The 72089-nt window shown below is 40.3% G+C and overlaps 3 protein-coding genes across 4 annotated transcripts in view; 1 reads left to right on the forward strand and 2 right to left on the reverse strand.

Annotated features, from left to right (window-relative positions):
* The window catches only part of LOC101487772 (alcohol dehydrogenase 1), a 4669-nt gene extending 3414 nt beyond the window's left edge, over window positions 1–1255 (reverse strand). The window contains exons 1-2 of the mRNA XM_004559324.4: window positions 1098–1255; window positions 73–174 (exon numbers count right to left, since the gene is read on the reverse strand). Coding sequence (XP_004559381.1) covers window positions 73–174; window positions 1098–1115 — 120 coding nt within the window. The 5' untranslated portion in view covers window positions 1116–1255. The remainder of the gene's footprint in view (window positions 1–72; window positions 175–1097) is intronic.
* A 4544-nt stretch (window positions 1256–5799) lies between these two features.
* Window positions 5800–29979, reverse strand: LOC101470439 (serine palmitoyltransferase 2). The gene is made up of 12 exons (XM_076877412.1): window positions 29561–29979; window positions 25835–26029; window positions 24685–24839; window positions 22569–22717; window positions 19297–19421; window positions 18679–18772; window positions 18301–18406; window positions 17362–17581; window positions 16601–16727; window positions 14957–15092; window positions 13966–14095; window positions 5800–9258 (listed from the first exon to the last, which is right to left on the reverse strand). The coding sequence occupies exons 1-12, from the start codon at window positions 29717–29719 to the stop codon at window positions 9139–9141; spliced, it is 1716 nt and encodes a 571-aa protein (XP_076733527.1). The 5' UTR covers window positions 29720–29979; the 3' UTR covers window positions 5800–9138.
* LOC101470153 (semaphorin-4E-like) lies at window positions 26739–39327 on the forward strand. Of its 2 annotated transcripts, XM_076877410.1 has the most exons (15): window positions 26739–26839; window positions 32629–32728; window positions 34072–34217; window positions 34388–34450; window positions 34562–34657; window positions 35598–35697; window positions 35795–35905; window positions 36043–36191; window positions 36304–36479; window positions 37435–37585; window positions 37678–37900; window positions 37998–38116; window positions 38275–38441; window positions 38520–38569; window positions 38698–39327. In XM_076877410.1, the coding sequence occupies exons 2-15, from the start codon at window positions 32635–32637 to the stop codon at window positions 39138–39140; spliced, it is 2088 nt and encodes a 695-aa protein (XP_076733525.1). In that variant the 5' UTR covers window positions 26739–26839; window positions 32629–32634; the 3' UTR covers window positions 39141–39327. The 2 variants fall into 2 exon arrangements, with proteins under 2 accessions (XP_076733525.1, XP_076733526.1); XM_076877411.1 differs by lacking the exon at window positions 34072–34217 and having other exon boundaries at window positions 26820–26839.
* The last annotated feature ends 32762 nt before the right edge of the window (window positions 39328–72089 follow it).

Raw genomic sequence — 72089 nt, forward strand, 5'->3', positions numbered from 1 at the left:
TTATGATTCCTTTCATTCACCAACACAAGTGCACTAAGAGATATCTGTGAATGTGTGTGTGTCGATTCTCACCTTGATCCGGACCTCATTGGCCTGAGGTGGGGCTACCTCAATCTCCTCAATCACCATAGGCTTGTTTGGCTCCCAGGCCACTGCTGCCTTGCACTTGATGACCTAAAGTGGCAGCGTGAAATGTCACATTTTTGGGGTGCTGCTGAACTATACCAAGATGGGTTTCTGGAGAGTTATGACAAGCACCTACTCATGTAGCATTTGTAATTTGAAGTGCATTAATGCCTGCCTGGCACAACTCGAGAAATTTCAAACATCTTTAAATTATACTATTCAACTGGTGCAAGCAAGAGTTTGTGCAAAAGAGCCACTGTTTAACAGCAGATTGGTTTTAATAGTTCAGATAAGGCTTTTCCTGCAGAAGGGCAAACATCATATGACAAGGAACAGTCTAAAGTCCATGTCTCATTTAGCAAATGTAGTAAATGTAGACTCTGGAAATTGAATAACACAAAATAAACCATTCACTAAATCACATGTTGTTACATTACATAAATAAAGGGGCTTTTTTGGTCATTATTTTTGAATTCCCTGCACTAAATTCTTGGGCATGCGCCATACTTTTCTTTTGGCCTTCCACAGCAGCATCCTTGCCAAAATTTGCAGTTGCACAAAACTGTCTCGATGGCTTGAAAGTGCATTCCAAGTCAAAATAGGAAACGCAATATTTCACAGATGTATTTCATCACAGTTTTATTGCAATCAAAGTAGTAACTCTAGGCTGGGCTTAGTGGAATAAACATGCATGTGTAAAAGGATATAGGTTAACAACTGCTCAACTGCCCTGAAACCCTTATCTGTAACACTTTCGGCTATTACAGTGTTCATGACACACCCACCCACACTTAGACACAGAGGTACAGCAAAATACATTTCAACCAAGTACAATATTTTAATGTGAGGTTTGCAACAAAATTTTTTGAAACAACAAAACAAAAACAAACAAACAAACAAACAAACAAACAAACCCACATTAAAACATTAAAGCTGTAAATGAGGCCTCCCATGTGGAATTATGTACCTACCTTACCAGCGGTGGACATTTCTGCAACTATGACAGAGTCACAAAAAAGTTGAAAGCAACAGGAGCTGCAGGACTGGAGTCAGAGAAACTTGCTTGGACTTGCTGCTAAAATACTACAGCTGGAGAGGGAGTTATGCAACCACCAGATGGGCAGGGACTTTTCAATGATTGCAAACTGAAAACGTTTTTTCTTCTTCCCTTGCTTAAACTCATATGGAGAATAGATATGGAGGCTGCTATGTTTGCACAAACAACCCACAGTCAACACAGATGATAATAAATCATGGAAAAACTCACTTTTGTACTGCGTTTATCAAAAACTATGACAACTTACAGAGCTACCTGACGCTGTATTTCTGTTATTTTGTTTGAGTGGCCATCGTGAGTCATTTATGCTGAATGGCATAAAAATTTACATTCATTTCTTTATAATTACACAGTTTATGACACTCAACAACAATCATCACAATGACAAATCCACTGAATTGTTCTATAATTTTGAAAACTTTATATAGTATGTCAAGGAGGTGAAAGATTTCGGTGGCACTCAGGCTTCACATTCACAGTTTGGAAATTTGACAGATGATTTCTTAGTCAACTGTACAATCACAGGTGCGTAACAGTAAGTTGGCACATTAGAAATGTTATCTTTTGGATTTGTGTACAATGTAACTGGACTTTAGTAACAGTTCTAGATATTGCATCAGCCCTTTAGTCTTATATAGATAAAGGTCAATATACAAGTCTTTGAGAGAACTCCCATCATAAACTTTATAATTATCAACTACCCTTCTGAAGACCTTGAAATAAAACTTGCTACAAACTCTCAAGCTCATTCCAGTCCAGGCTGTCAGTTATCTGTACCCCCAGAAAATCCCTGGTGACTACCTCAACAGCACTGTTGTCATTGATGAGAGTTTTGTCCTGAATTCGATGATCATCTCCTTGGTCTTCTTGACGTTTCGGAACAGATTGTTAGCACTGCACAGATCCACGGCTTCACCTTGTCTCTATAGGACAGGTCGCTGTTGTCCCTAATGAGACCCACCACTGTTGTGTCATGTGCATACTTGATGATGTGACTAGAAGCAGATGCAGCACTGGAGTCATGTGTCACAGCGTGAACAGCAGTGGGCTCAGGACACAGACCTGAGTGGAGCCGGTGGAGCCGATGGAGATGGAGATGCTGTTTCCCATTCGCTGACTGAGGTCTGTTGGTGAGGAAGTCCAGCAGCCAGTTAACCATGGGAGTGCTGACTGTTTTCTACTCCAGATGTACCAAGCTCAGGTGGAGAACAGAGGAAATGGCGTCCTCTGGAGAGCGGTTTGGCTGGTAAGCAAACTGGAATCGGTCAAATATGGGAGGCATTAAAGATATGTAGTCCTTTACCAACTTCTCGAAGTTCTTCATCATTATGGGAGTTCGTGCAGCAGGGTTGTAGTCATTAAAACACGTGATGGGCACAGGGATGATGGTGGCAGACTTGAAACATGATGGAACCACAGTCTGCTCCAAGGAGTTGTTAAAGATATCTCTAAGGACGTTTGCTAGCTGGTCACCGCACTCCCCGAGTACTGTTGGGGTTTTTATTATGAGAGACAAGACAAATATGCTCCAATTATAAGTTTTCACAGATAATTAATAAAACATTTAAAATTTTAAATTAGTTTTACATGGCGTTGTAGGCCTCTCTCAGGCTCAAAGGCTGCCGCACCCAGGCAGTATACACTTTTTACTGCTGGTCACAGAAACTGAATGTTGACATGGTTGGTCGAAAGAGCTGAGAGTGGCCTTAGGTCTGATACCAGCTCACGGCCAATCACCAGCTCTGCAGCTTTCTGGACCTCTCCTTATTTGGGGACGCCCTTTTGCAGGCAACACTCCCGTTACGATGAAACCACGTTTTGTTCTCCGGTCAGCCCCGTAGAGTTAAAGAAGGGGTGTAAAGTGCATACCATAACAGCAGATTTATGATCAAGGCCACATTCCTGTGAGGGGGTTGTGAGGAAGTGTTGTCTCTGTTAGTATCAGAGTAAAAGTCTACTTCCAAAACTCCTACATTACACTGTGTGCAACAAAGGACAAAACACAAATATGTGATACTAATTATGAGATATTAGCCTTAAAGATCAAAATAAATTCCAACAGTACCCATCCTGGAATGTTTTCCGTACATTCACTTTTCCCAGTGTTTTCCCAGACATCATCCGCATTGAGATTCAGCGCTTTCTCATCCGCGTGAAGACTGGCTTTTATTGCAGAGGTGTTGTCTGTTGCAAATCTACAGAAAGATTCGTTGAGGTCGTTGAGGAGGTGTGGGTTGTTGTCATACAGTGTAGGAGTAGCCTTATAAGCTATTATTGCTTGAATCTCCTGCCACATGCACCTGGTGTTATAGGGTCACAGAAGAAACTGAACCTTCCAGCATAAATGCACAGTTCAGGCTGGCTCTAGCTGTCTTGAACACAGCCTCATCACTAGACTTAAAAGCAGCATTCCATACTTTTAGCTTTTTGCGTGCCTCCGGTGTCATCCAAAAAAACCCAAACAAACCCTAAATTGGACATTATATCTAGAAAAGTTCAGGACTGTTGCTCCCTGTTAAAATGTCCCCCAACTATTTAAGAGTATTCCAACGGTTGTGAAACAATCACCTCACAAACAGCTGGCAACTTAAAAAGATACAGTTATGATCAAGTTTAACTGCAAGCAAAATGCATTTCACACCAACAGCATACTGTGGGGTTGGCACAAAGTTTTCCAAATAGTTTCTTTTTGCACCTGAACAGGACCTTTTGCAAATATGGGCTCTAACTGTTCACCCGGGGGAATGAAGAAACAAATCTGGTCATTAGGAATCAAACAACAAACACATTACTCTGAGCTAACGTCATTTCGTTATTTCTAATGTGTGACTTGTGATGACCTCCCCACTATCAAGAAAGTCCTGACCTGCTTTTATTGGTGATTGGCCGGCATGAGAGCATAGTCAGCTAATGCAGCTCACATGGGTCTTCCAGGCTATAAAAGCTGGTCTAGATGTACTATCCAGTCTCTACTCTACCCTACCTGGAAGCACCCAAATTGCCACTTGGTTATATTATGATAGGTTTTTATGTGAACTATGGGAAATTGCCCTTTGTCACCCACTTTGAGTGAGGTTGTGACAAATGGGAGATGTTCAGTCCATTGGTAAGGTTAAAGTTTGGGTCAGTGCTAACTTGTTTGCTAACATAGCTTAAAGCTGTTCTGCTTTTTGAGTACAGCCCGATACAATATCTTAATAAGTTCCGCATAAGATAAGATTTGGATTGGTTACATTAAGGTTGAGCTGTTCTGTGGTTTATGCTGGAGGAGAACAACAATAGTCACCATTTTGCCTGGCCATTAAACACCTGTATTTTGGGATGAGTTTAGCTTCATGAGCCATGCATCCCCTTTAATAGGCTTAAGTGGCTGACCTCAACAGAGGAGCATGCTTTCTCTTTAGTCTGGCAGAAAATGTGGTTGAAGTCATTTTCTTGTGGTTTGTGGCCTTATGAAACACATGGCTTGAGTTTTCACAATTGGTTGTGGCATAACTGTGCCACAAGTGTAACTGGTATGACTTGAATAATGTTATGTTTTAAATTTAGTAGTTTGGTCTGGCAGCTTTGGTGTAGACAACATTGACTGAGCTTTGAATTGGCGTGAATTTGGTTGGTTCCCTCTTTGGTGGCAGCTTGGATGTTTTGGTTGTTTTGCTACTATGGCTGATTCTCATGCTTTAATTTGATTTTTGATTTCTGACTACTAAAGATTTTGCGAAGCAGTGTGGTGTGTTTGTTGCTGCAGGCCATGTGATGAGGTCGGGTGTACATTTAAGTAACAACACTTTGATTTGGCGCAGATAATACTTGCACGCGCTGCTTTCTTAGTTGCAGCCTACTGTTATTGATTTGCTGCCAAAGGAAGATCAGCACTTGATGCAGCTTACCTCTTACTTCTAGGCAGTAAAGGCTGCCCCAGATTAACTGCTCCATCTCTGTTTCACTTCACTGGCCACCAACTCATCAGTGATGTTTGTCTCCTGATGGGGTAGTTTAATAAACTCTCTTTTAAGTAAACTTGTCTCCCTTCCTTAAGACTAGCATCTTGACAGCCAACCTTACACTGAGACGATTTCTGATAAGGCTTCAGTCAATAACAGATTGATCAACTGAAAGATCAGATGCATCAGCTCCTGTATGCAGTCTTTGCTTTCAGACTTCCAGATACACTCCATTGACTGGAGGTAATTTTTAACCCTGCCACTACCAACTTCTTCAAATTTGCACTGCAAATCATGCTGAAATACACCAGGATTTGGACTAAAACACATTGGTAATCACTTTGTTACGGCAAAGAATACTATTGTTATGCAGTCAAACAGTTGTCTTTGGCATTGTTTTTGCTGATCTGACAAAAAGAAAAACTGGAATGGATCAAGTGGCTTAAACAAAATGCTCTTCTGAAAATGGTCAAGCACTAGGACTGAAAATGAGTGAAAAAGCCACCAGTGTCCAAAAGAACTTAAAAAGTTTTTCAGGAAACCTGCAGAACTATTGACAAAAACATTTAAAAAAAAATAAAATAAAAAAATAGAAAGTCTGCCCTCCAAATTAACACACAATCATGACACACTACATTGGGGTATTAAAAAAAAAAAATGAAGAAAATTCCAAATATTTTAAACTCTTTTATTCATCTACTCGTGTAACTGACAAGGGTGAAACATTACGTTTAAAATTTTTTACCGATATGTTGAAATAGTGCATTTTCTATGATGAAATGCAGAGAAATTAGTTAACATGGATATCACACAGTGCTAATTATACAGTCGAGTACTGCTGAAGACTAAGTAGTTGAAGAGAACAATTAAGATGTTCAAAGATGAACAACTGAAGTTATGAGAGTAGAACCAGAATTCTTAGAAAGAAAATCTGCTTCAAAGGAACTACTTTATATCAGAGAACAACGATCTCTGATGTGTGGTAACTTACACTCACACAGCCGTCCCAACAGCTAATTTTTAATGAAACAATATATAAACTTTGTAGCGAGCCATCATCCATAACAGCATTTCACGCCGTTTTACCAAAACAAAGAATAAAAACAACGAGGTTATTTTGCTTTTATGGTTGAAACCAGATGCAGTCTTTGCAGAGGACTACTGAGAAGTACCAATGAACTGAAGGGAACCTGATCTAATTAATGTTCAGAAACTCCTTAGTAAAATGTCAGGACATAAAATCTTTACATAACGTAAACATATGTTTAAATATTTGCTGTGAGTATAACGGTACAGCTTCTCTCGGTTCATAATTAAAAATACATAGATACATTCTGTATTTGTATGAACAACATTGCAACCAAACTTTCAGCTCACGAACGACCATCTGTGATCGATTCTCTGCAGAAAGGAAGCCAAAAGGATAACATAAGACGTGTTACACAAGTATCCCACATTACACATCAGAAGATCCGCAAAGATGGACCAAAAAATAAAAAAATAAAACAACTCAGCAACCCCAGAAAGACATGAAGACAGAATGTAGTAGGTTACAAAAAAAAAAACAGCAACAATGTGTCACTTTGAGCACCACCAGCTCTGGTGCAGAGCAGCTTCTGGGAGGAATTCTTCCTGTGTGTGCATTAGTATGAAGGACGAGCGCTTGCACAGCACTCGTCAGTGTGCACACATGCAAGCGGTAGCATATACACGTGGGACATGAGTTCCCTTCACTAAGGAGTGCTGCTGTCCCAAAGCTCAGTAGTACAATGTAAATGCCCACATTTCCAAATACAGCTGCTGTTTATGTGGAAGAACGTAAAGGCAAAACACACTCGCCTATCCTAAGAAGACTGTTAACATCATTATTGACTCATTAGTCTCAGCACAAAGAAAGCATTTTGTTTTTCAAGGCAAAACAATTATCAGGCACAAAGCAGCAAAGAGCTGGATCCTGTCCACACTAGTTTACCTGCGCTAATAGATATTCTTCAGTTTGAACCTCGTCACATGACTTAAGAGGAACCCCCCCCGTAACAAACAGGAAGACAAACACAGTCCCAGTAATTCTGGTCCTGGTGGGGGGAAAAGACGCTGACTGTATAATGTGTATTATGTTTTAGGGTTAAATTCCCCATTTTTTTTCCTCCAGTAGCAGCACTCAAGTGTGTTTAAATCTCAACATGGCTTTTTAAAATGTTTTTTTCTGAAATGGAAAGTGGTAGTTCTGTCAATGAAAGAAATCATGTTTATAGTTTTGCAACATAAAACTGATTATTATAAAAGTGTTATTCACTTAAAGCGGCGCGTTTAAGCTTTTCCTTTTTTTTTGTATATATAAAATCGCTACAGCAGTGGATATTTATAATAATTCTACCCAAAGTTTCAAATAAAAATGTCAGCGAATGCAAACGTCATCTCTGTGAGCCAAAACCTCAGCGTTAGACTGCTCTGAATGTTCAGTTATCAAAAGGATTTTCTACTCCTGGGGCTCGTCTCATTTAGAGAAGATGTCTTTGTTATAATCATCACGAGTGTCGCTCTGAGTGAAGAAACCACGCCCACTTGTTATCAGCAAACACTTAGGAAGGTGTGACCAATCAGAAGAAAGTCAGTTCCAATGAAAGGGTGCTAAAAATGGGTCATTTTCTAACAAATTGAGATGAACTGAGAGGCGGCTCCAAGGCTCAGTATCACATAAATAAAGATTATTTTGAACTGTGAATAATGCAAAGCTACTCTATAAGAGTTTAACAGTAACAATACAGAGAGCAGGTCCTCCTTAAGTAAAATGAAAAAAAAAACAAAACATGTAATATCATTGCAATCATTTCATTACTGAAAAAAAAAGATAAAATCAAATGTTTGAAAGAGTAATTAGTTTTTGATTTCTATTTCAACTTGTGATTTTTACTGAAGCCTTGAACAGGATATTAAACATTTATTCTTTTGAGCCATGCGGCCCATTCAGGAACATTTCCTCACACATACAAACATCACAGATAATCTGTTCTGTTCACTTTGGCACTGTTCTACTGACCCAGAGCTGATCTCAGTGGAGGCAAATAAAATTCTCAAACGCAAAATTATGGCAATACCTTCATCTTACTGTTGAAGACAGATATTTCACTTTACTGGAGATACATAAAAGACAGTATTTGGGATTTGGGGAAATGCGCTCATCTGCTTTGTTGCTTAAATTCAGATCTATGCTATGCAGCAGGAAAAATATGAAGTGAAAGTTAGCAAACGGTGAGCTTAGCTTTAAGACTTGAGGCTGACTTTGTCCATCTAAACTTCTAAATAATAGCAATAAATGTCAAAATGTTCTTTTTTTTTTTTTTTAAATGGAAAGCTGTCAGGTAATTAGCTCTAAACTGACAGATTCCCTGTTACATTACTCGAAAAAAACGGAAGGAACTGGCTGTAAGTCATGTCATGTTTGCACGCCAACAGGCTCCTGGTGGTGAAGAATTAGGTCTTGTGGAAATGCATCTAGTGATTTCTACTTATGACAATAACGGCTCCTTTCAAAGGAGTGGAAGAAAGGACCGTTCATTGATAGATGGTAACGATGTTCTCCTTATTAGTCTCCTTACATTTTCGATTTAAGTCAGATTCATGTCATAAGTGAAGAAAAAACAAAAAGATGACGTGCACACTGGATCTGTAATTACAAGCTTAACAAAGGCCAAAACCACAAATACTAAAGACACAACCAAACAAACAAAAAAATCTTAAAAAAAAAAAAAGTGATAAAAGACACAGGAAGCAGAGGTGCCATTTTCACTGTTCACAATCTCTGCATGTGTAGTAAGGCAAAATAAAATCTGAGGGTATTTTTAAGCGTTTTGCTTTCGTCTGGGGAGGTTACGAGTTGGCAACATGATGGCAGGGGGCACGTACGCACAAGTTTCTCCTTAAGGAAGACTTGTGATCCATCTTGACCGACCCGCTCTGTATTTTCCGGGGTTGTTCTGGTTCACGCCACTTAAGCAGCAGAGTGATTCATCAGTCGTCAATGTCCTCATACACATCATCATCAAAAGGCCGCGCAGAAGACAGCTGCAGTCTGTGACGGGAGTACTTGAGCTGAAGGAGGTCTCCGACCTCACTGATGACGTTCAGCGCCTGTGGAGACATTTATACAATGAAGAAGAAAAAAAAAAATGCTGTCAGTCTGAAGGCCAACATGAAGAGCGAGGACGTTTACAGATGCAGAGACACCAGCCTCGTAAAACCAAATTGTAAACTGGGGCCGAAGCAGGAAAGATCTCTGGTTTGAACTTTTACATTTTTCACTTCTATTACCTGGGTGTTAGAGCAAAGTGATGAGTTCATACAGACACGTCTTCCAAACAGCAGCAAATCGTCATTCTATCTAAAGCCCTACAACTAAGGGGGACATATTCACTCTGAGCGCATGAGCTCTGGTTAATGCAACTGAAGTGCTACAGTTCAAGCTGTTATAAGGTCGACAATAATTACACAATGTAGGGATGAGTATATATATTGCTGAAATTTTAATGTGGTTTTGCTTTGTTGCATCATGCATGTTTGTTTCATCAGTTTTAACTTTAAGCTTCATCAGTAGATTTCTGCTCACTTGAGGTCAGAGCAACAAGCTGCAGAACAAACAACCTTTTAAAAAGTTTTAAGATTCAATACTGTCAGCTCAAAAGCACATTAATGGATTAATTGGCATAAATCTGGACTCCCGTTTTTATGAATCTACAGTTTCCTTTTTAAAATTAATATTTCTCTCTCAAGATTGCAAATGCTACATTTTGTTCACCAGCTATTTGTTAAATCCCTCAGTCCTGCAGCACACAGCTGCTTTTCTGAAATAGGAAACGAGATTTATTGTCGCACATCTCACACTGGTGACATTAACCAGGAATAATAAAGTAACAGGCTGGAAAAGAAATACAAGAGAAAAAAAAAAAAAAAAAAAAAGAGTGGAGAATTTCCAAAAATTCAGAGTAAAGTTAGATTTCTCCCAGTGCGTCAAAACCTTACACAACGCGTTTTTGTTCTGAAATTAGAGCTGTGGAGTAACATGCATGCGTGGAGTACATTGTTCCCATTACACCAGATGTTTATTCACCAATTCCTGGACTTATGCAACTTTGGATAAGTGACTATTTATGGGGCTTGAGGAGTTTTTCAGTGTTTCAATGTGTGTAGGTTGCCAGTAAAGCAATATATACCTTCTGTTTATGGTAAAGCTTTGTGAGGATGACAGATGGGCTTTGTATCACATCTTAAAGTATAAAAGGAACTGAAATGCTTTATTGCAGTCAAATCATGAGTATCTTTCTGTGTCGTTTCGGCCAAATATTAAGTTGGTTCATCTCCTTAATCAAGTAAGGCTTTTCAGGTAGACTAGAAAAAAAAATAAAATGAAATAAAAAAAAATATATTTCATGGAAGAATCAATCACTATTCTACCTCTGATGCTTTTAACATTTTGAGCCATCAGATGTCGAAGTAGCTCCTCCAAATCAACACTAGGTGGACAATTTTGTAACCGTCTCCACATTTTCAGATACATTAGTTATAACCTGACATTTAAGGTTGACAGATTATTGCGGTCAGTAGAATGAAATAACGATGGCAATAAAAGGATTTAGGTCGGGATGTAAGTGTGGGTGTGAGAGAGTGAAAAGATAATACTCTGAAAGCTCGCCAGCGGATAAAAGAAACACAAACCAAGATGACACTTCAAAGTGCATGAGAATAATACAGAGAGGAAGACTAACGGAGACAGATTTTACACCATGACAGATAAAAGCACTACGGTACAGTACTCCCACTCCTTGTCTTCAGCTTATTTTGTTCAATTTTTTGAAGTGCACCGAGAATAATAGGAAGATACCATAACCCTGGATATACAAAACTTCCTGGAGACACAGTTTGTATCTGCGCCAACTGAGCTACACACATTAGACAGGAAGCACAGGAGAAAGCTCAACCTCTGTGTGAGAGGATTTACATTAGTGTCAAAATAAGAAAAGAACCGTGGAGGATCTAAGACGGTGGCACGTAGTGAAGAGCAAACAGGTCTGCAGTGAGCTCATTTCAGCAACGCAGAAGAGCCCTCGCTGTGAAGAGTGGGCGGATTTAGATGTGTTGTAATCAAAGCTGAACTGTCTGCACTTACACAGGCCAACACAAAGAGCAATGTTGAGGTCTACACTCAAAACACAGGGAACAAACAGTACGTTAACCTGCAGAGTGATACAGCTGACACTTTATTTTTATATGGAGCCTCTTCTGGGAGACTTTTCCTGACACTCTCTAAATCCAAGTGAGGCATTCTTGTCCTTTGATGGATTTCTGGCAATGGGATGTCAGACATTAAGCTGCAAGGGACTCGGCATGCTCTAAGTTACTCAAGGCATAGGTAGACATTTGAGGTCAAAAGAGATCATATCAGCGTCCCTCAAATTGCAGACAGTGTTTGCCCCTGTTAGACTGCTCCACTTTATTTAATGCCAACTAGATTTCTCCACTTAGTTTCAAACAGCTCAAAGGTCATTACACTGCTGTGAAACAGGAATGAACAAACTTTAGAGAGTATAACTAAACAAATCAGGCCTGGCTAGTAGCAGCCAGCACCACTCAAATAAGCCTGCCACTGGTAGACTATTAGTAATTGCACCCCTCTCCTCCTTGTGAACTCCTGCCGGCAAATCTAGCTAACAAGCTACATGCTGGAAAAACTTTGACAAAAACCTGATCTGTGTGCAGGCCCAGTAATTAGCCATAACCCCTGTGAAAGTACACTTAGCAAAACACCAGTGAGCTTAGTTCATAGAGGCTCGGGTCTAACAATTCTGAATAATTAGAGGAATTCGGGGAATGTTTTTCACTGAAATGTAATGGCTTCAGCCTGACCGTTCGCCTATGTGGACAGCGAGAAGTGGATACGCAAGACTAGTCAGCATCAATACATCTGCAGCTGTAGGTGCTGCAGTCTTTCTTTAAAGAAAAAAAAAACCTGACAGCTTTTGCATACTAAGTACAAGCTGCAGAATATTACATCCAATTAACTGCCATCATCAGACATCAGAACAGAGCAGAACAGTATTTTTAGTGGTCATTATTTAGCAGGATTTAATGTCACACAGTGGTGTGTAACAGCTTCTTCTTGGTCTTAAAGACCAAAAAAAAAAAAAAAGAAAGAAATTGTCCCATTTTGAGAAATCATTGTTGACCTTTACCTATGAGTATTACCATAAAAGAATATCATATCTAGAATGTGTTAAATGAGACATGCTGAATACTAAACACGTGTTAAGGCGTCCCCGTGCCCAAGAAGTCTTCTGTGTCCTGTCTCAATGACTACCGCCCTATCGCACTTACACCCACCATCATGAAGTGCTTCGAACGGCTCGTCATGAGACACATCAAGACCCTGCTGCCCCCCTCACTGGACCCAATGCAATTTGCATACCGCCATAACCGCTCAACGGACGACGCCATCTCCACTGCACTCCATCTTGCCCTGACACACTTGGACAAGAAGGACTCACACGTCCGAATGCTGTACATAGATTTCAGCTCAGCATTTAACACGATCATCCCCCAACAACTGATCGGAAAGCTGAGCCTGTTAGGCCTGAACACCTCCCTCTGCAACTGGATCCTGGACTTTCTGACCGGAAGGCCTCAGTCAGTACGGATCGGGAACTGCACCTCCAGCACCACCACACTGAGCACTGGGGCCCCACAAGGCTGTGTGCTCAGTCCTCTGCTGTTCACACTGCTGACTCATGACTGTGTAGCAACACACAGTTCAAATCACATCATTAAATTCGCTGATGACACGACCGTGGTGGGTCTCATTAGCAAGAACGACGAGTCTTGCTAACGAGAGGAAGTGCAGAGACTAACGGACTGGTGTAAGGACAACAACCTGTCTCTGAATGTTGACAAGACAAAAGAGATGGTTGTTGACTTTAGGAGGACACGAGGCGACCACTCACCGCTGAGCATCAACGGCTCCTCTGTGGAGATCGTTGACAGCACCAAATTCCTGGGTGTACACCTGGAGAAGGACCTCGGCTGGTCCCTCAACACCAGCTCCCTGCACAAGAAAGCCCAACAGCGTCTCTTCTTTCTGAGAAGACTGAGAAAGGCCCGGCTTCCACCACCGATCCTGACCACCTTCTATAGAGGAACTATTGAGAGCATCCTGAGCGGCTGCATCACTGTCTGGTTTGGGAGCTGTGCCATATCAGACCGCAAGACCCTACAGCGGATAGTGGGAACAGCAGAGAAGATCATCGGGGTCTCTCTACCCTCTATTGAGGACATCTACACCACACGCTGCATTCGCAAAGCCACCAGCATTGTGGCTGATCGGACACACCCCTCTCACACACTCTTTACACTCCTGCCATCTGGAAAAAGGTACCGAAGCATTCGGGCACGCACATCCAGACTGTGCAACAGCTTTTTTCCACAAGCCATCCGTCTCCTCAGCAAAAAGGGACTGACTGATAAACACGCACACACACACATACACTAACATTATCACTCAGCTTAACTCAAATACCTCAAAACATTGAGACTGGACTGACTAACCAACACAAAGCGCAAACACACTGACCTACACCACCAAACCATCGCACACACCAACCTGTAAATGCTCTTTTGCACAATATTATTACTAGATATATTATATATTATTATTTTTTTTTGCACTAACTTGTCTTGTAGCACCTTGGTTCCTGGAGGAACGTTGTTTCGCCTCACTGTGTATTTTTAAACTGTATATGGTTGAAGTGACAATAAAGTTGAACTTGAAGATATTTTTAAGTGTGTGTTTACCTGGTCGAGCATGTTTTTCGAATGGCCGGCAGAGATGCAGAAGCGTGCTCGCGATTCGATGATGGGTGTAGCAGGGAAGCCCACGACAACCACGCCAATGTTCCTCTTCAGCATCTCCCTGCCAAACGCTCTGGTGGGAGAGACAAAGCTGGCTAGATCAGGTGACCCTGAATCCTCCCTTAGTTATGCTGCTGGGGCATTCCCAGCATTGAGTGTTTCTTCTTCAGTCACCTTTCTCACTCTCTGTGTTAATAGACCTCTCTGCATCGAATCGTACTTGTTATTAATCTCTATCTCTCTTCCACAGCATGTCTTTTATCCTGTCTTCCTTCTCTCACCCCAACCGGTCGCAGCAGATGGCCCCGCCCCTCCCTGAGCCTGGTTCTGCCGGAGGTTTCTTTCTGTTAAAAGGGAGTTTTTCCTTCTCACCATCGCCAAAGTGCTTGCTCATAGGGGGTCATATGATTGCTGGGTTTTTCCTCTGTACGTATTATTGTAGGGTCTACCATATAACATAAAGCGCCTTGAGGCAACTGTTGTGATTTGGTGCAGTATAAATAAAACTGAATTGAATTAAAAAAACTGAATAGCAAAAATAACCGCAGAGGTTTAATAAAGAGTATGACAGACAAAAAAAGAAGAAAAAAGGAATGGTCCCAAACCTGCTTTGGTCCCAGTGTTTTGCTTGATATTTACAGCAGGATTAATTAAAGCTGCAGAGGTACAGTCCTTGTACTGATACTAAAGCATGTGTGCACCTAGACTCAGTTTAACACCTTGAGCTCTTGTGATGTGACGTTGGGACACTGTCTACTGTCCACTGCTATAACAGAGTTTTTAAACTTGTTACCTTAATAATATTTCAGGGGAAAAACAAAAAACCCAATACTCATCAACAAATGATATAATTGATCACACTGTATTGCTCTAAGGCTCCAATTAAGAGTTCCAGCAATCAGAGAAGTAGTAAACAGCAAAGATGGAGGCTCACCCTATCTTGGCGGGCATGTAGAGCATCAAGGGTACGACGGGAGAGTCGTTGTTGCCGTAGATGATGAAGCCCATTTCTCGAAGCCTCTTGCGGAAATAGACCGTGTTCTCTGCCAGCTGCTGCACACGCTCACTGCCTAAGGATGATGAAGAAATTTGGAGACAGAGTTGATAGGAAGCACGATGGAAGTTAATCACACGGATGTCCTGCGTTCTAAGATCATCTATATCTAATCATCTAGGTTTTGTTTTTTGCAGTGTGATGACAGCCGTTTGCTTTGCAACTTTAACGTGTTAGACACACAAGTCATCACATCCTGATGTGTTAATGGACAATATGTGAATATTCACAGAGCCCTGTGATATCCACTCATCTCTGCTTAGTGTAACTTGTTACTCACACTCACTGGATATAGCAAACTCATTAATGAAGCCTGGCTGCATTTACTGCTTTATCAGTTAAATGTTTTTGTTTTTATTGTTGGTCTGGGTTTGTTAACAAACAAGTTTATTATTTGTTTAAAATAACGAGTTTGTTTGGTGTAAATCTGCATTTGCATGATTTAAATTGTGTCATGCTTGTATCATTCATCTTTTATCTACCCATATTTAGTTTCGTCTGGATTTATTTTTTCTTGTGGGTTTTTAATAATTTTTCTTTACATCCACATTTTGTCAGTCACTGGTTGCAACTGATTGCAACTCAATTTTAGAGGTGATTCTCTTACCGAGGGCTGTTTACTCTTTACTAAATTTGACTTTCCTGAAGTGCAAAAAATAAAAATGAGCTCTTAATGATGCTTTCCAAAGATGAAAAAGAAACGTTCTGCACGTCTACATTGGAATCAAACTGTGTACTGTGGACTTTAGATTTTGCTTAGCGACATCTTGAACTGTTCTAGCAAAAGGGTTGAAGTTAGATTAAACAATCCGTGTAGAGGAGATAGAATTGCCTCGTCTATAAACACAGATCATCATAAAATATTCCTTAACCTCTTTAATTAAATCAAGTAACCATTATATAAAAAAAAAAAAAAATACATACATATTTACAACTGGACATCCTTCTTCCCCCCCCCTTCTACTCCTTTTCTTTATATAACATCTGGTGAAAAAGACCAGAGGCTGGCTCCAGTCCTACAATTCTTAACTTTGCAGTGACACCTGGTGGCCCATCATAACAATTACTGCTGACATAAAATCATCAGAAGTGGAGACGTCACCAAATTATAAACATAATGCAACAAAACAAATAACCAAGGACCTGCACTATTATGCACTATAGTAAATATGCAAGAACAGCCTGAAGTTTGCTGAAACTGGCCGTTTAACTTTTACATTTTTAATCCGAAACTGTTTTGCAGTTTGACGTTGCTGCAGAGTTTAGTTGTTTATCACTCTTTGATCAATCTATAGAGGAAGTTTTCTGACCTCAACATAACATCTTTGTGTGCCTATATACCAATCAGATTCAGATGTGGTCATGGACTGCAGTGCATGTGGAGTGCACTATATGCAAGTGGAAAGTGAGATTTGTCTCAACATCCAACATAATGACTCCTTAAAAGCAAAACATTTTTAAACTTTATCTTGAAATGCAGTTTTCTCACATATAAAAAAGTGAACAATCTGGACTGAGGCTTACCTATTGTTGTGCCATCCTCTCCCATAATGCACTTCATAGAAGTGATGATTTGCTCCACCACAGGAGGAGACATGGAGGTGGCGTAGACCGCACTGTGGGAATGGGAGCGCAGGTATTCGATGAGCTCCTAAACCCAGGAGACACACAGAAGACATAAGCAGATACGCATGAACAGCTGCAGTCTCTCAGTCCCTCACAACGTTGCTTGTTGCTTCCCTCTTTCACGAATATGTGAAAATGTTTTTATTTTATTTTTAGAAGCACCAGATTTACATTAAAAACCTCAACAGTCTGATAAGCACAAAGTGAGAACTGAATTTCGCTTTGCGCTCTCAAACCTGTCAATCTGCCCGTTACATTTTTAGAAGGATATGAAAGTCATTAAAAGCATAATGTGAGCTACATCCTGTAACCTGTTAACACATTCCTAAGTGATTCATGACCAATTTTCTCCGACTCCTTTGTTCTGCTTGAGGGCTTCGGCAGTTCTAAGACGCCACTACATGATGATTTAGACAAAGTGTCTTATCTTGATAACCATCTCGATAAGCAAGCTTTGTTGTCAAGAATGCAACATGCACTGTTGCAATGACTAGCACTCGTGTCTGCAACAAGTGACGCTTAGAGAGTCCATGCATCAGTGCACTCTTGAAAAACTATGAGTTTAAACTGATGTTATGCTAGAAAATGCACTCTTCCCCCCCCCCCCCTTTTTTTTTTCTTCAAAAAAATCAAAAAATAAACAAAGAGATAAAGCTCACCCTTTTCCCTGCGATATATCCACCTGCAGCACCAAAGCTTTTGGTAAAAGTGCCCATCATGACGTCCACGTCACATGGGTCGAGGCCAAAGTAATCCACCACACCTCTTCCTCTTGGACCCAGGGCCCCTATACTGTGGGCTTCATCTAAGTAAAGGTAGGCCCGGTAGCGCTTCTTTAAGGCAATCACTTCTGGCAGGCGCACTATGCTGCCCTCCATGCTGCAGGGAGGAAACCGGCAGAGTGGAAGGTGCATTACATCTCCTGAGGTGTTACAGCTTTGTTTTTCCCAACAAATTCAGCTTTTGCACCAGAAACTATTCACCCAACAGCTGTCAACATAGAATAAACAGCTGAAATGACTTTTGACTCAAATAAAAAAAAAGTTAAACTTATTAAAAAACAAAAAAGACAGCAGAAACTGCACGTTGCAAATGCTTTTTGTAGCACCCCATCAGACAGAATCAGGTTAGCTAACTAAGCACTGACACATTCTCAGTACAGTTTAAAGTGCTGAACCTGAATAAACCATCAGAGGAAGCTGAACCTGCTCTTGTATTTCTGGTGCAAAGACATACATGCATTAAGCACATGCATCAACAATCATTCTTAATAATCCGCCCAGGGGCTTTGGCCACAGATGGAATTGCTGCTTATGCAATAAAGTTTTTAGGTCTTGCTCAACCTGAAACTAGGAAGGAAAATAAAGGGAATTTTAAAAGTGGGCAACTCCTTTTTTTCTACTGCATAAGGCCAAAGACAATTTCAGCACAGTTGCAAAAATTGTATAAATTCAGCGCTGAGACTTTCTCCTACCAAAGACAAGATTTAAATGTACTCCCAATAGATTAAATAAGCACATCTAACAGACTTAAACGTTCTAAATATTTATTTTCCCCATGAAGTCATGTATGACATATACAGGAAATCAAAGCAGTACCTGTAAATGCCTTCAACCACTATTAGGATCTTCTTCCATGGTCTGCGAGTCCTGGGTTGGCCATGAACGATGGCTTCTCTCAACAGTTTTTCAAGGCTCTGCATATCTGACAGGAAAAAACAAAAATTTGAAGTGTTAACATTCAAAATGAAAGCTGTGGTTTTAGCGGTGGTCTTTCCTTTGTATTCTACATCAAAATGCTTTCTCTTTTCCACTGACGTTGTTTTAAAGCTGGCAAACATTAGATCAGACAATCAAACTAATAAAAAGCGCTATAATTACAGACCTTGAGAAGCAATGGAAGTTTTACGACATGGCTAATGCATGGGAATAAATGCAAATAGGAAGCAGATGGATAAGAACAAATAGGAGACTCACTGTTGTGTTTAAAGACTCTGATGGTGGACCCAGATAGTCTGGCTCCCAGGACCAGAGAGGCATGGTTCAGCTCATCACTCAGGATTAGACAACCCTGCAGAAGATTAATTAGCATTAATATTTCACACATATAGGATTTGTTGCACACAATAGCAGATGGACTGCTACGTTTTTTTAGTCAACATTGTTTTTATTGGCTGGTGAGAGGCTGGAGAATCCTTTTTTTTACAATTATATAGAACAACCTCTGCTGAGAGAATTACACTGAGAATGCAGCTTGCTTTGTAGAACTGCATTGTTTCATACCTCACTGCTCTGAGTCTAACCCTACACCTTTATACCAGCAGGTCTGAATCATTTTATTAGAGCAGAAGTCTTTAGCAGTCTCACCACTGTTGGCTTTCACTTCCTTAGTTTGCTCCTTTTTCACTTTAACACACACAACCAGCCAGTCACCAGCAAGTGTTTCTTCCTGATATAAGATAAGGTGCTTGGTGTAACTGGTGACCTACAATAGCGTACTATTAAGTAAACATACTTAGAAAAGACCCATGAACATCCAGGATATCTTGCTAAAAATAAGCTCATCCTTGTCCCCTGTGTCACTTGGGGTCTTACCTTGCCAACGAGTGCTGGTATGTTCATTGAGTTAGTTGCAAATCCCATGCCGAACGCCATGGCTGATTCCACACCCAGGAACCTAGCCACCTGTTTCTCCATCTCCTCGTGTCTGTCCAGGTTACCTGAGGAACAAAAAAATAAATAAATACATGAATTAAAAGAAAAAAACCCACAAAAAACATGGGAGCTTAAAATAAACGGATACCACTGAACACCTTGAAGTTCTAAAACTGACATCGATTTTTTTAGTATTATTTATTTACTTGCTTCTCCTGGGAGATGATACCACAGAAGATCAATAAAATAAGCATAAAGACTGGAAATGGAGGGAAACAGCTACCCCAGCTTTGTTCAGGTTAAATAAAACAAGAGAACTCAAGGATCCACTGCCACAGCCAATTCCCTATTTCACGGTTAAGATGGTGAGACAGATACAGTGAGGCAAAAAAGTATTTAGTCAGCCACCGATTGTGCAAGTTCCCCCACTTAAAATGATGACCGAGGTCAGTAATTTGCACCAGAGGTACACTTCAACTGTGAGAGACAGAATGTGAAAAAAAAATCCATGAATCCACATGGTAGGATTTGTAAAGAATTTATTCGTAAATCAGGGTGGAAAATAAGTATTTGGTCAATAACAAAAATACAACTCAATACTTTGTAACATAACCTTTGTTGGCAATAACAGAGGTCAAACGTTTACTATAGGTCTTTACCAGGTTTGCACACACAGTAGCTGGTATTTTGGCCCATTCCTCCATGCAGATCTTCTCGAGAGCAGTGATGTTTTGGGGCTGTCGCCGAGCAACACGGACTTTCAACTCCCGCCACAGATTTTCTATGGGGTTGAGGTCTGGAGACTGGCTAGGCCACTCCAGGACTTTCAAATGCTTCTTACGGAGCCACTCCTTTGTTGCCCGGGCGCTGTGTTTTGGATCATTGTCATGTTGGAAGACCCAGCCTCGTTTCATCTTCAAAGTTCTCACTGATGGAAGGAGGTTTTGGCTCAAAATCTCACGATACATGGCCCCATTCATTCTGTCCTTAACACGGATCAGTCGTCCTGTCCCCTTGGCAGAAAAACAGCCCCATAGCATGATGTTTCCACCCCCATGCTTCACAGTAGGTATGGTGTTCTTGGGATGCAACTCAGTATTCTTCTTCCTCCAAACACGACGAGTTGAGTTTATACCAAAAAGTTCTACTTTGGTTTCATCTGACCACATGACATTCTCCCAATCCTCTGCTGTATCATCCATGTGCTCTCTGGCAAACTTCAGACGGGCCTGGACATGCACTGGCTTCAGCAGCGGAACACGTCTGGCACTGCGCGATTTGATTCCCTGCCGTTGTCGTGTGTTACTGATGGTGACCTTTGTTACTTTGGTCCCAGCTCTCTGCAGGTCATTCACCAGGTCCCCCCGTGTGGTTCTGGGATCTTTGCTCACCGTTCTCATGATCATTTTGACCCCACGGGATGAGATCTTGCGTGGAGCCCCAGATCGAGGGAGATTATCAGTGGTCTTGTATGTCTTCCATTTTCTGATGATTGCTCCCACAGTTGATTTTTTCACACCAAGCTGCTTGCCTATTGTAGATTCACTCTTCCCAGTCTGGTGCAGGTCTACAATACTTTTCCTGGTGTCCTTTGAAAGCTCTTTGGTCTTGGCCATGGCGGAGTTTGGAGTCTGACTGTTTGAGGCTGTGGACAGGTGTCTTTTATACAGATGATGAGTTCAAACAGGTGCCATTCATACAGGTAACGAGTGGGGGACAGAAAAGCTTCTTACAGAAGACGTTACAGGTCTGTGAGAGCCAGAGATTTTCCTTGTTTGAGGTGACCAAATACTTATTTTCCACCCTAATTTACGAATAAATTCTTTACAAATCCTACCATGTGAATTCATGGATTTTTTTTTTCCACATTCTGTCTCTCACAGTTGAAGTGTACCTCTGGTGCAAATTACTGACCTCTGTCATCATTTTAAGTGGGGGAACTTGCACAATCGGTGGCTGACTAAATACTTTTTTGCCCCACTGTATTCACCAAGTAGAACAGCTTCCTCCTTTGCCCATGCTTCTCCTCTCCACCAAGTTTAATCACTTTCACCTTGAGATTTCTTGCATAATCGTGCTGACTGACAAACTGCACTGATCGCATTCTGCTCCAATAAATTTGCGCTTCTGTCTGGGGAGTTAAAAAAGGAACCTGTCGATACTCAGATACTTAAAGTTCACATGATATATCTTGTTTGTCCAGATCATATAACATCCAAGTGTAAAGACATCAAGTTGTGGATTTCATTATGATACATGTAGTATTTCCCACATAGAGGCACAGACTTCTTCGCATCCTGTGAGGTTATCAAAACTTTAAATAGTCTCTTTGCTTTTGTATGAATTAAACAATCAGGATACAACATGTTTGCAACATTAACCAGTAACTGTTATATTTTGTGTTTCGCTCCATTTCCAGTATTCGTACAAATCCAAGATCCAAGCTCTACTTAAGTGGTCAATTATGACTAAATATTTTTCAACAAACAACATAATATGTTGGACATAAACTCCTATAGTGTACATAAGCATTACAGCCATCTACACTCACCAGCCACTTTATTAGGGACGTGTTCAACTATATTAAATCAGTTATTTAAATGGCAACGATAACACATTTAGGCCTGTAAACATAGTCAAGATAAAATGAGCATTAGAAAGGGGAAGAAAGGTGAGTTCAGTGACTTTTAATGTGGCATGGTGCCCGATGCATTTCAGAACCTGCTAATCTACTGGGATTTTCCCACACAAGAGAAAAGATCCAGTGAGAGCAGCAGTTCACTGGTTCAAGCTGATAAGAAGGCAACAGTAACTCAAATAACTACTCGTTACAACCAAGGGAGAGATTTGCATCATAGATGTGTTTGGATGTTTCCAGCATGTTGCTGAATCTCTGCCAAGAAGAATTAAAACCTTTCTTAAGGTTAAAGGTGCTCCAACACCAGACTAATGCCTAAAATGTACTTTACAAAGTGGTCAGTGAGACTTATTTGAAAGCATTTGTAAAGACAGAAAAGTCACGGTAATTTGCAATTGGCTCAAACACCGCGCACAGATGATCATCATACTAGTTCCCACAGCTTTACTAAACTAACTGGTTTATGACATTTTGTTTACCGAGGTGAATTCAGCTGTGCTCAGTCTTGCCATTTAAGACCCAGCAGTGATAGCAAAGGTAGCGGGTGTGTCTGTGTTTTGCCATGTGTTTGTACCAATCTCCTGCCTCGTGCTCGCAACTCCAACACCGTACTTCATAGTGACTTCAGCTGCGGAGTCAGCACATGGACCTGTATTCTCAGCGAAGCCAAGGTAATTATACGAGCCCAGGTTAATCACATCCTGCACTACCCGACCCGTGTATCTGCAAGAGAGGGCGAGAGGAGAAGATAAACAGACACAGGAAACAATCAATGAGAAGAAACTAATGATTTGGGAAACAGATTGGTATAATTAATAGTAATGATTGGTAGAAGTAATTAAAAACTAGACTGAGAGGTTTGATAGCATCAGCGTGCTCTTTTTTGTTTTTCCAATCTTTTTGGTGTCTGTCTCTCCCACATCTTCTCACTTGTGTTTTGTTTGACTTCACGAACATTATAGATCTTAAGTTGGACCGATTTTAATATGAGATGAACGCTACATGGCTGTTCATTCTGGGGTTATCACCTTCATAATATAAAGAGTGCGAATATATATATATATATATATATATATATATATATATATATATATATATATATATATATATATATATATATATATATATATATATATATATATATATATATATATATATAATGTACAAAACTGCTACATATACAATTCTGTACTAAAGTCTTAGAGCCATTCAACATGTTTTTATATTTTGCAGCCAAGAACCAGAATGACGTGCAATTTTTAAAGTTGTCTTGAGGAACAATTGTCCAGGCTTCCTGAAAGTCTTTCAATGGTTTTTATTTCCAGTCCAGTCTTTGTACCTGAACATTTTCAGACACATGCCTTCTTTGTTAAGCCACTTAACACTGAAATATAAACACTTAAGCATAAAAAAAGGCACCTAACTCGCTGGATGAGCCAGTGTTGTGTCTCCACAAACAGACAACTTGGCAAAGAGCCAACTTTAAACTATTAAACTGTAGCTTTGTTATTAGCACCGTGCTGCAAAACCACAGAATTTGTTCACATTTCTTTAGTTAAATCTACAAAAAGGTCAAAGGTAACACAGTCTGACAAGCAAAAAAAAAATAGCATTTTTATTTCTTTTTGCATCAACAGGATGATTTCCAAAGCACACCACGAGACAAATTAAAAATGCAATCCAACCTTCCCTGTCCACCTTAACTGTTCATGTGCATGAAACCAAACCCTGCTTAAGGATTAGTGATCAATGGACTCTAAACAACAAGCTTCTGGTCTTATCTTGTCTTATGTTTATATTGTCTGAGTACACATGTTCTGTCTGTTCATAGAATTTACATACTATACACAGAGGTAAACAAGGTGAGAATCCTACCTGCTCTATGCAATATAATGCTGTAATAAATGTGTTCAAGATTTCTCTACTTTTATTAGGATCTAGAGAAATAAACTTTATTAGGAACAACTCTACACCTTCTGAGTCACTTATCCAATCAGCTAAAACAGGATTTTCACCACAACAGCCTTTAGTGTGAAACAAAAGTAACAAACCTCCAGTGAACAGCTTCTTTTATTACTTTGTGCTCAAAAAAAGAGAAATTCAACAGAAAGCTAAGGCTGGAGTGGGCACAGACTCTGTCAAAAGAGGACAGTTCAAAAGGAAAAGCAACCTGGTCTTATAAATCTTGAATTCTGTTCCAAATTAATGCACCAAGTCACAAACCAAAACTCCTATTATAGTCATACAGTCGTATCATATCAGGGGATATTGGGGATGTGTATTAATATTAATGTCCAGGTGAAAAATTTCTATGAAAACCAAGTCAATCTCAAAGGCAGGTTTCCAGCATCTTTTGAATTCCACAACTCAATTAAGGTAGTTTTGTGTCTATTATGCAAACACATTAAGCAAATGTCACCTGATATCTGGCTGATTTATCAGTCTAGTGCTATTGTACTGTACATTAGTTTTCGTGTTTTATTTAATCAGGGGTAATGGAAAGGCCTGCTGGAGCTTTTAAAAAGCCGTGTCCAGTGAGAGACGTCTGGAACCTGGCCAACTTTGTGTGATGTTGGTAACATAGCAGTTATAAAGCATACTTCCCATTGCTATTGTGTGCCTGAAATCCTTAAGGTTAGCTTAATGATAACAATATTTGCGCTCTTGAATGAAAGCTACATTAATCTCACTCAAAAGTCCAGTTGTAGTCGTAGGTGGCTCGTTCCATCAGATCCATCTTGGCTCCCGGGACGCTGCATATAGGCCTGTTCCAGTTGTCTCTTATCCGCATATAGAGGTTTCTGGTGTAAAAGTTCTCGAAATCCTGGTAGAGCGGTACAAAATCCTACACATGGATGAAAAGGTAGATAATAAAGGAAAGTAAAAAGCAGCACAACATATAGGAATTTTCTCCTACATCACTGGTATTTCCTGTAACGATATCTAGATCTTCACAGTTTCAAGTTTCTTCAAAAGCTCACAAGGAAAGAATTTAATCTCATCCAGTTTAAGCATTACAACAACATTTAAAAGAACACACATGATCAAGGGAGCTGATATTCCTTGTTTCATGGAGGAAAACATCCGTCCGATATCGTCGGGCCCATTTAATGATTTCCCCACGAAAGGCTTCCTTTCCTTGACATAACTAAATTCTGAGAACAATGGGCTTTACTTTCACACATTACATAAGATGTTGGAAACAAAAGTGAGTGACACAGAAGACATTCTAAACATGTTCCACCTCTAACAAAAATGCAATCTTAAGCATGCACACTTTGGATTAAAGGCAACAAAGAATATTTCTATGTAAAGTTCCCCATAGCTGGACATAATTACAGCTGACAGGTTCATTTCAAACAACTGATGCTTGCTTTCTTTAAAAAACACCAAGCTTCAAGCAATGCTGATTAAAATGTTTGCAATATGACAACCTACATTGCAGATTCTAGTGATTGGGATGGATGCTTGCTTTGTAGTGTGCAAATATCACATTGGCTTACTTTGATTAATGAAACTACAAAAGGTTCCCCCCCCCCCCTTTTTGTTATCACTACTGTTCCCGCACAAACACTGCAACAATTTGGTCACCAGGCAACATGTAATTAGAGCTCAGTCTCCCAGATAAGAACCATTCAACACCTGAAATGCGAGATGAATCCCTGCCAGAAGCAATCATAACGCTACAGCTACTGCGTTTAGGTAAAGGGCAGCCAAGTTTCTCAACTGCTGCCTTTATCTGGAATTTCTTAGCATGAGCCCTAACTTTGATTACCACCTTTTAGATCAATTGATTTTGTGTTCCTGCAAATTTACTGTTGCATTTGTTTTTCATCCTACCTTTTGCTCCTCTTTCTCTCTGGCGATGTGGCACCTTTCAATCTTCCAGTGACGAAGGAAGTCACGGAGGTAGCCAAAGATGGTCAGGATGCCGTAGCCCATGTATGTGAGCACTGCCACCATCATGGGGGTCTCTTCAAAGTACTCGATGAAGGGCCGGCTGTACAGCCTGCTGTTGTATGACGCTGCATAGACCTATGTAAATCAGAAAATGTACAGAAGCAAGTGGTTTAATTATTTTAATGAAAGACATGAAATAATATCTGCCATGCAAACTAGGAATCACAAAATAACTTAAAACAATCCAAACAACACAATCACAACAATTTTACAACACTAAATGAACTTCAAGACTCATGAAACATTATCATCTGCATTGCTGAACAGAGAAAAGTGGTAAAGAAGTACAAAAAAAATGCTGAAATTTTGGTTAAATTATTCCCTTTTTAAATAAAATATATACAAGTTTGGCATAATGATGATTGTGTTGCAAGTGGCAGCAATGTGACTTATCAATATGTAGTACTAGCATGTTTCACATCACGCTGTGTTACTATTTGTGTGTAATTGGAGCCAATGCAAAAAAACAAACAAACAATAAAGTAGTTTATTGTCAGTAAATGTTACAGGACGTTTCTTAAGTCCAAGCTATAGAACAAGGCTCACACTGCAGCCCACAGTGCATCCACGGCTTCCATGGTTTACATTTGGTCATACAAGTTATGCAATGAAACGTGACAACTGATTCAAAACTTTGCTGAATAAAAATAACCAATTTAATCTGTTATAATAATCTTGTGGCAAAAGGCATCTTTCAATGTGTATGGGTGCTTAAGAAGCTGTGAAGAATTGTGTTTATACTTGAATCTGTCACATTCAAACAGCACATTTAAAAAATAACAACTTTAAATGTAAGTGGGAGCATGTGCTCAGAGTAGAGTCAAGCAGGAAAAAGAGCTTAAAACGCTTCAGTTTTCAAGAGGAGTTCATACAAGCAAAGCGCAGGTACCGTATACACTACACTTTGTAATTATAGTACAAAGAAAGGTCGCTTCACTTTTAACACTCCATAATATTGAATGCAGCCTTTTCTGTCACTCACGTAGCAGGTTGCTCTCATTGCATGTTTATAATGTGTTCCACATTGAGAGATCATCTCTTTTTGTTCACTGTGATGTGCTGTGATCTGAGCTTGAAGCCTCCGCCCTGTGTTTCAAAGTCGTAAAATCAAAAAAAACTCTGAGCAGCTCTGACAGCAGTGAGTCCCTATTTCAGTTTGATTGGTTATTTCTGCAATAAGCCCTGCTTCTCTAAGCTACCATGGTGGAAGAGCTTCTCACGGATAAGATATCAGTCTGCATTAATATGGAGAATTACCACTGAATTATTTCAGAGTTAGGTTTGCCTGTCATATTGGCTCATCTTTCCCTGCCATGTCACTGTAATTTTACCTTTGAAAGTCTTTAACTCAGCTCTGCACAGTGTTGTTCATTGTGAATGGTGTTTGTATAGATGCTGGTAAACAGACTTATATTTTTGACAGTTAGTATAAGAAAACCAGCGTTGCTAGCTTGCAGGGTGTCTACCTGATGATACTCTGAAAGCCAAAGTGCCAGTAAAAAACAAAGTGAAAAGAAATGAGGAAATCAAACTGCAACAATATGTTTGACAAATCTGCTGATCTAGCTGAAATTAACCTGGGAGTGCTCTGATAATTGAAACATATTTTGAGTAGAGATGTACCGATTTATCCACCTTCTTGACTGAAATTAGCTCGCTAGTATCTTAATAATGGCAGTGGCTGATATTTTGTGCTGTGTAACATCAAAGAGCTGAAAATTAAAACAAACAAAAAAAAATACACAAACTTGATTTGCTGCTCTTCAAATATAGTCGTCTTTGTCATATCTGGTGCTAAACTACATTTTATTCAATTTCTTCACCATTTTCCAATTTATATGAAACCTTTGAGTGAAAAATATCCTTTGATTACTTAAAAATAAAAAAAGTCAGTAGCTGAAGCCATACTACGCAGGATTATGTTACAGTGATACCCAACCGCTGCTACCTGTATTTATGCAAACCTAGCCTAAAAAGAGATTCACAACATTTCCTAACTAAGACTTTAAAAGGAATAAACTTCCATGTCATTGTGCATACAATATACTTCGCCTCTTCCTTTGTCTTATTTACGAAAAAGTGGTTTAACTTTTGTTTTTATTGGCTGACATTTAGATGGTTCACTTAGAGGTACTTATTTAAAGCCAGACTGTATGAAAAAGGAAGATAAGACCAAACTATTACGTTCTGGTTCAGCTCTGTACTCAGGGAAGTAAACAGGGAGAGCGATGATTTGACTGCCAAATAAGGGAGGAGAAGGTTGTGTTGATAAACTTGAACAGATAGAATTCACTTTCTAATGTTTTTTCTTCTACATCTTGATAAGTAATTGGATAGACAATGAAACCTAATGGGCACTGTGCAGTTCACTTCACTATTGCGCTCATGGCTATTAGGGCATTGCATGTGACCGGTCATGCCTTTCCCTCAAATTCCTTACAGAATAGCAATGCTGACATCTGCATGAACCCTAATCAGCTGAGGTTTAGTCAGCAGGCACTCAGTTTCTTAGCCTGAAAAGCAAGTGTGGCAGAAACCCTCTGTGCAATTTGTACCAAATTCTTTAGTGACTAGAATAATCAGATAATAAACAGCAACGTGCTTCACGTTATTTTACTTAAGAACCACACGCTGGAGAAAACTGGGATTACTTTCCTCTCAAGAAATATTAATCTGACTCAAACAACAGGGGAAAAAATTCTCTGTATTTTCAATGCCAGTGTGTGTAGCAGCACCTAATCAGTCAGAGGAGGCCCATTAATTGGGCCAGCTACAGAAGATGCACCCAAGGGTGGAAATTTCATTAGCCTATTTGGGAAGAGCTGTTTTGCAGCATGCACTCAAGTCTCAGCGGACAGCTTGAAGTGAACAGGTGCACTGGTTCAGTGTCTCCCTAATCACTAACTCATCACAGTTTCAGTGTGGATTGCAAATGGAAGCCAACCGCCTCATGAAAGAGAAATGTTTCCAGACTTTTACTGCCAAACAAGTGAGAGAAAAGTACAGCCAAGATGAACAGAGCCAAAGAACGAGATTTAAAACTAAAACAGAAAGAAAAAGCTGACATATTGCACGAAATAAACACAACAATCTCCCTAAAGAACAATCAACTGAGTGGATGAGTTTTAGATTTGTTTCAAAATTGTCTGGAGTTATTCCATTCCCAGTTTGAGCCTCTGATCAAAGTCACAAACCTGGACTCCTCTTAAAATGGGTTGGAGAGCATCAAGGAGCCATTCAAAGTTTAGACTTTGATTTAAAAAATAAAAATATTATAATGGGGAATTAAAACGCTGCTGTAAGTCATTGAGAAAAAACGAGGTATCTAACCTGACAAATAAGCTGAAACTTTTTAAAGTGGACTTTTAAAAAAAATGGAGCTCGGCGTTTACTTTGTACAGGAGCCGGGAAACATCAGAACTCGATGACAGCATGCTGTGAGACTGCTGTCAGCAGCAGGACTCGGTCAGCTGTCCTACCCGAACACCACAGGACTTTATCATAATAACGGGAATTTAACAGCATCCTTCGGTGTCACGAGTCCACAGAGTGGATGCTTTCCCCGGCTTCACCAACCCATCCGACCCGTCCCATCCCGGGCCTCACCTCCTCCTCGGCGGTGTGGCAGCGGTTCTTGGGCGGCCGCTCATGGCAGGGGCGGGGGTAGAGGCTCTTTGCCAAACCGTTTCTCTCCGGCTTCAGCCCGTTCTTCACCCGCCGACACACTTCGTCGTCGGCTGCTTTGGTCTCGGGGCTTTCGGTCATTGCTGGGCAGGAATGGTGGAGCTGCCACAGTAACTTGCATGTAGGAACACGGAGCCTGCCCGCGGTGCAAAGCGGTGACAGTATCCGAGCAGTGAACGTTTACAAGCACACGCACTACAAACTCCCTGACACGCTCACATCCACGAACAGCAATCACACGCACAGCCCACTCCCTGTGTAACCTGAAAATCTAGATACTCAATACCGGAAAACAACGCCCCGTAAACCAACGTAAACCGAAGCCTGTCCTGGTGGGGGCGGGGCCATAATGTCTACAGAGAGGCGTGGCTTAAATTATGTACATTTGATTACAACTCATTACAGATGTTTTTGATGTCATTTAAAATAAATAAATAAATAAATAAATAAAATATTACAAATTAGTCATAAGTACATGAGGTTCAGGAGGATTAACAGAAATTATATACAATTAAAAACTAAACTTAAAGTGTTAATATTTATAATATTTCACAATAAATTTGAAATGATTAGCATGAGGGGGTAAAATCGCCATAGTTTCATCACGTTTCGTCAGTACTTCCAAACAGTACTTCCAAACAGGGAAAGAAAAACTGAAAACTTCAAAGCAGCTTTAAAACACTAACAGCAGTTAAGAAGCTAATCAAGGGTGATTTTAACCCCCTAACCCTACCCTTAAAACTATTCTCAAAATTCTAATATAAAGTCCACACATGTGAAGGCACCTTATTTTCTGGAAATAGTACTGCACTTTGAATATAAACATTATGTAGATAATAGGTATTGATTTGCAAATAACTGTAAATGAATAACTTGAGGTTATGATATAATGATATACTACTATTCTATAGTGTTATCTTATCGTATGTGTTATCTTTAAAGATATAGATATATACTTTCCAGGTCAACTTGACAGAAAAGCAAGGTGAAATGTAAATGTTAACTCAAAGGTCAAATGTGAGATGATATTTAAAGGCCGTAGAATTGTGAGCATAGTCTCGAAGATAAAAAAGACATTTTATGAAAGCTTCACTAGAATCCCCACAAATTATTCCCTGTATACCTATATGCAAGAAACATAGTTTTAAATAGTTGTGTATATATATATATATATGTTTAATATCAATTTGACATTGAAATCAATCTATTGACTTTGAAGGAGAGGTCAGAGGTCAAATGTGACCTAATATTTTAAACCTTTATACGGTGCACTTGTAAAAATCACAGTTTATAGTTATAAGACATTTTTTTGGGATCAATTTTCTTCCAATAAATCATAGATTTGACCTTAAAGACCCTGGTGGATGTAAGCCAGATTTCAGTGGTTTGTTAACATGACTCTACTTTACACTCCTACCAAGTTTTATCAGAATTCATTCAAAACCTCTCCCGCTGTTGTATTTACATACAGAATGACATGCCTGCACCCATGCACGTATGCAAATGCTATCAGAAAAATACATCCCCCCCTTAGTGGAGGTACTTATTATGGCGTCACAAGTGCAAGATGGTTTGATATCAAATGGCACCACATTCTTTAAACAATAAAAAACTCTGTGTTTGACGGAAAAAAGAACAAAACACTAGACTTTAATTTGAATCTTGGCCGTGTTTATCCTTCCTTCACGTGTCACATCTGTCTGTAGTCCATCACACACAGTGACAAACAGAAAAAGCTGAAAACACTTCCCAGTCGTCTGAGTTCAGGTTGAACAGCATATCTTCAGGCACGTATTCTGTTTGTTGGCACAGGAGCAAAAATTCCCATTAAGTAAGCTGCTTATTATTCCACTGCAGCCCCAGATTTAATAAACACAATTACAAATCGCAAAGAAATCTTTAATGAGCTTGATAAATGATATGGAGCAATCTTCTTATGTGTCGTATCAGATTTTTAACTAATTATGGAACTGTGGCTTGTCATATGTGTGCAAATAGAAACGCGAACATGCTCACAAGTCTTAAAAAAATCATCCACTTAATATGAGATAAAAGGTGGTGCAAGTTCTCTCAGATTTCTTTGTGGATTCATGTCTTTGCACTGCCCTGTTAAAGGCTTTCAGAACACATTCTACAAGATCACGAGTTAAGCATCAAACCAGCTTTCTGACTCACTGTCCTTGTGACTGCGATCATTTCTGCTGAAAATACAGTCTAGCTACCCCCTCTTGTGGCGCAAGGTTGGAATGGCAACAAGTGAAAATTGCTGTGTAAAAATAAAGACTGAAGACCTGAGACTGATGGCCTCAGGAACACATAGTAAAGGGTCAGGAAAACAAATGTCAATGAAAATGTTGATAGAGTTTGGGTGCTGCTAATTGAAGAGCCAGACAATATAATGACATTAATGATATTATTAATAATAATAATAATAATTTGATATCTTTCATTTACTTTGAAATGTGCCCAGTCTCTAATTATAAGTGTTCGGACCGTGCATTGCACCTGAGTGATGGTTACAAGGAAACAACACATGGCTTTAATTAAATGCTGATTATTGCCACTAATGACCTAATGTTCTCTGTCAGTCATTTGTCTCTCCCCAATGATTTCATTTGGACAAACATGGTGCCAAGGCCCTGACATGGTATACCATTTAGACTATCACTCTGCATTGCACTATTGATGTCAGTAACTGCATGTACCTGCAAAAAATAATCAAAATAAGTTCCAAATACGTGATTACAATGATTCCTCTATGGTAGTGGAGCATTTGTGATTCCTCTGGTTCGGCTGCCACACACCAGCAACTGCAGTGAGCCTGTGATGGCTATGTATTACAACAGAAACTGTGATTTCCTCACTATTTTCTTCTCCGAAATGAGCTCCCGTGCCAGTGGGAAATAAGCAGCATGCATTACACTGAACGTTTGACCTAATCTGTGTCATTTCAACTTGATGGCCATTTTGCTATTCTCCCTGTCTGATAGGTTACGATGACGCATCCTATCACATTCTTTTACTGCTTCCTTGTCATGAGTGAAGGGCTTGCATCAAGCAACACACCCCGCAGGAGCGTTCCCTTCCAAGGTAAGACATCTTATTTACATGATAGTTTGAAAGAGAGCCTAACAGCAGTACACAGTGACTAATGAAGAGCAAATTATTTTATATACTATGCAGTGTGATATATATATATATATATATATATATATATATATATATATATATATATATATATAAGGAGCTCTGCTGGAGAGATGGAAAATATTAACAGAAGATGTTGGTGTTTTAAAGTTGGTGTCAGAGATCACTGCCTAACATTTCAGTCCAGGTCTAGATTTGGTGATCGGATAGGTAGGTATGAAAAATGTGTTATTCCCATTCCTGATTTCCTTTTATTGTATGTTTGTCACACAGATTTAAATACATTTAAAAATTAATTTAAAAATGTAAATATTAGACAAATATATTCTACTCCAGATGTTATTGGAGACACACCTTTTAAAAGTTCAACTTTTGTCTGGTCAGTCCACAGAGTATTTTTCCAAGTCTTGGGGATCATCAAGATGTTTTCTTGCAAAACTGAGATGAGCCTTTACCCGTATGTTCCTTTTGCTTAGCAGTGGTTTTTGTCTTGACTGACTTTAACTGAGGCAAGTGGGACCTGCAGTTTCTTGGATGTTGTTATAAACACCTTCATTAAAAAACTTGCTTGTGTTATCTTTGTCTAATATTTACATTTGTTTGATGATCTAAAACATTTAAGTGTGACAAACATACAAAATAACAGGAAATCAGGAAGGGGGCGAACACTTTTTCTGCAGCACTTTATAATCTGAAGCGCTGTCTCTATAGACTGGCTGTCATCTTGCTAGACACCAGTTCTATCACGATTGTAATATTTCATCACATGATGAAAGGTTATCACAGAATAATCCTCTATTGTTATGCAGTGACCTTTTATTTTTGGTAACAGTGCACCCACATCATGCCAGAGCATATCAGAGCCACTGGATCCCCTCACTTTAGGTGTCAAGGGTTCTTGTTTCTCCTTCAAATCCATTGCATACACCATCATGCTTCAACAGTCATGCTAATTGGTTTCTGGAGCAATGTCACTATTATTATTATTATTATTATTATTATTATTATAATAACCATTATTATGCAGCTAAAATTCAGCTTTTTGACCTAACCTAGGCAAATATTTGTAGGGTCACCTTCGACAAAGCATTGATATACATATATATTACAATATATATGATTAAGAATATTCTAAATCAAAGCACACAGTTATAATAAAACAGGCATTTATGCATTTTTGTTGAAAACTTGATAGACTACGCAACATAACACATCAAAGCGGACATTATTAAAATGCATGGGTTTGAATGATAACCTCAAGCTCCTTGTCCACCTGTCTGCCCTAGACATAAACTTGAAACAGTTCAAAGAGTCTGGCTTTGACAGTTTGAGCTCTTTGATGGTAAGAGAAGACATTGGTCAGCTTGTCCTTGGTGCCAGAGGGAAAGTGCTCACCCTTAGCTTGGATGACATCACCAAACAGACCAGCGAGGTATGACCTTTGTTTGTCTGAGTAGACCGCTGTGCTCTACTTCAGAATGGCGACCCCTTTTTAATGTGAAAGAATTAATCTGCAGGTTTCAAAATACTCAAATAGAGAACCATAAGAAGCTTGTCAAACATAAAAGAGTCTTGGTCATTACCAGTAGTTTTTTCTTCCAGAATAAATGGGCTGTGAGCTCTGCAGATAAAGACCTCTGTCAGATGAAGGGCAAGAGTGCTGAGGTATAGTAAAAAGTTAGCAAATATTATCAGCTCTACGTGGAGGTTTTCACTCCCAAACACAACTTACAGTTTGGGACTTTATTCTTTTATTTTTGTATGGTCTTCCAACAGGAATGTGATAACTTTATCAGGACCCTGCACACAATGGGGGACAGTAAAATGCTTGTGTGTGGGACAAACGCTTTCAACCCTGTGTGTGACTATATGGTAAGTATCTTTGTAAAAGCAAACTTAGAATACACAGGACCAAACGTAAAGACATGGATATGCCACTAAATCAGGAAAATAAAATATCCGAAATGGGAAAAGAGATGATGAATATATTTCCAAAGACAAGCATCGGCTTGTGTTTCAATTTGCAGCTGGAGCAACAGAGCAAAAATATATAAAATTAACAATTTAGTGGAAATAATGCATAATATTCAAACAGACACCGTTTTATATAGTGTGGGATTTATTTTATTACTTTACATCTTCAACAGTAGAATATTAAACTTCAGGGACTGACCTGTCATCTATGGTTGCTAAATAGCTTTATAGATAGTCTTAGCCTAACTGTTTGTACCATCATTGTAAACAGTCATATTGTTTGCAGCATTATATTTATTGATTTATTTATTAAGGAAATATAAAATGAAGTGCTAGTTGGTGATCTTTAGATGAAATCGGAGGCTATTAAAAAAGGTTTGGCAGAACAAGGTTATTTAACCTTATTACAGTTCATAATTAGGTATTTTAGTAATAGAGAGTCAGAGATATTGTTTCGATTTTTTTATTTACCCTTTGGCATGAAAATGAATAAGGCATGCTAGTTCACTTGGCATGAAATTAATTACTTTTGTTACTTACAATCACACACAGAGAAAGTGCAGGACACATGAGGAAACCAGCAGGACAAATACTATACACACGGGAGACTAGAACAAATGTGTGCACCTGAACAACAACACAAAAACTCAGCTTGAAAAAATAAAAATGAAAACAAGAAACAAAAGTCAAAAATATGACAAGAAAATGCAATACTACACCAAACTCTGCCATTACTGTAACAGCTTATAGTACTTTGTAAAGTTTAGCATGTAGTGAAAACACTGTCCACACTGATTAATAACGTGAGACCCTTAAACATGATTTAATCTTTTAACAGACTTTAACAAACGGAACTCTCTCCTTGGAAAGAAAAACACAAACAGGTCGGGGGAAAATTCCTTTTGACCCCTACCAACGCTTTGCGACCTTTATGGATGGTGAGTAGCTGTATGTATTCTTCTTCCTTTGATGAATAATAGTCTGGCATAAGATGAGATTCCAGAAAGCTAAAGCTTTTTCCTCTCCACTCAAAAGGTGATACTTTGTACTCTGCTGCTTCGACAAACTTTCTGGGTACAGAATCGGTGTTCCAGAGATTCGGACTAAACCCTGTCAAGACTGAATTAAAACGCTCCTGGTTAAATGGTAATTTCATCTTTCTGGACATGTAACCCAATTATGTACCTCATTATAAGGTGTCAGATACCTGAGACAGACCTTAATAGCTCCACCTTGTAAAACTCTTAACTATTTGATCTCATATTGTAAATGGTTTGACCCAGATCCCACCATGATTTCCATAAGCCTCATTGAAGCAAGCAAAAATAGCAGCAAGGGTGAAGATGGCAACGTGTTTCTGTTCTTCTATGAAAATGCTGTGGAGGAACTTCACGGCAGCATCCCAGTGTCCAGGATTGCTCGTGTGTGTAAGGTAGCTACTGTAAACTCATCTGATAAAGAAAATATCAAGGCCATGTTCGTGTGCAATAAATGTCTTTGTAACGTGGCACAAATGTTACAATTGTTTATGGGTTTGGTTTTAGAGCGACTTGGGGGGCAAAAGGACACTACAGCAAAAGTGGACTTCTTTCCTGAAAGCCAGACTGAACTGTCCATTTGGAGATGTTGGCTCACCATCTTTGGTCCAGGATGTTTTTCTCCTCTCAGACGAGAATGACTGGAGGAACAGCGTCTTCTACGCCACATTCATCTCCAACTCGTAAGCTGTGTTAATTTGTATTATAGCATCATTATTTTGCATGTACAGTACTGATAAAACCAAAGCAACAGTATACTGTAATGACTTCATGAGTTCAATGTTCCAGTGTAGTTTGATTAAATGATTTTTGCGACTGGGTGATGGATGTCCAGATAAATATATAAAAGGTGCCATTTTTAGGTCAAAGTGAATTAATTTAATCAAAATCTTGCACGACAGCTCAGGTCATCTCATCATAGCTTGCAGCAATTGTTCACTGCTAGAAATATGGTGGTGCACCATGTTTCTCTTAGAACTTTCTGTAGTTTGTCACAAAGCCACCTAGTAAATAATCTCAGGATTAAATCACAAGGCAGAGTAAAAGTGAACAAACACAAGAGACAATAAACAACAACAGATACCACAAGCTGGCTGATAATGATCTCAGAGGTCTAGTATCTCAAAACTAGCTATCAGAAAAGGAAACAAGTCCAGTGGGTGAAGATGTATCTCCATTCACAGCGGATCATAGAAAACCCCTACTTACTGATGAATCAGGGTTAGAGATTTAAGAAAAGGGTGCATGTAAAGAGATGAAGAAGAGAGAGAGTGACACCACAGTGGAACTACTGAAGAGGGATAATTGGCCCAACCACACCTAACAGCTTCAAAGAACATTTCTGTAGCACTAAATTAAGGCGGCCAAGCATTCCTGACATTACAAGAGTCTGTTTGGAACATTTTCCAAGTCTGCAGGGAAAATGTGGTTAATATGGGCTAAAACAGCTGCTGTCATTACATGACAAAATGAGACATACCAAAATAAATTTAATTCAGCTTTTTCAAGTGAAATATTAGAATTATTTTCTGAGATAAAACATTTTGTGTTAAGTTGCAAACAAATACCAAGTACAGGTATAAGCAGTGTATCAGCAGTCATATATATGCTGTAGGGATTTTTTTGTATCTGTTGCAGGGAGCCCTCCTGTGATTGCAGTCACTCTGCTGTCTGTGCATACAAGCTGTCAGACATCAGCCAGGTGTTTAGTGGGAGGTTTCTGACTGAGTTGGATACTGGGAACTGGGACATATACACAGGAGAGGAGCCATCCCCCTACCCTGGTTCAGTGAGTATTAAGCCAAACTTTATATATTAACTGACTTTTTCCTTTTAAATAAAAAACAACATAATCTGACTTGCTTTCTGTCATATACTCAGTGCATTGATGATGAAATGCGTGCCAGCGGCCTGACGAGCTCTTTGAACCTCTCAGACACAACGCTGTTGTTTGTAAAGAACCACCCTCTGATGGAGGGTGTGGTTTCACCAATGACTGGCAAGCCTCTGCTTTTCAAGCCAATGACGCATTTTTCGAACATTGTAGTGGACCAAGTCACGTCACTGGATGGACAACAGCACCTGATTATGTTCGTCGGCACAGGTGCACATTCATCCATGCCAGTAACAAAATCACACAAGACAGATGAATCACACTGACAGATGAAGCTCCATGATGGATTCATTTCTCTTTCCCACAGATACTGGTTGGCTGCAGAAGGCGGTGAAGTTTGAAGGTGAGGACGGGCGTATCATTGAGGAGCTGCAGCTGTTTAAAGAGCCTCAGCCTGTGGATTTCCTGCAGCTTTCCTCCAAGACTGTAAGGTTCACTAATTTTGTCCAAATGCAAAACTAAGCTGGGAAATCTTTAACTTGAGTTTAATGGCTGTCTTACTCAGCTCTGAGCAGTAGTAATTTAAATATGCTTGTAAAGAGATGGCTGTAAACTCGTTTTGTTTGTTTGTTTTTTCCCTGTAGGGCCATCTGTACAGTGGCACCAGTAATGCAGTTGTTCAGATTAATCTTAGAGACTGTAGCCGCTACACATCATGTGATGACTGCCTTCTTGCCAGAGATCCATACTGTGGCTGGGACCAGATCAGAAGCCAGTGTGCATCGGTTTTTGGTGCATCAAACTCATCAATGTAAGCCAAATTACTGACCATGCTAAAGAGCGAGAGTGCTAAGCTTTGGACTAAATGAAGGTTTTTCCCTCCTTCTAGGATTCAGAGTCTCAGTAATGGAGACATCACGATGTGCCCACCCTCTGAGTGTAAGTGCAGCATTCATTCTCTTGCAGTGCAAGCAAGTGCAGGCTGACAAAAACAGATCACTAATTTTTACCATTTACAACAACATGGAGATATAAAGAGCTTTTGTTTTGTTTGATCTGTCCCTCAGCAAAAAAGAAACCTGTCACTGTCTACTTCAACGTCAACATATCTCAGCTCCTCCCATGTTCCCCTGACACCAACCTACCAATCATCTGGTACTTTTCTCACAACGTCCTTCATTTTGGTCCACAATTCACTGTATTGAGTCTGGGTCTCATCATCAGACCTTCCTATTCTGATGCTGGACTGTACAGATGTGAGACAGTAGAAGCAGTGAAGGGCAGAGTCCACAGAAAAACCATTGCTCAGTACCTTGTTAAGGTTCACGACACTGATGCCATTATGACGAACCTGAGGGCTGCTGTTTGCATAATGGCTGCTGTTGTTTCCTTGGTCTCATTTTCCAAAGCTGTGTTTATGGTGATTGGATACCTAAAGTCAAAAAAAGGAAACATTCGACGTGGCAACAAGAACTGCAACAACCATCAAATGAGGCCTTGTAATTATTAGGAACCAAGCACGTTAAAGATGCATGGAGGAAGGCCCGCTTCAAAGTGGGAAGGATGCTAGCACAAAAGGACACCGGCAATAGCATCAGTGTTTGTGAGATCTCAGACCGGTGCTCTTCTTCTACTCCTCTACCTTTGTTACATTTAATGCAAAAAAAGGAAATAAAAAACAGACCATATGAAAACAGTCATGGAATTCCAAACTCAGCATCATTACACCCACTGAAATTGTTACCTCTTCCAAAATACAGTGATTCAATAAAATGATTGGACATTATATTTTATTGTCATATTTGTGAGCCAAACAGTGCCAGTGTCAACCTATGGACTTTGGAGTTTGTGTATTTTATCTATTAGGCACAATGTTATGTAATTTATCTTGACTTTTATCTGTTTTTTTTTATTTCACAGCTTTTGCTACATTTATACTAAACCAAAGTAATTAAATAATAGAAAAACAATTAAATTACAGAAAAACTCTTGTTTTTGCTTTTTTCCAGTAAGAAAAACAAGTCTGCATAATGACCTACGTGAAAATTTTCCTGCAATTTTGCTTATCACAGTTTAAGCCCAAAGAGTCATGTTGACATATTTTTTTTCATTTAATACAGCAGCATTTGTTTATAATGTAGAAAAACTAAGACCTGTGGCTGAAAGTTCACTTCGCTTTCTTATTTGAAGATATGTCAGAATTAAATTTATACTTAAGCTTTACACTGACAGAAAGAGGAGTTTCACTGGTTGAGCATTGATGCAACAGCTGAGATATGATGCTATATAAATAAAATTGAATCTAATTGGTCCAACTTGACATCAAAGTGGGTCTTATGTGGCCCACAATGTCAAATGAGTTTGACATCTCTGCCTTATGATATTTAAGGACTCCGCTGTAGATAAGAGACATTAAAATGTTTTTTTCAATTAAAAACCTTCAAAAATAAAAATAAAGCACATGTTTCTATGATTTTGTATCTTTGAATATTTGACTTTAAATGGTAAATGGTAAATGGCCTGTATTTGTATAGCGCTTTTCTAGTCCCTAAGGACCCCAAAGCGCTTTACACAACCTGTCATCCACCCATTCACACACTGGTGATGGCAAGCTACAATGTAGCCACAGCCACCCTGGGGCGCACTGACAGAGGCGAGGCTGCCGGACACTGGCGCCAGCGGGCCCTCTGACCACCACCAGTAGGCAACGGGTGAAGTGTCTTGCCCAAGGACACAACGCCCGAGACTGTCCAAGCCGGGGCTCGAACCGGCAACCTTCCGATTACAAGGCAAACTCCCAACTCTTGAGCCACGATCGCCCCTTGAGCCACGACTTTAACCAGCGTGCAGGCCTCTTGTATCACCACAAAGTCCATTCTAATTATACAGTATGCATGTTGGAAGCTGCTACCGTATCACATTTCTTTTTAAATACTCAATTAAGGATGATGAGGAAAGCTTTAAGTACATTTTACATTTCCTCTCACCTGCAATGATTGGCTGAGCTGTTTGATGGCATCATGTATAAAGGAGTAGGCTGCACTGGTTGCTAGCACAGCATAATTCAGGGCACCCTCAGCTTTGTGTGCTCAGCCTGTAGCACAGCATTCAGAAATAATGGCAGCTAGTCCATCCAGCTTCTCACTGTCTGCAGTGATTATTACTGCAGCTATTGGATGACATATAGCTGTCACTGTGATTATGGCTCCAGTCATTGCTGTGCTTTGGCTGTTACAACTTTGGCTTTGACACAGGAGTTAATGGGTGTGTGCATATGCAGTGGTGGTTGGGTTGGGTGAGTGTTAGATTGAAAGAGCTGTGTGTGCGCTCTTATGCTGTGCATTGCTAACACACCTGTCACAGAAGCGCTGTAGGTTCGGATAGCAGTACGGGTAGGCATGCATACAACAGCATAGATTACACCATAGAGCTACAAGAAACAACAGCCAGGAAGAACTGCTGTGCTCTCATGCAGCAGCTTTTACAATGAGAAATAAATGCCACATTATCTTACCACATAACTTGTAACACATAAGCTGTTCATGTGGATCAGGATCACAGTAAAAGTCTAGATGAATATTGCCATTCGTGATTCCTAAAGGTCAACTATTCATTTTTTTTAAACTTTCTGACATGTATGTATACGGCTATAATAGTAGCTGTTCATATGAAACATGGCTAAAGTTTCAAATAATGAGCTCAACATTTGTACATGAGCCAAAAAGCTCAGGCTTCACACTGCTTTAAACACTCTTTTTTTATCCTGGATTTTTATCTTGTATAATCATCATGTCAGCTCATTGATCTGCCAAGGGCGCCTAACATTACAAGTGCTAGTAGCAGCAGAATTATTTATTTCCTTGCATGTTGGCACCACATGCCTGTCTGGAACGGGGTTAAGCATCACTCCATCAGCGACTGGATTGGACTACAGCCACTATACGGGTATTCATTTTCTACATCAGTATAGTGCAGTACCACCAGCAATGCTGATCCACATGGCTGCCCACTATGTTGCTTGTTTACATCTTCCTGTCACAAGCAGAGAGGAATTGAGATGTTGGAGCTGGGAAAAAGCACTATAGGTCCTCTTTAAGGGGCTTTGTAATTACAAGGACTGGCTGCCAAAATATTTGTCCTTGCATCATCAGTATCCTTTAAAATGAGTGTAAAGGTGAGTCCACCCACCCCAGTAGATCAATGTGAAAACAACCTTCTGGGTTTAGATAACAGAAAGCACTTGAGGACATGTGCCAGACTCACTTTGCTTCATTAATCCTTCTGTAAGCTGTTCAAATCCATGCTTCTCACTAGATGGCAGCATGGGATGTATTTGGAGAAGCTGTGTGTTTTTTATCTGCAGCCGCTGAGGAAAAAGGGGGAGGAAAAAAGAAACAACATTAGTTTTTTACGGGGCTGTGGCCCCCCCACACCCTCTAGCAGATTATTACATGAAGGAACCTTTTAAAAAAACAAAAAACAAGCGCGTCCATGCTCACAGGTGTACACACGGGTGATCACACCCACAAACTACACCCTTTTTGGCTCCTACCTCAAAGCACACTGTGTTCTGTCGATCTTACGTGCTGCACAATAATGTTTAACATTTAGTATTTACTGTCATATTCCCATATATCATTGTGATGTTGTTTATTCTATTACTCTTGTTCTCTTCTGCTTGCTTTCTTTTTTCTTTCTCAGCAGGTGATCCAGGTGATTGATATATGCATTTTTTTTTCTCTGCCCGTTCTGTTGGTTTTTGTCTTTTGCCCTTCTCCCCCGTCCCTCTTCTCAGCTGTTTCTCTTTCCCTCTTTCTTTCTCCCCTTCTTTCCCCCAGTCAAGTCTGTCCCGTATTCAGTAAGTGAAAATAAAATAAACAATAAAAGGTGAATCAAATGGACCGTTACGGCAAGGCTGGGATGGTCAGTTTGGTAAAGTAAATCCGTTGGGCATCTTTCTTTGCCTTTAGACAACAATTCTGATGGCAAAAGAGCCAAACGGGACAGGCCAAAAAAAAAAAAAAAAAAAAAAAAAATTAGTTTTTTAAAGTGGCCTTGAACTGAGCTCTGTGGTGATGGTGTAATTAGTTCTCAGGGGAATGAAAACTGCTCTCTAAATGTCGGCTGGTTCTCCCTTTTCTGTCTGTCTTTTTACTCTCTTTCCCATGTGCCTCAGTCATTCTCTCCTCCACGTCTATACCCAGTGCTTTTTCTATTCCTTCGTCATCGCTTTTCCCGTGCCTCTTGTAGACTTTCTCCCCTCAACTCGAAGGCAGAAATGTGACTGGAATAGTTACTTTTTCCTTTGGAAGCATTTTGTGAAAAGTTAACTCACATATGTGAATAAGTAAATAGAAATATGTTGAAATTTGGAGATGAGAGGAAACATAAACCGGAAAACATTGATTGTTGTCTGTAATTAGACTGAAGTGACTAAACCGGATTTATAAAAGGAAAGATAATGAAATGCCATTGCAAGCACATACATGAAAGACACATTTAGGGACTGCATCTGGGAGTGTGCGATTTAGGATTCAATTATACAGCTGTTGTAATCAGATAACTTCACAAGTTTTAAGAGAGAACCTGCTGCTAATACTCATCTGTATAACTGTATCTGTAAGTGTGTCCAGTGTTTATGCCTTGAAAAACATCACTGAAGATGAGAGGTTTCCTGTTGGCCAACAGCCTAGCATTGATTATTCACAAGTGAAAGCAGATAAGCACTGCATAGATCAGTAGAAGTTCAGACGATACCATTTCCACAGTCAGAAACATTGGCCTGTAAACCACAGTCCCACTCTGATTTCCTCAAATAGTTATTTCAACACACAAAATGAAGAAATGATAACCCCACTTAACATTCTTGGTATACTGCACATATCACTATCATGTGTTAGTATCATTTGCTGCCACAAGATGGCAGTCATGCATAACTATAATGTCCAGTTAAGTAAGTATAGTATTGAAATCTGCCAACTACTTTTTTTTTTTTAAAAAGGTGTGTAGTTGGTCAACTCCAGACTATGTTATCTAAGAGGTTCAGTTGTCTGCCAAGGAAATATGGGAGTCTTTTAGTTTACTGAGTGCGCTAACGTTTGAATAGTTTTGAAAACTGCTCTGAGATCACAGCTACTGCCTTAAAAATAAAATAATACAAAACACTATGAACAGCTCTCTGTTCTCTGTGTGACATCTTGTTATACTTCTTTTCCACACAGTAGAAAGATCTGCACCTCTGTTAGTTGAGGAACACACCTCTTTGGATCTTGGTTTCCAACCTTCTTCTCCATGGGGGGGCTCTCTCTGCATGTAGCATTCTTGATCTTGAGGATTGCTGTTGTAGTGGCACATGCCATTTCACTGGTTTCTGTGATGCTGGTCGTGGGGATGGTGTGCAGGGCTGTGATAATGTATGTAAGCATTGTGTTGGAACTTTGTCACTGAGCTGGCGGGTGTTTGTGTGTTTAGTCTGGCTGCAGTCTTCATCCTCAGCTCACTTGTGTTCCCATTGTGGTTTGAGTCTTCAGCTTTAATGGTCGATCCCTTTTTTTGATGCCGGACCACTGAGGTCCCAGCTGCTTCTTGGTCAGATTGGATGTTGTTCTTCAGCCCATCCACAGATTTGCTGTTTAAAAGGTGGATCCAAATCCAGCTGCTGTTGATGTGCCAAACAAAGGGGTTACTTTGTTAGGGACTGGCTGCACTACTTGAAGCTGATAGGAAGGCAAACATAACCTGAATAACCACTTGTAACTGAGCTCCACAGAAGAGCATCTCTGAACACAGAACCTGGTGAACCTTGATAGAGATGAGCAGCAGAAGACCACACAGTGTGCCATTCCTTTCAGGTAAGAACAGGAAACTGAGCTAATGCTAGCACCTAAACTGGACAATAGAAGATTGTAAAAACATTGGTCAAAGGAGTTAAACTAAAGTACAAATGCTTTCAAACCTTCAGATGTGCAATCAAGAGCTCTATTTGCAGCACTGTTCAAGTTTACTTCAGTTTGTAGGGACTTTGCACATGAGCATGCCATGCATAAACTTTGATGTGAACACATTGTATAGCCTAAGAAATCATCACTAATATGTTTCGGGGCGTGACAGGGCACTACCACATGATCATGCATACCCTCATTCATGACATCAGGTTTCAAAGTCCAACATGGAGGCAAGTGTTGGGTGTAATGTATTCCACAATAACACATTACTATTATCACTTATATTGAGAATATAAGTTACTGAACTAAATTCAGTAACTTATATTGCAGTTACAATTTCATCATTACTTGGATTCCAAAGATTCTTTAGTTGTCTGCATACCAGGTGGACAGAAAAAATATATATGTTTTTCTTCCATCTAATTTCACTTTGTATGGAGGAGGTTGGTCTAAAAGTTATAAGGGGTGGACACATGGACATTACTTCACTTTTATTGTATGACAGGATGAGAGTGCGATGGTAAAATGCAATCTGGGTCCAGGACAGAAACAAAAATGTCTATTACGACCAGTGTTGGGACTAACGCGTTATTAAGTAACGCGTTACAGTAACTACGTTATTATTGTGGTAACGAGCACGGTAACTAGTTATTATGCCAAAACCGGGAACGCGTTACTCGTTACTGGGATTTAGATAGGCTCGTTATTCGTTACTTCGTGTGGTGGCTATCGCGGAGCTTCCACAGATTCAATAACATTAGCAAGTGGTGGAAGCCAGCAGTGGATGAAGGAAAAGGGAGGCAAGAGGAGAGACCCGAAGCGGCCGCTGGTCCGAGAGTGTCAGGTGAACTGAACTTCAGGTAAGAAGTTATAACCTGCAGTCCATCTGGGTCAGATATAAACCAAGTTTAGGTGGAGTTTATTTTCGTTATGCTGACTTTTTCGTACTGCGTGCTAGCTAGCATGACGGAGTTTCTATACAGCTGGGTGGGTGCTATGAAGTTAATGATGTTGAACTTTATTTTGTTCATAAGGTTAATTAGAGTTGCCAACCGTCCCGTAAAAAACGGAATCGTCTCGTATTCAGAGAAAATATTACGCGTTTCGTATTGAGGTGAAAAGGAACACAGTTTGTGTTTCAGCTACAATGAAAAAGACACAAAGCTGGAGTTATTCTGTGTTTACGCTGCACAGCTGCCTCTTCTTCTCTCATCCTCTCACCCTCCCTCTCCTGTTTCTACTTCAATCATGAAACTGATCAATGATCAGCTGATCGGCTTTTCTCTCTTGTTTATTTATCGCCCACTTTGCGCCAGAAAAAGGAAACCAGCGGATGTCACGGTAAACAACAGCAGCACTTTTAAGCTTGATCAGCTGTTGTTAGAATTTATTTAATATTAATTTCTAGTATCAGCTGATGTTGGCTGGAGCCACAGCTGTAAAGCTGCTGGTCATGATGTCGGTTTGGTTATGTGGTGAGAGGGAAACATGAGGATGAAACCAGGACATGTCCTTACTGAATCATCAGAGCTGTGATGGAGAAACAGGTTTACCTTTTAGGTGACATGAATGAGTTGAAGGGAAGTTATGAACTGTTTCTGAGAGACAAATAACACCAGGATCCTTTTCTAAGTAGCTGACAGCTGGTAACTGTGCAGGGGTGGATCTAGCAAAGTGTTGCCAGGGGTCCATGTAGGGCATTAACAGGGAAAGGAGGGCACAAGGAAATACTTTCTTATTCTCATTTAAAATGTCTCACTTTTAAAAAAATAATTATCTGAGTCTTGCAACAAACAATTGATAGATTGATGCATATATACCATCAAAACAGTGTACATCACTGTCACAACAGTGTTTATTTTCATTCAAAGGCTTTATGATTTTTCTTATAATGGTGGGCTGGTCTCTAGTCAAAATGCCCGGGACGATTTTTTTTGTCCCAGTCCAGCTCTGTATGCAGCTCATCTGCAGTCTGGTGTTACCTACATCTTCCTATTCAGAAGGCAGAATTTCCGAGTTCTGAGTACAATCGAAAGCACCACGACTGCAGTTTTTGTGTTGGATGTAAAAAGCGAGGATAGAATGGCTAGGATAGAATCAGGCGTGGGATTTCTCTCGTGGAAATGTGCACATTATTTTTTCCTTTCTATTGGTAGGTGGCACAGTGCACTTGTGGCAAGTAAGCAAGCTAGAAGACTGGCAATCTTGCTGGGTATCCAGTTACGGAAGCAACACATTAACAAGAGAATTCTGAGTAAAACCAAAGTTACTTTCCCTAGTAACGAGTTACTCTGAAAGTAACGAGTAACTTGAAGTAACTGAGTTACTTTTGATAGAAGTAACTAGTAATGTAACTAAGTTACTAATTTAAAGTAACTTACCCAACACTGATTACGACTCAACACCGATGGCAGTGGTCAGAATGGTCAAGCTGAGGATTCAGAAGGGTTATCCACAAACCAGTGGGTGACATACTATGTTCACTGATAACATAATGAGATAATAGCCCACTCTTTGCATTTTTAGTTTAAAATCACCAAACGGAGAGGGATAGGCTACTATGTGAGAAACAATATATTCTATTTAAGCACAACTGCTTTATGTCACCCACTGCCTTTGTTGGAACTTGAAACAGTGATTCTGCTGCTTTTACCTTTAGCCGTTAACTATAATTCATTAAAGCAATCATGTATCCTCATATTCTTGCTTATTTTTCTTATTATTTGAAATATCTTCTAGTAAAGTCTTGAATAATAAAAAGAACACCCACAATTTTAGCAGAATAAGTGAGACTGACAAAATCCCTGTCTGTATTCACTTTGTGTTTTCCTCACAACTCGGGACCTTTTATTTCGTGTAACCTTAAAGATGACAGTAAGTGAGCAAACACATGAAACAACCTGTTCTGATACACGTTGTTCACTCCAGCAGTTCACACTGCTGCCGTTGGCTTTCTTCCAAACATTTTTAAAACTGAAGCAGATGACTAAATCCATGTATTTCCACATGTCAGAGAGATTTTCCAGTTACTGTTATTTTAAAATTTTCAGTTGTTTCTGGTTTCTGTGTAGGGACAGGAGTCAAGAGAGACTTGTTAGCGTGCTAACAGTTCTGTGTATTGGTTCCAATTTGTGGAGCAGTGCAGTCTATAGCGTGGATACGGAGATGTCTTATATTTTTATTGCACAAAAGAATGAGAAACTGCATAAAGTAAAGTAAAGTGGAAACAGCTGCATTACACTGCTAACACAACTTCGCCTCTTTGCAAGCACCTGCACAAACAGCGTGCTAATGCTCAGCTAGCCAAAAACCCAGGCTGAAAGCAAGGTGAATGCCAACCCCAGCCCAGCAGCCTGAACTTCAACAGGTAACAAACTGATGCTTTGTGTTTTTGCCTTTGTGATCATACCTAAATACCAAGAGAAAGATCATGCTCAAGATAGGGATTTGTGTTGGTGTGTGGGGCTGCAGCTTCAGATTAGTATCGTTAAATGGTAGTTATGAGACAGTGTGTTTCAGCTATTTTACAGAGTAACGTGAAAGTACTGTAATGAGTAGTACAGTGAATTACTTTTTTCTTGGAGTAATTAAGTAACATACAGCATTCTTTTTTTGAAAAGTGTTCTGTGTTATATGTTAAATTATTACTTTTTTGAGGAACAACCCCAATACTTATCCTAACAAAGAGGGGAAATACCTCCAACGTGCAAAAACAATTGACCAAACAGCATGCAATTAATTTGTCAAAGACAATATGTACATGGAAAGTAGAGACAATGAACCCAATGAGAATGGATAACAGAACTGATAGGGAGTTGAATCAATAATAGAATCAATAATAGAATCGGAATCTCTAAATTATTATCGATTCCCATCCCTTTTCTTGCATAAGAAGAATTTGTAAATTTGTGCTTCACTGATTTTTTTTGCTCAGTATTCCTTCACAGCAGGCTGAAAAAAACTGAAAAATAGTTTTAAAAATGAAATAGGATGACCATGTGCAGCAGTATTGACCATATGAGCATATGAAGCAGTGTTGTGTCTACGCATAACAGACAACTTAGCAAATCCACAAAAAGGCTGAAGATAACACAGTTTGACAGGAATAAAATGACATTTTCCCAAAGAGCTATTAGTTGAATCAATGACTGATATCAATAATAGAATCGGAATCTCTAAATTATTATCGATTCCCATCCCTTTTCTTGCATAAGAAGAATTTGTAAATTTGTGCTTCACTGATTTTTTTTTGCTCAGTATTCCTTCACAGCAGGCTGTAAAAGGCAATTTTACCCGATATCTACCTCAGCTAAAATAAGCCAAAATAAGCCAAAGCAGCTCTATCTGGTTTACCTGATTTGAGTCACAGTGTACGAGTGTTGTGGATAAAATGTTTTTAGTTTGCTTTGTTAATATTAAAGGCAGAATTTAAACTGTTTTGCAGCTGACATGTGTGTTCTTATGATACTTTATACAGCAAATAATTTGAACTAAACAAGAGTCAGCAAAGAAACAAGGCCTTTAAAATGTTAGTCAAGTTCAGCACACAGAAAAAAGCTAATAAATGCTTTTCACACAGTCTACACTACCTCTCATCCTTCCTGTTCATTTGATGACTTTCTGCTTTCTTCTGCTTTTTCTCACCATCTGCCCGGCCCCCCTTTACTCTCATATCCTGCATGTCCCTCTGAAGACCCTTAACTTTGCATTTAAGGTGGGTCCATAATGTCTGTTTTCCATCAATGATAGATTACAGTGATAACTTTAAATTAATTTTAATAGTCAGCACCCCCGAGACCACCCATTCAGCTCCAGGAATGGAGAAAAATGGAGAGATACAAAGTATAAAGACCTTTACTGTGCCTAGTTGTCTCTTTCTTTTTCCAGTTCATTTTTAGCCCACAGTGGGCCTTGTATGAAAGATGTAATATTAATTAGAACCTGGTGGGCCCCATAGGCAGTTCAACACATCCTCTGGATAGTAAAATCTCTAGAATGACTCTTCCTATAGGTATTACCCTAGGCCTGTCCCTGGATGATAAACCCAGGCTTCCCTCAAAATGACCCTTCTGGACATTAAAACAGTTTTATCCAGCAGTGCTGTAGGTGGCCTCTGTATGACCCCTTATAAACTGTGCCTAGGACATCCCTCGTCTGATTACAGACCATAGCATTAATAGTTTGTGTGTTTTTGGGAACCTGGGATGATCACTGTGGATATTAAACAAACTGACATCCGGTGTTTCCAATTCCAGACTTTCTTTGCTTATAGTAAAGGTATCAGACCTTGAATTTTATTTCAATTTGCCCTAAATGACCATGTTTTAATCTGAATGCTACCCTCAGGATGGCACATTAATCAAATGCAAAATATGTCCCATGGCTATATAAAGTACTTATTTATTCCTTTTAAATGTAATTTGTTGCACAGATTACTCCTTATATTACTTTTGCTTTAGTCCTAAGATGCTTTGTCAAATAATTACCCATTAACACTTTCGACCTTAGGCCACATACCCACACACTGACACAAATCCCTATCATACTGAGGACACACACACACAGAAGATTTCTTCTGGTGTTTAAGTGTTTTAACAAAGCCAAGAGCAAAAGTGGTGAAAATCAGCCAATTACAGAGCACAGAAATGTGATTCTGCTGTAAAAACTGCTATGGAGGCTTGTTTGGAACAGGCTGGGCTGCTCAGCCCTGCTTTTACTGAATACTGAAAATTAAACTTTGGCTGCTTGACTGGGATCAAAATACACTTATTGTCACCTCATTCTGCATTTCCTGCTCTTTGCTTTATATTCTGCAGCTGCTTTGAAAGATTTGATGTGGTGTTAGCAGCACTGGCATAGGCGAGGTTGAACTTCATCGTCACTTTGTGTTCATATTATGGCTGTCACAAGACTAGAATATCAAACCGGACACCAATAGCCAGGAAAATAATACTTAATGCCTTTTTGACACCAAGGGGGGGAAAAATGACAAAATGAAGGGGCATACATTTTTAAAAATAGAGATTCAAACAATACTGCCTCATGCAAATGTATTCAGCTACAGGCTGCCATTGTTTCTGTCAAGTTGCTTTTTCTCAGCTCCTTTCAGGGATTCTAAGAAAAACACAGCACCTTTTAAATACAAATAATTGTGTTGTCCTGTTACATTAACACTTTCTATTAAAATAAGAGAGGTATGATTGACAACACTTAACAGAAAATATAAAACTAAAATGATACTATTATCATTTTATAAGCCATAGCTGTTAAAAACCTAAACAAACAAAATTATTTTTAATACCAAAACTGAAAGATGATGGGATGGGAAAACATTGATACATTATTTTTAATGCCAAAAAGATGAAAACTGCTCTCAGGCTTGAACCATGTTTAAACATGAGAGGCTATGGGTACAAGATATGACCCTGGTCTGGAGCTACATTTGCATTTTAAGGATAAATGTTCTTACACACAGTCCCAATCAGGCCACCATCAGCTTGTAATTTTCAAGAGTGCCCCTTTGGGAATGTAATCCTAGCAGAGGTGCCTTTCTTCACTTTGCCAAGTGAGGGACAGGAAATATGACGGAAGTAGCAGTGACAGTAATAGAGAGAAAAATAGAAGAGCAGGGTGTCTGAAACCTAGAAGAAGAAATGTGACTGAAAGGGAGATAAAAATAAGAGAGAGGAAGGCATGCTATCAAACATCTACCCGTTCTTCTCTATAGGGAACTGTTTGTCTCCTTGAAATGGGGAGAAAACTGAAAAATAGTTTTAAAAATGAAATAGGATGACCATGTGCAGCAGTATTGACCATATGAGCATATGAAGCAGTGTTGTGTCTACGCATAACAGACAACTTAGCAAATCCACAAAAAGGCTGAAGAGATAACACAGTTTGACAGGAATAAAATGACATTTTCCCAAAGAGCTATTAGATGAAAACTTGGCATATCTTAGTGTGGTGTCCACTGTGTCCTCAGAAAACACAATAAATAAACTGGACAAGTGGAGGACAAATGAAGAAGTGTCAGGCCTAAAGAACTATCTACAGCAGATGAACTATATCTGAAAGGAATGTCCTTCAGAAATAGCTGAGCATCACAGTGACAATGATCCCAAACTCACTGACAGTGTAATAAAAACACACAATTGAACACTATCATAGATTAGTCCCCCAGAGCCCAGACCTCAATATTACTGAATCAGTGTGGGATCATTAGCAGTGTAGGAAATTAAAAAGTTTGCCGAAGAGAGTTCAGGCTGTGTTGGAGAATAAAGGTGGCCAAAACAAATATTGACTTTCAAGCTCACTGATTTATAGAAAAAAAAACTCTGTTTTTGTCTTATATGCTGCATTTACATTTATATTTACTGTATTTCTCTAGTTTTCTTTGTGGGCCACATGTTGTGCTGATGCTGCTCCTGTGTGAAGCATGAGCGCTGTCCAAGGTGCTGAACCCAGTTTGGCGAACCGTAAATTATTTGGCAGTAGAATTAGCTTCCCAGTAAATGACAATGACAGTTTAAAAAACATTTTATTGTAGTTATTCACTTCCTTTCTTTCCTTTGCACTATAGGCTCCATTCATGGCCTTCTGGAGTCAATGCTTCCATGGTTCAAGGCTGTTGTGGTAGCACAAGGTGAGGTTTCTTGTACTTTGGGGTGCTTAGTTGCAATTAAAGGAAACCCCTTAGAAAATAACCAGAACAAAGTCTGAAGTGGAGAATGTTACCAGATTGAAGTCTTTGGTTTGAGGATTAGATGTTCTACAATAATTAGTTTGTAGAATGGCCAATTGTCCGCACACTATGACCATCTACTGACCATTTATGAAAGCACTCAAATTACACAAGCGTGACTGCTCAGGCTAGACTGAAACCATTGTTACAGTCTCACATATTGTCCCTTTCATTTCATTTCTCTTTCTTGCCTCAGTCTTCGTCTTCTTTCTTTGATTACACTGCTCTCTCTGACTGTGCAACATTCTGCCTCTTCATTTCAGAAAGAGACACGTCCATGACTTTGATCCTGCATTTACAGCCCTTATGTTCTTTCACTTTAATCAAGGGCTCTCTCAAACCTGCTTCCTTCTTAAGTGATACTCTTAATTCCCCAAAGAATGCGTGCTCACCTTCTTCCTACAGGAGGCTGTAGGTCAAGAGTTGCAACAAAAACATCCTCCAGAACCGTCAAGGCTAAGTTTTTATGTCAAGAGCATGTCAGGACAGGGAAACTTGGACAGACAATATGGTGTTTGGTTTGGGCATGGTAACCGAAAGTGCTTATTGCAGCCCTTATTAGTAGTTGCACTTTTTTTTCATGAATGAGATGCACTAGCTGATGTACCATTATAGGGCCAAGTACACCCAAATTACAGCCAATGATATTAAGCCATGCAGATAGTTGTAGTTTATAATATAGAGTTGTCTGTCTCAAGCATGGGACAAACAGTCCTTACCCATGAACACAACCATCCTTTTCCATCTATCCAATTCTGGGTCTTGGGGGTGGACCCTAACCCAGCCACCATAGGGCGAGAGCCTGGGTACACCTGGACTGGTCATTAATTTGTCACAAGGCTAACACAGAGAGACAGACAGCCAATTAGACCTACATGCACAACTATGGATAATTTAGAACGACCAGCCAACCCAGTAAGTGCATGTCCCAGTATTTACTTGGTATCGATCGATATGTTTTGTGGAAACCTGGAATGTGCATGTTTATAAAGGACTTTGAGTCTACTTACTTCTGTTGTTAAAATGTGCCACAGGCTATAAATAAAAGAGCTATGACAGTCAATACAAAAAGGCTCAGATAGATATTTTTGAGGTATAGTTTTTATTTCCCCAAAAAGACAGTACCACAATTCAGTGGACTGCATATTGAACTTAGAGGCTTGAAACAAAGTCTCAACTATTAAGCGATCCAATACCAATAAAAGCTATTGATATCTGGATTGATCTGCCCACCTCAAGAATCACAGTAGACCAGAATATTTTGATGGGATGATTTTTATGTATAAACAACGTTTTTCTTTGATGAACTATAACATAATACAAATTTTAGAAATATAATGCATTCTCATAGAAAATGAATACATTTATTCACATCATTTGACAGTTTGTGCAGCACATAGAGCCAAAAAGACGTTAACAGCTGGCGCAGCTCAGGAAATACTATGATAAAAAGCATATTGCTTTTTCCCTTAATGATGAATATGAATCCATATGGTGGTCCTGTTGGCTTCACCAGACTAACAGTAGGCATATGATGATGATGATGATAATGATGTTGGTAGTATCATAGAATGTGAAAATGTTTCAACTATTTAAGACCTCTTAAAAATACAGGTGGTACAAACAGCTCAATAAAAGAACCCACTTGACATCCTGGAGATTAAACTTTAATAGGTGTGAGTATAGAAAGAGATGTGGTGAGTCTATACTAGCACACACTCATGACTCTGTGTGTGTCTGTTTGTGAATCCATTGGACACTGTATGTATTAAACTTTCATGGCCGCTTGGTTTGAGCTGGTTCTTTCTCTTGCAGCATGTAAATTACAGGCACCACTGTACGTATATGTGTGAACGTGTGCGTTGAAGTGCATAAGACAGAGTGGGCGAGGGTGAGCGTGCGTGAAGTTCGTTTGTTAAAAGTCCATATGGAAGCCTGTGTGTGTGTGTGTGTGCGCGCCCCAGTGCGTGGCTGATTGTGTGTTGTGTGCTATGAATATTTGATGTGCTGCTCAGTATTCATGAGGGAGAAAGATAGAGAGAAGCAAAGAAACAGGAGGAGACAAGAGGGGTAGGGGAAATGGGGATGAAGGGAGATTTAAATCAAATCACGACAACATATGTTTACTATGACCATAAAACTGTTGTCCTTTAATGTGATTATAGCTTTGGTTGCGTGTGGTTGTTCCAGCACTGTAAAATACAGCAATAACATGATGAAGAAAGACAAAATATGTTCTTCTAAAACAGAGATTTTCTGTTTGCTGTATGAATGTGTACGTATGTGAAGTTGAACTGATCAGTTTAAAACAGGAATGAAATGGTCATGACTGAGCAGGATATTGTAAATGAAGAACAGTGAATGTGTCTTAAACAAATGGCGGCAATCTGCTTAATGAGTCATTCAGTCTCTTTAGAGAAAACTTAAATGGTAACTTGTGACACTCATTGTATCTAAACCAACTAGACTTTGTACTAGACCCTACCAGATGCTCAAAATGGACCTTTGGGGGCAATTGTGACAGGTTTGCATATTTACCTTACTAAGCAATAGTATAAACGTTTTCTTATGCATTTGTTATGTATACCTACTTGCTTTTTAATATCCTTGAGTAAATAAAACTGGCTTTAAAAAAAACTTTTGAGGCCTCTCTTTTTTGTATTCAGGAGAAACCTATGGTAAAATAAACAAACAAAAACAAATGAGCTTAATCATGATCTCTCAAATCTTTGCTTTTCATGTTTTTGGTTTTTTTTGCTCCTAAAACTCATTATTAAAGGGTACCTGTTATGCAAACTCCCAAATCTGTATTTTTATAGAGCTACTAGAGTAGCTTTGGATGATTCACAGAACAGTATAATCTTTATCTTAGGACTCAGTCACACAGACCCAGAGACTTGTTGCCAGCTCCCTGACAATCCCCGCTCACTAGGGAAATGAGCATTCCCTGAATACATGGTGAGTCAATGGTGGAGGCTCCAAAGAGGTTTTTGCACCAAAAGTCTTCTAGTGATTGTGGTTTCAGCAGATTGTTGTGCTCACCTGTAGTTTGCGAGGAAGATGTTGACATACAAACACTTGTCAACTGCTCATCCTGCAGAGGTGAAAGTACATTGTGCCTGTTGGTTGCTGCAATAAAAACTTACTTTTACTATATACCGTGTGTGTGACACACTATGGCAGCCAATCTTGGACAACCTTTAAGCACTCTTGGACAACAAGTTAAACACTTTGTGTTTTCCTGTTAGAAAGACAAACACAAGGTCACCAACATGGAGACACTTGCCAGAACATCCACTAACATCCACGTACTCAATAAATGGATCCTAAAAGACCTTTACTATTGAGATCTGAAAAAAGGCAAGTACCTAACTGGACAGGCAAAGTAGTCATTCATGTTATACTTTGACAGCCACTTAAAGTCTGCTGCCTGGGGAGCTTGCATAATTGGTGCACTGTAATTGAAATTATCTGTAGTCCACGTGGTCAGAAAAGAAAGGCAGGCCTGTGGACTTCCTCACGGACAACAGTATTTACATCAGTGTAAATAGGAAATTTCCTCCCAACAGTAAGTGTGTATATCAGTGCTCCTTATGTCTCTTTTAAAAACACACTTAAAGCTCAGCTTCGAATGTTCAGTTGGGCATTTGCCTTTTTTCAGTTGTCCATGTCTGTATCTGCAAATCAGCATAATTTAGGTATAAGAGTGAGATAGACCAAAAGTTTTACAAAGATGTTTTCATGCAGTGACACAGAGCCAAGAGTAAAAAATAACTGCAGTTTTTTTTACTTGCAGTTATTATTTAAGCATAGACTGACCTCAGTATTTGAATCTTTGGTCATAGTTTATATGAGCATCCACCATTACAAGTACAAAAAATGAAGAAAAAAACCTTTAATGAAATCTCAAAAGCACAATACAGTAAATTAACTTGAGTAATAATACAATAAAATGTATAACAGATATGTTTCATCCTTTATTTCCTTTCTCTGCGTGTTTTTTCTGACCTTTCATTATAGCAAGTCTAGTTTTGTGTGCTAAGATAACCAGTAATGACTATTGAATGGGCCATAGTATCTGTTTACAGAAATAAACACTCCTTTAGTCAAAAGCACCAATTTTGCCCACTTACTCATTTAGTCACAGATTTTCTTGTTGCGCTGACAGCATTTTATCGCACAGCTTACTCCTGTGGGATAAATACACAGTTTCAGGTCCAACTTATCTTCTCTTGAACCAGTAAATGAGCTCAGCAGCAAAAGAAAACAAAAACAAACAAAACATAGATAAAGGAATCAAACACTTGAATATATTTTGTTACTTTCCAGGAGTCCTCTTCATCATTAAAGCAGGTTATTTTTTAAATGTTAAATAGACTGGTACGCACACAGGGAGCTGTCATGTGAAAACTAAGTTGAACAAGCAAACAGTTGATTCTCTTTGAAGAACCTAACAATAAAGGTGTTAATCATGCAAAATTAAAATTTGGTAGTCATCTTCACAAGTAAATACAACCCTAAATCCTTCGTAGGGTGCTATTCTTCAAGCCTGTCATCTTTACCATCTGGCATCTAGGGTCTGGTGTCTGCTGTTGGAATGTGTTGAAGTGTGTGTGATCATCATGCCAACACCCTCTAAAGAGGATTCCTGTAAGTTTTGCAGGCTTTCTGAAAATGATTTACAGATTATTTTTAAAACATTTTAAACAATTTCACTGCAAAGGGAAAAAAAACACTTAAACCCAGGTAACGCTTAAAACCGCTGGATCTGCATAGCAGCTGTGCTGAAATAAAGCTTTTGCTGTTCACAGAGAAAATTAGAGCTAAACTACAGTCTGCTAGTGAAATACAGCCAAACATTTGCACAATCAAATCAAAGTTAGAACTGTTTGGCAATAATAGTAGACATGCAGACTAAAGACAGCGAGAGCTTGCAATTCTCAGGGAATCCACAGCCTTCATTCTTTGATTCATCTACAAATGCCGCATAATATCAAAGAGTGCTTGAAGATAATGAGAGGCCATCTGTCTGAAGTTGACCTTTCAACATTGTAATGATCACGTGCACTAGTAAATCCATCATGGAATGACTCAAAAAGAATACGTACGAGCTTGTGGAACATTAGAAACAGGCAGTCTTATGCAAGAAAACATCTCGACACTGAAGGAGTTTTGCAGGGGAGATTAGTCACAAAAATTACAGCAAATCAAGGAGATCATTGTAGATTTCCGGAAGAGGGGTCATAACAACCATCTGCCTCTCTTCATTGGCAGTGAGGCGGTGGAGAGGGTGAGCAGTTTTAAATTCTTGGGGGTAACTGTGACCGAGGACCTGTCCTGGGGCAACCATATCACCTCAGTTGTACGGAAGGCCCAACAGCGCCTCTACTACCTGAGGAGACTGCGGAGCGCACACATTCCCAGATCTCTGATGTTGAACTTCTACAACTGTGCCATCAGCAGCGTTCTGACGTATGGATTTCTAGTGTGGTTCCCCAGCTGCACCAAGGCCGATCAGCAAGCACTCCAGCGGGTGGTGAAAGAAGCTGGCAGAATTATTGGAACAAGTCTGCCAGAGATCAGTAATATCTTCCCCACTCGCTGTCTGAGGAGGGTGCACAGTATCCTGCGGGACCAACATCAACCTGCGCGCCACCTTTTCCATCTGCTGCCCTCAGGGAGAAGGTACAGGTCTATACAGGCCAGAACATCCAGACTGGCCAACAGCCTGTATCCACAGGCTGTGAGGCTCCTGAACTCTCTGCCCCCCTCTCACGGACAATAACCATATCCAACTTCTTAATAGCAATGAACTGGTCTGCATTGGTGCATCATATCTTTATTCTCTTCCCCCTCCTGCCCCCCCCCCCCCTCTTTCTTAAATAGATAACTATCATATCTGATATCATATCTCACAGTACAATAATATTGAATGGGTTGCATTGTTGTATTTTGTCATGTTTCTCAGGTCTTTGTCTGAATTTCTACGAACATTATTGCTAAGGATTGTCTTATTGCATTGGAGTCACACTGGGTTAAATATGTACACTTGGGTTTTAAGGGGTATTTATTATTTTCTTCTTTTTTTGGGGTTGTATGGAAGCCCCAAACGCAATTTCATTGTTCTTGACAATGACAATAAATAAATAAATACTAAAAATACTAAATATTTAACTCACTCAAACATTTAAGAACCTCTTAGAGCTCTGCTTTAATGTAACTGCAGTAACTGTCGTGCTGCCATTAGTGCTGCTGTCTGGTTTCATTATGCAAACGAGAAAGGAGACTCACCATCACTGCAGCAAGCTGTTCACAAAGTTTCTGAGAGAACAAGACTCGACTTTGGTCTGCATCCATAGTTGTGCAATCTGGTACTAAAGGTAAAATTACATGCACATTTTGTGCAATTAGCAAAATGTACACTTTACATTTCTTTTGTGGCTTATTTTTACCCGAACCTCAGTAATTAAACTGCACAGCCAAACAAAATGAACTTCTTTGTGCTGGTTCGAGTTCCAGCTGAAATATGTTTTGTCATAGCTCCACTTAACTAAATACATTTATGAGTCTTGGCTGAGCTTTAGTTAATTCTTAAATTCCTCTAAAGAAATGATGATCATTTTGCTTCACAAACAAGAAAAAAGAGAAGTCCAGATAATGTGTATAGTAAATGGTAAATGGCCTGCATTTGTATAGTAACCTCTATTCAGCTGCTTTTTTGTTGGCCAGTAGAAGTTGGGTTTACAGGCACCATATCAAAGGAAAAAAATATGTTGAAGTTGATTCAAAAGAAAGGCTGATAGATGAAGGATCTTGCGCCCCTCTTAGTCTGGAAACTTTTGTAACTACCAATAAGCCATAATAAACCCAGGGCTTCGCTGTGGCTGATGGATTTTTGGTGCACTTCTCCTGACTATCAGACTGCTGGGTCCCATTTTCTGCAGTGCCCCTGATGTTGATGAGCTGCGGGTGAGAGGTGTTCTGCTTTAGGAGACACACTTAACTTGAGTAGGTCTTGACACATATTGGGTGAATTAATCGCCCCTTTGGAGTGTCCTGTTGCACTTGTTTCCGTGTCTCCTTCCCCCCAGCAGGTATATTGCAGGACAGAGGCACAGACTAAAACATGCTGAAATAAAGCGTCTCAGAAAAAAAAAAAAAGCAAAAGGGACTTGGGGAGAAATTTCTTTCCTTTAAGAGTGCATTGCTGTAGCAGTAGTGCCTGCTACATTTTTAATGAAGCCAGCGCGCATGTTTTTTTGCCACTGGTCTCTAAAGACCGAAAAGACTTGTGTCATTGCTTGAGGTGAGGTTAATGTGATTGCTGTAGAGCAGATGAATTTTATGATTAAGGAGTCCGTGTACATGAGCATAGCACTGGATCTGATTCACTGATACTGATCAGTATCAGTGCAGCCTCATGAGAGAAATGTATTTGAAGCCAAGGCTGCAAAGATTTTAATTGCTTTAGGCAGTTAGATCCACAAACGGCTAACTCTGAGTACATTTATGCAAATCTTCAACCTCTGACTTTTTTAAACTGAAAAAATGCAATATATATTGATGCAACACATTTTTAAAGGGAAACTTAATATATAAAACGCAATGTATAGATCAGGAGTGCAGGCAGGTGCCTGATGCTGTGGAAATGTTGAAAGGTGCAGATGGAAAAGAAGCCGATCCAGAGCATGGGTGTAAACATAACCACTGCTTACAGCTTTCCAAGTGCTTTCCAGTACATGCTTGGCTAAATATCATCCATTTACACTCCAGTACAGCAGATTTTCTTGATGTAATATTATATGAAGGCTTTCCTATTTTTTTCCCACCCTGTCAAACAGAAACATTGTTTAACGGCCCTCTCGTGTGAACTTCCAGGACAAACAAACCATGATTACAGAGGCACGGCTTTGGACTCTGATACTGTTTGCGTCTTTATTCAATTAACTGATTTTTGAAATCAATTTGGCAGGCTCCTGGATCTTGGACAGGTAAGTGTGGTTGTGTAGCAGCACCACTTAGACTCAACAATAAATAGCTGGCTTTTACCCCCCCCCCCCCCACACACACACACAGTAAACCAACTGCCGAAGTGAAGTTGCCAACCTTGTCTATGCAGGCAAAGAAAATGGACATTTAATTGTAGACCAATCAAGGCTGAGAGCTTAATGGGACTTTTATAGCTTTCTGTTGTGCAATCACTCTCCCTCCCTGCCTTCCGCTTGTTTCCCTTTTTCCTCCTCTTCTGTACTCAGATTTTTTATTCTCTGTTCATCCAGCAGCTATAAAGATGTGAGCTCATTTTTGTACCGCTGCAAAAAAAGAAAAAAAGTAAAGTGATTTCTCCCACTTTTTCTCTCTCAACCTCCATATTTCTGTTTCTTTGCTTCTGAGATCCAATCTGCTAAGATCAAGGGCCACATTTGGCAATAAAGGCAACAGTTTCATCTCTTTGCTTGTTGGCTTTGGTTTTATGTTTGTGTGGTGTCTGCGATCTTGATGTTGTGCTGCTTGTGAACGCAGAAAGCACAATTTCTTTTTTCCAATTAAGCTCGTAGAACAAAGCTAATCACTTCAGACATAAGTGAGTAAAAGATCTTAACTTTATACAAAACATTAAAAAGAAATGGAGCATTTCGTGTTTGCTGACTGAATAACCTTTAACATCGATAGGCACTACACAGAAGATGCTTAATGTACGGAGCATACAATAATGCAGCGTAACAATGTTTATGACATTGTTTTCTATGTGTCATTACTAGCATATACGTGTAATTCATGTGCATCTATTGTCCACTGAGGTGATGCTACTTTAAAACCTTTAAATTTTAAATACCCAAAACAATAAGAGAGAGAAACCGTCCTATTGTGTGAACCATTTGAAGTGACTGACGATAGAGCAAGCTGAAATGAGAGGAGGCTCTTTCTGGTGATAGTTTAATCATGGTTATATTCTGGAGTAGGGGTAATCTAACCATCAAACACTCAGCAGATTGATGCAGTAAGGCACTATGGAATTTTTGATCACTCTCCATCTCTGTATCTCATTTGCAACCACTCGTAACATCAGCGCAAACATCAGATTCCCAACAGTAAACACAACAGAGTGACTGCATAGTTGTTTGCTTGTTGTTGAAAAAGTGTCAAGTGCTCTAATCACTTTTGAATTCTTTGTTTGTGTCATCAGCCCAGACTTCATGGTCCTTGATAAGCTATTTAAAAGGTACACGCCATCATTTTTGAGATTATTTGATAGGAAGAAAAATAATATTTTACTCAAGTAATGATGCATTCACATAAACTTAGAATTGATGGAATTTTCCATTTGCCTAATCGCATTTTCCTAACCTCAAGCATCATCTCCTGCGGTGAAGTCGGTGCTCTAACACACACACACGCACACACACACAAAACCACTCATAAACTTGCTTATATAGTTCCGATATTGTCACAATTACTTGTTGTCAGCAGGTTAGACATCCCTTCTCCACTCAGCTGACAATGGTTAAACAATAACAGCTGGTTAACATCTCAGGACGCAGCATTTTCAGTGGGAAATGCATTTCATCACTCATCCAAGTGATGCCTTCCCAGCTATGACAAATAGGGGGTGCTGGAGGGTGCTCCACCTGGAGACTCTGTTGTCCTGCTGGGAGACTTCAATGCTCACGTGGGTAATGACAGCGAGACCTGGAGGGGCGTGATTGGGAGGAACGGCCTCCCTGATCTGAACCCGAGCGGTGCTTTGTTATTGGACTTCTGTGCTAATCACAGTTTGGCCATAACGAACACCCTGTTCGAACATAAGAGTGTCCATAAGTGCACGTGGCACCAGGACGCTCTAGGCCGTAGGTCGATGATCGATTTTGTAATCGTATCAGCAGACCTGCGACCATATGTTCTGGACACTCGGGTAAAGAGAGGGGCTGAGCTGTCAACTGATCACCACCTGGTGGTGAGTTGGATCAGGTGGCGGGGGAGGACGCTGGACAGACCTGGTGCACCTAAACGCGTAGTGAGGGTGTGCTGGGAACGTCTAGCAGAGGCCCCAGTCCGCGAGATCTTCAACGCACACCTCCGGCAGAGCTTCAACAGCATTCCGAGGGAGACTGGGGACATTGAGTCCGAATGGACCATGTTCAGCGTCTCCATTGCCGAAGCTGCTGCATTGAGCTGCGGCCACAAGGTGGTTGGTGCCTGCCGTGGTGGTAATCCCCGAACCAAATGGTGGACACCAGAGGTGAAGGGAGCCACCAAGCTGAAGAAGGAGTCCTATCGGGCTTGGTTAGCCTGTGGGACTCCGGAGGCAGCCGACAGGTATCGACAGGCCAAGCGGAATGCGGCTCGGGCAGTGGCTGAAGCAAAAACTCGGGTGTGGGAGGAGTTCAGAGAGGCCATGGAAAAAGACTTTGGGACTGCCTCGAAGAGATTCTGGCAAACCGTCAGACGTCTCAGGAGGGGAAAGCGGTGCTCTACCTGCACTGTGTATAGTGCTGGCGGAGTGCTGCTGACGTCGACTGAGAAAATTGTCAGGCGGTGGAAGGAATACTTCGAGGACCTCCTTAATCCCACTGACACGTCTTCCGAGGAGGAAGCAGAGTCTGGGGATGAGGGGAATGACCCGCCAATTTCCGGGGGCGAGGTCACTGAGGCAGTTAAACAACTCCTTGGTGGCAGAGCCCCTGGTGTTGATGAGGTCTGCCCCGAGTTCCTGAAGGCTCTGGACGTTGTAGGGCTGTCCTGGTTGACACGCCTCTGCAATGTTGCGTGGAGATCAGGGGCAGTACCTGTGGACTGGCAGACCGGGGTGGTGGTCCCCATCTTTAAGAAGGGGGACCGGAGGGTGTGTTCCAACTACAGGGGGATCACACTCCTCAGCCTCCCTGGGAAAGTCTATGCCAGGGTGCTGGAAAGGAGAGTTCGTCCGCTAGTCGAACCTCGGATACAGGAGGAACAATGCGGTTTTCATCCTGGTCGCGGAACACTGGACCAGCTCTTTATCCTCTCCAGGATACTTGAGGGTGCATGGGAGTATGCCCAACCAGTCTACATGTGTTTTGTGGACTTGGAGAAGGCATTCGACCGTGTCCCTCGGGGTGTCCTGTGGGAGGTGTTGCGGGAATATGGGGTGTCTGGCCCATTGCTACGGGCCATTCGATCCCTATACAACCGTTGCAAGAGCTTGGTTCGCATTGCCGGCAATAAGTCGGACTCGTTCCCGGTGGGTGATGGGCTCCGCCAGGGCTGCCCTTTGTCTCCGGTTCTGTTCATAATTTTTATGGACAGGATTTCTAGGCGCAGCCAAGTGGCGGAGGGCTTTCGCTTTGGTGGCCTCAGAATCTCATCTCTGATTTTTGCAGATGATGTGGTTCTGTTGGCTTCATCGGGTGAGGGCCTCCAGCTCGCACTGGAACGGTTCGCAGCCGAGTGTGAAGCAGCGGGAATGAGGATCAGCACCTCCAAATCTGAGGCCATGGTTCTCAGCCGGAAAAGGGTGAGTGCCCACTCCGGGTCGGGGATGAGTTCCTGCCCCAAGTGGAGGAGTTCAAGTATCTCGGGGTCTTGTTTGCGAGTGACGGGAGAAGGGAGCCGGAGATCGACAGACGGAGTGGGGCTGCAGCTGCAGTAATGCGGACGCTGCACCGGTCCGTCGTGGTGAAGAGGGAGCTGAGCGTAAAAGCGAAGCTCTCAATTTACCGGTCGATCTACGTCCCTACCCTCACCTATGGCCACGAGCTGTGGGTAGTGACCGAAAGAACGAGATCGCGGATACAAGCGGCAGAAATGAGCTTCCTCCGAAGAGTGGCTGGCCTCTCCCTTAGAGATAGGGTGAGAAGTTCGGCCATCCGGGAGGGGCTCAGAGTAGAGCAGCTGCTGCTCCACATCGAAAGGAGCCAGCTGAGGTGGTTCGGGCATCTGACAAGGATGCCCCCTGGGCGCCTCCTGGGTGAGGTGTTCCAGGCATGTCCCACTGGGAGGAGGCCCCGGGGCAGACCCAGGACACGCTGGAGAGATTATATCTCTCGGCTGGCCTGGGAACGCCTTGGTATTCCCCCGGATAAGCTGGAGGAGGTGGCTGGGGAGAGGGAGGTCTGGGCCTCTTTGCTTAGGCTGCTGTCCCCGCGACCCGGCCCCGGATAAAGCGGATGAAGATGGATGGATGGATGGATGGATGGCTAACAGCAGCTAACAGAGGCTAACAGCAGCAACCGACTAAATTCTTTTTGATCTATTCCGACTGACTAAAACATGGTTGCTATAGCAGCCACCATCGCGAAAATTATGCGCTTGTAAGAAAACAGAACTCAATCTGCAATTTACTGACTTCTAGTGGTGAGATTTTACACACTGTAAGATTATTTTTTAATATTTGTCTGTGAGTTTGCAGTTTACATAATTCCTGATTTGTAGGTTGGGGGTTTGGGGGCAATTTACATATTTAATTAAAAAACCAGGGGGTCACACTTTTTCCACACAAACGCGCACACACAGTCAGAAGTGGTTTCTCCAAGTGGCAGAATTTAAAAGCTTCACAGTGGGATGTTTTATCCTGGACTGCTCCATCACACATAATGACAGTACTCCTCCCCCTCCTCACTCTCTCTCTCTCAGATTAGAGTTGACTGAAATGAGAATCCCCTGGAAATCCAATCTAGCCACCCTCATTCCATTCCAACAAATCTTGACTGTCCATTAACGGGCACCTGTGTGGCGTAAAGAGAAATCAAGTGACTCATTCACAGAGGAATCCGCTCCCTGTGACTCCAGCCGGTTCAAAACGAAACATTTTTAGACATCAACGTGGCATGTCAGGTTGTTAAAGAATCTCTTTTCCCATATTTCCAACAAATATTTAATTACAATTACAAATTACAATAAATCTCACAACATGAACAGAAGAAAGTGAAGAAACATCTTTCAGGAGCGCATTGATTGTGCAGTGAAAGAAATGTTGCACTAGGTTTGGATTAAGACATAACACTACACTGATTGTTATATTTGATGCTGTACACCTCTGTAACACAATGGGTTTTATTTTTGTCCTCTGTGATTAAAATGAGGCACATTACACCGAAAAAAAAATATCTGTGATGTGCAATTTGGCAGCATTATAAAGATTGCATTTCACTTGAAATCCGTCATTCAGTCCAAGCAGCACCACTCACACTCAACTTTAAATCGTTTCATTAAAAGGCGACTCAAATTAGCCTTCCTATGCAGCTGTCACGTCCTTGCCCTTATTGGCTATAACAACGCGCAAAGAAAAGAAATAGAGAATGAGATTAAAGTCCACTTGATTAGATTGATAGAATCGTGAGAGGTTATAGCTCCAGGAGTTGCATTCAATTAGAATCACACTGGTCAGCAAATATTTGGAATTGGTGTTATTACCAAGATAAAGAGACAGAAGGTGATACATGGTGGAGGTCAAAAGAGAAGCAAGCAAGAAGAAACAAGAATTGTTCAGATGAGAAAAAATTCTGTTTAAGAGGATAAAAAATGTTGTAGTCTGTAGCCCCAGGGTTATGACAGACCCCCCCCCGCCTCAAAATAATAATTGTGTTCATCTTTATTTGCTCATCTATTTGTTCCCAGTAGCAGTCAGTCTGTTTTCATCCTCTTCTTATTCTTACAATGTGTAATTAAAGTTTGAGTCTGTTCACATTCCTGTACAGAAGTAATTAAACATAGTTTCACTTTTGTAAAGGAATTTTCTTATCTGAGATAACTTTGATAAGTGAAAACATTTCTGGATTTCTGAGAATTACTAGACAAAAAAATTCACATTTTTAAAATTTTTTAATTACAACTTCATTTATTTAAAAAAAAATGGGGGGGGGGGGATAAAATAAAAATCATACCAGTGTTATAACGTATGAAAATACATAATCTGGTTCATTTGACCAATCTGGGCTGATGTTGAATACAGGTACAGTAAATGTGGAGAGCAAAAGACAAAATACATTTGCCAGAATTCACACTTGTAAACATCAACCACCTCACAAGATGAGAAGACATCAGGTCATCCTTTGGCAACACTAGAGAAAGTAAATGTGGTTGTGGTCTCCAAGTTGAACTGAAATCATTGCTCAAAGAGAAATTCTAAAATACAGGTCCTTCTCAAAAAATTAGCATATTGTGATAAAGTTCATTATTTCCTGTAATGTACTGATAAACATTAGACTTTCATAGTCAAAGGAGCTTGCAAAGAAAAGCGTCTGGACTTCTTTAAGTTGCTTGAAGACGTTTCACCTCTCATCCGAGAAGCTTCTTCAGTTCTAAGGTCAAATGGCATACCCACCACGGAGGCCGTGGAGACTGTCAGAAAACGACTTACAAGAAGACAGCTCCTTGGAGGACAGGACCAACTTCACACCCGATCAGATCTGCACACTGTTAGACCTCTGCCTCACCACTACATATTTCAAGTACAACGAAGGCTTTTACAGACAAAAACATGGCTGTGCCATGGGCTCCCCCGTGTCACCTATTGTAGCCAACCTTTACATGGAGGAAGTGGAAAGGAAGGCTCTTGGCTCTTTCAAAGGACGAGTACCCAGCCACTGGTACAGATATGTGGACGACACCTGGGTCAAAATCAAGACACAAGAAGTGGAATCCTTCACTGCGCACATTAACGCTGTGGATAAAAATATCAAGTTCACCAGGGAAGACACAAAGGACAACTGTTTGCCTTTCCTGGACTGCACTGTGCACATTGAAGAGAACAGCAAACTCAACATCGAAGTTTACCGGAAGCCCACACACACGGACCAGTACCTCCTTTTTGACTTCCATCACCCTCTGGAACACAAACTTGGAGTAATTAGGACCCTACACCACCGGGCAGAACATGTTCCCTCTAAGCCTGAAGGAAAAAAGAAGGAACACACACATGTAAATGAAGCACTCAAAACGTGCGGCTATCCTAAATGGGCGTTCTTAAAGTCAGCAAAGAGGCACAGAAAAGAAGACCAGACACCAGCGAAGGAGGATAAGAAGGACAGACGCAACAACATTGTCATCCCCTATGTAGCCGGTGTATCAGAAAAACTCAGGAGAGTTTTCTCCAAGCATGACATCCCAGTGTATTTCAGACCCAGCAACACACTCAGACAGAAACTGGTTCACCCGAAAGACAAAACGCCAAAACACAAACTTAACAATATGGTGTATGCTGTACAGTGCAGCGAGGAATGCTCAGACCTCTACATTGGAGAGACCAAACAGCCACTTCACAAGCGCATGGCACAACACAGAAGAGCCACCTCCACAGGACAAGACTCAGCAGTCCATCTGCATCTTAAGGATAAAGGACACTCTTTCGAGGATGCCAATGTTCACATTTTGGACAGAGAGGACAGATGGTTTGAAAGAGGAGTGAAAGAAGCCATCTATGTCCACTGTGAGCGACCATCTTTGAACAGAGGCGGGGGTTTACGACACCAACTCTCTGCCATCTATAATCCAGTTTTGAGATCCCTTCCCAGACGCCTTAACGCCCACTCACATCCTGGGCCATCTGACCTCAGGAATTCGCATGATAAGGTGGGGCCAGGTTTCACAATGAACACACCCGAAACTCTGGCTGATTGGGTCCCACACCCAATTTCACACCTTGGCTCAGGCGATTAGACGATCATCAGGGGGTCCTTTTGTCCCTCTGTGGGGGGTCACTCCCACTAGGTTTATATCTGGGACTCTCCACCATTTGACCTTAGAACTGAAGAAGCTTCTCGGATGAGGGGTGAAACGTCTTCAAGCAACTTCAAGAAGTCCAGACGCTTTTCTTTGCAAGCTCCTTTGACTACGATGACCTGGATGACTGAGAACCTTCACAGACATTAGACTTTCATATATTTTAGATTCATTACACACAACTGAAGTAGTTCAAGCCTTTCATTGTTTTAATATTGATGATTTTGGCATACAGCTCATGAAAACCCAAAATTCCTATCTCAAAAGATTAGCATATCATGAAAAGATTCTCTAAACGAGCTATTAACCTAATCATCTGAATCAACGAATTAACTCTAAACACCTGCAAAAGATTCCTGAGGCTTTTAAAAACTTGCTCAGTGGTCCAAAGTACTTTTTTTTGGATGAAAGCAACTTTTGCATGTCATTCGGAAATCAAGGTGCCAGAGTCTGGAGGAAGACTGAGGAGAGGGAAATGCCAAAATGCCTGAAGTCCAGTGTCAAGCACCCACAGTCAGTGATGGTCTGGGGTGCCATGTCAGCTGCTGGTGTTGGTCCACTGTGTTTTATCAAGGGCAGGGTCAATGCAGCTAGCTATCAGGAGATTTTGGAGCACTTCATGTTTCCATCTGCTGAAAAGCTTTATGGAGATGAAGATTTCATTTTTCAGCACGACCTGGCACCTGCTCACAGAGCCAAAACCACTGGTAAATGGTTTACTGACCATGGTATTACTGTGCTCAATTGGCCTGCCAACTCTCCTGACCTGAACCCCATAGAGAATCTGTGGGATATTGTGAAGAGAAAGTTGAGAGACGCAAGACCCAACACTCTGGATGAGCTTAAGGCCGCTATCAAAGCATCCTGGGCCTCCATAACACCTCAGCAGTGCCACAGGCTGATTGCCTCCATGCCACGCCGCATTGAAGCAGTCATTTCTGCAAAAGGATTCCCGACCAAGTATTGAGTGCATAACTGAACATAATTATTCGAAGGTTGACTTTTTTTGTATTAAAAACACTTTTCTTTTATTGGTCGGATGAAATATGCTAATTTTTTGAGATAGGAATTTTGGGTTTTTATGAGCTGTATGCCAAAATCATCAATATTAAAACAATAAAAGTTGTCACAGAAGAGTCAGCACACTGTATCATAAGTTAATCTCTGACGTAAAATGACCCAAAACAATTTAACTGATTGAATTCTTTCAAAAACAAAGGGACTCAGAGCATGCATGGTCTGCAAAGACCAGTTTTAAATAACAACACCAATAATTTAAGAGTTCTTCCTTTTCTCATTTTCCACTTGTCCAGGAGGTTTCAGACAGCACTAATGACACTCAGCAATTACCTCTGCCAAAGCAAAATAATCTAGTTTTTTGGCTGTACTGTGAACTTTAAATCTCTTACAAAGCAGCTGAATTCCAGGATCTGTAGCATAAAACTGCACTTCTTTTGTATGGCTAAATTAACCAGGAATAGCAGTGTGAATTGTGCATGAAAAAGAGTGATACAATATTCCTCAGTCATTCTTTCATCTATGAAACAGATTGGCTGTTGATATCCACTGACAGTGATGCTCACAGACGTTCATTCTTTAATGGCAACTATTTTATGTCATTCTTTTACAACAAGTAGTATTGTATAACAGTACACACATACACAAAGAATACAAAATGATCCGATACAGGTTTCATGTATTGAAGCAAGGAGAATTTCAAGTGTACAGTTCACTTAGTGTGTGTGTGTGTGTGTGTGTGTGTGTGTGTGTGTGTGTGTGTGTGTGTGTGTGTGCGTGCCATGGAATCAAACTAGAAAGAGATTTAAAGGGATTTTATAACATGGGGTACGCAGTATGCCAACAACTGGTATAGAGTATCTTTGAGGATTATTGCGTTTCTGTTGGTGTGTGTGGGCGCATATGGCCGTTATGTATACATTATCACTGTGCTGCAGTTAGAACCAACCACTCTATTGTCTGGAGAGGATGATTTACATTAATTGCTTGGTGATTTAAGTACAGTCAGTGGAATGAGGACATTTAAATTGTTTGGGTTTTTCTAGTTTCATAATACACAAATGTTTACACAATATTATAAATATTATAATGGCTATATAAATATTCACACAATACACAAATATTTCCTAGCCACTGCATCTTGAGTTTAAGTCATTCCAGAGGCATAATCTCTCCATCTGGTCATGGATCTGCCTGGGGCCTACTCCCTACTGGATATGCCCAGCTCTCTCCTGAAGGCATCCAAAGCCAGATCCTTCACCCATCACACCTGTGCAGAGAAACAGTGAGCTCTACTCTGAGCCACAACAATGGAGCTGTTCGCCTTATCTCCAAGGAGCACCTTTAGGAGGAAGCTCATTTCAGCCACTTAAATTAGCAAGCCAGTCTTTTTGGTCATTGGCCATAGGTCAAGTATAAACATATATTAAAAGTAAATTGACAGATTTGCCTTTATACTGAACATCTACCAGCACAGCAGCTGCCCTGATCCAATACAAGTGCAGTTCATAAGAGTTCATTCATTATCTTTCCTTTTGCTGTCAAGTTTAATGAAAGTTTAGAAAAGTTACCTCATTTACAGTGCAAATTGTGCTTTAATGATGATCAATAAATAAATAATTGTGGTAGTCAGATGAAGTTGCTTCACTTGCAGTCTGCTTTGTGTATACTTCCCCTCATGATTTCTTCACATTATACAAATATGAAAACTAGCCTGTCCAGAATTAGCTGACTCCGTACTTTGCCACCTTGTGCAGTACAAGCACTCTGAATAACCTGGTGCCTGGTGTCTATACAAATAAATTTGACTTGACTTAATTAAATCTCACTGATGGAAAGTATGGAGACACAGACCATCTGGTAGTTGATGTGGACTGTCACTTCCTGTGCCAAAACAGTTTTAAAAATAGTCAAAAATTATCAGCATGATCGGCATACACTCAAGTACTTTCAGTGCAAAGTGTAAATGTTATTTAGCACATGCTAGACATGCCACTCCTGAAGACCTTCTATGACTCTGTTGTGGCTTCTGCTATCTTTTATGGTGTGGTCTGCTGGGGCGGCAGCATCTCTGCTGGGGACAGGAAGAGACTGAACAGGGTGATCCGAAGGGCCAGCTCTGTTCTAGGATGCCCTCTGGACCCAGTGGAGGTGGTGAGTGACAGGAGAACGGCGGCTAAGCTGTCATCCCTGTTGGACAACATCTCCCACCCCATGCAGCAGACTGTGACAGCACTGAGCAGCTCCTTCAGTGGGAGACTGCGGCACCCACGGTGTGGGACGGAGAGATTTCGCAGGTCTTTCCTCCCCACTGCTGTCAGACTCCATAATAAAGACTTTAACTGATCAAGCACACACATCCATACATATGCAATAATACTAAGTGCAATAATCCTTTCTGGATCACTGCCCTCCAGCATAGACCTTCAAAAAGTCTGAGGCTGCAACTGTTAATTTTATGCCTCACCTGACTTTTTGTTTTTGTTTTAAATGTTCTGCTGGACCAAGATGTTTTTTCTTTAGATTAAAAAAATAATAATAAATAAGATTGCATTCTCTATATGAAGCACTTAAATAGAATCTTTTGAGATTCTTTTACATTCGCTTTTATGTCACACATTCCAATTGGAGAACTAACTTGGATACAGATTATAATAATTAGCTATTATAATAATTAATTAGATTTTGGTTATCAGCAAATATGTTTGTATAGGTTCATTAATGCAAAAGACATTTTTACATGCTGGCCATAGGGCAAGTGAGGTCTTGTCAAGGTGTGTGCCTGTCCATCCTGGCACAATTCACTAGAACAGCTACTCCTACAGTATTGACCAAAAATTTGTCAAATTTGTTAATATTGAGCACCTAATTGGTCATCATCCAAACTGTACCTGAGGTCCAGTTTGCATTTTGTCATTCTCTGTGCATTTTAATTTGTTTGTACGTTATAGCCAAGCAAAAACAGTAGCAATAACTTATTGCCTTCACTCTGTTGTCAACATGTCAAATTTAGCAGTCAATTGTGATGGATCATGAGCTGTGTGAGCTGCTAGTTCAC

The sequence above is a fragment of the Maylandia zebra genome, linkage group LG19, assembly GCF_041146795.1.
Source record: "Maylandia zebra isolate NMK-2024a linkage group LG19, Mzebra_GT3a, whole genome shotgun sequence".
NCBI lineage: Eukaryota > Metazoa > Chordata > Actinopteri > Cichliformes > Cichlidae > Maylandia > Maylandia zebra.

Excerpts from the sequence above, each read along its gene's own strand:
- LOC101470439 (XM_076877412.1), bottom strand. The coding sequence starts at position 29,719 with ATGACCGAAAGCCCCGAGACCAAAGCAGCCGACGACGAAGTGTGTCGG. Across the intron at positions 22,718-24,684 it reads GACTACAACTGGACTTTTGA|ATACACGGGTCGGGTAGTGC; the intron begins GTGAGATTAATG and ends CCTCTCTTGCAG. Across the intron at positions 18,407-18,678 it reads CAGAGTCTTTAAACACAACA|ATATGCAGAGCCTTGAAAAA; the intron begins GTGAGTCTCCTA and ends TTTTCCTGTCAG.
- LOC101470153 (XM_076877410.1), top strand. The coding sequence starts at position 32,635 with ATGACGCATCCTATCACATTCTTTTACTGCTTCCTTGTCATGAGTGAA. Across the intron at positions 32,729-34,071 it reads CAGGAGCGTTCCCTTCCAAG|ACATAAACTTGAAACAGTTC; the intron begins GTAAGACATCTT and ends TGTCTGCCCTAG. Across the intron at positions 36,480-37,434 it reads GCCACATTCATCTCCAACTC|GGAGCCCTCCTGTGATTGCA; the intron begins GTAAGCTGTGTT and ends TATCTGTTGCAG.